The 62,281-nt window shown below is 44.4% G+C and overlaps 1 protein-coding gene across 1 annotated transcript; it reads right to left on the bottom strand.

The window, feature by feature from the left end:
* Positions 1 to 4,785: 4,785 nt before the first annotated feature.
* Positions 4,786 to 57,941, bottom strand: LOC129384116 (uncharacterized). The gene is made up of 11 exons (XM_055069255.2): positions 57,916 to 57,941; positions 57,230 to 57,253; positions 54,198 to 54,224; positions 53,595 to 53,612; positions 49,600 to 49,834; positions 45,083 to 45,239; positions 35,445 to 35,557; positions 26,757 to 26,898; positions 21,237 to 21,404; positions 13,186 to 13,308; positions 4,786 to 5,771 (listed from the first exon to the last, which is right to left on the bottom strand). The coding sequence occupies exons 1-11, from the start codon at positions 57,929 to 57,931 to the stop codon at positions 5,577 to 5,579; spliced, it is 1,218 nt and encodes a 405-aa protein (XP_054925230.1). The 5' UTR covers positions 57,932 to 57,941; the 3' UTR covers positions 4,786 to 5,576.
* Positions 57,942 to 62,281: the final 4,340 nt, after the last annotated feature.

The raw sequence follows: 62,281 nt of genomic DNA, 5'->3' as shown, positions 1-62,281 counted from the left end.
CTATCGAATATTGTTACGTTGACGTGAAGGTGAAGAACACAGTAGCGAAACTGTGAATCACGAAACTAACTTTTTTTTATTGGGCTAACCTGTGCCCACACAAGCAAGTGAGACTCGAAGCACAACGATAGCAGCCAGCCCAGTGGACCATAGTCGAACTCAGCGGGCCAAGCGCGTCGGCTTTTTATACCTGACTCGTGAAACGTTCCAGCGTAATCGCTAATTCCCTCGCGTGCCTTCCATAAAGTACTACGCAATCCGCGTCGCGCATACAATCCGATTACACAAGGTTCGGTGACAGCCAGACAACGGATAGAACCATCGATAACATTCGAGAAACTTCCGACACGTGCAGGTGCATCCTGCGCCGAGCGATAACATTTATTAGCCGGTGGAAAAGCGGTCGCCGGAGAAATATAAACGAGTAGCCGTGTCAGCATCAATTTTGTGCAAAGCCGAGTGCTTCTCGGTACATTGGGAAACGTGGCTGATAATGGGAGCGTGAGTTTTCGAACACTTGCTTAGCTGTATTTAGGCCACATGCATTCGATTTCGCGCACTATTTTGCCATATCCATCAACAGATTTTTGCTAAGTTGCATCTCGGTGGCTTTGTAATGCGAGGTATGCGTGCGAAATTGTGTACTGCTAGTATAACATCATATTTGCTCTGGAGCACTTGAATGCGTAATGTTTTAAGCAGGCCCTAAATAATTCAAGCACTTTCAATTTGTCCTATACATACACAATAACGTGCCCCTCATTTTCACCAAAGAGTCACATTTTCAGTCACCCATCACGAACTTCGCTGTAAAATTCGGCAGAAACCAGCGACGATGGGGGTCAATGTAGGGGAATAACCTAACGCTTCTGGAAAGCTTTCCGCTATGATACACGAATGATAAACTTGAAAGTGTATTTTAATTACAGCAAGAATCTTGCTTATTGCATAATTTTTCAGAGTCGTTAACCAGCACATCTGTATCACTAGTATAGGTGGTTAAACATATAAGCTAATTTATGGCATGTGCGTTGCGTGCGGTGACGCGAACGCCGGGGTAGACCGGCGTAGACCGGCGTAGAGCCCGGCGGCGAACCGCCGCCGGGCTCTCTCGTGCAGTTTCCAAATGGGGACAAGTCGGCGGGAGAAAACGAGGGAGTTCCTGCCCGAGCGCTCCAACCCATCATCTAGACCGATACAGTAAAACCTCGTTATAACGAAGATGAAGGGGGAAGCCAGGATTCCTTCGTTATGTTCATTACTTCGATATAACCATTATTTCGTGTACTGAGCTATGAATCTGTGCGGTGATTTAAAGGGTAATTTCGCTTACCTCGTTATATCGATTATTTCATTATATCCAGTTTCGCTATAATGAGGTATGACTTTACCTTCAGATGCCCCAAAGCTCTGGCGCGACAGCGCGTGCGTCCCAGAAAATCCTAGCTGGTGTTCGCCGACGAACGCATCCCGCTAATCGGTTGCGCGAGAGCATGCAAGCTTTGCATAGGCGCCTTTGTTTTGGCGGTCAGACTCCACCCGCTACCAACCACCGAGACCGAAAACGGGCTACACAGTCAAAGAAAGATACTCGCTTTAAGATAAAAAATTTGCCCGAAATGGCCACAAGGGGGTGGGACTCGTGCCCTCGTAGCAACGTGCAGTTGGGGACGCAGACACGCGTATAACTGCTGTGAAATCACATCGCTTTGGTGCTTGGCAATTCGTGCGGCATTCTGTACTCCACGCGAAGGCTCCGAGAGCGGCGGCGTCCTTGCGCGTATTTCGGAGGCGTTGTGGTCCCATAGACCAAGTTGTTGTTCGTGATAAAGTGATGTCCTACTTCCATGGCTTCCACGCTAGCTCTCCTAATATTTATTTAACTTCATAATTAACCAACGATATTTTTAGCGTGTCTCTTTTAAAGGTTAGTTTTTTGAAATTACTCATAGCAGAGTTTCGAAAGTTAAGCTCCTTTAATTTGAATATATAAATTACTATAGTAATATTATCCCTTGAATGTGTCCGCTTTACTTTTCAATAATTTTTTTTGCTAGTACCGCCCGTTTCATGACATATCACTATAGTAGTGGGTTGCGTCATATGATGCAGGACCAAGCAGCCAACCAACCTCGAGAGACTTGTAACACCCGCTGTGAGACCTTACATCTATCTCAGAAATTCAGTTCAGGCAGCGTTGTAGGCTATTTCGTACGCTGAACCCGATCTCTCTAAACGTGCCACCGCAAGCAGCGTTTGTGCGTTTTATGCGGCACACAAGCATGCAATAATACCTCCCTACTGACCCCCCCCCCCCCCCCCAAGAAAAAGAATCAAGAAAAATAAACAGCTTAAGAGAGCTGTGTGAATGACAGCATACGAAAAAAAAAATGAAGATAGCTCTGCCAGCAGCATACGACAACCGCAGGCCACCACGTTTTCATGCACAGCAGAGAACGTCGATTTATAACGTCAACCTTGCAGCATTCTGAAATGCCGTGCGCGCGCACAGTGGCATGCAAAACAACGTGCGTCTTTTTATTCTGGCTACGCTCCTTACGTATTCACCCAGCGTAAAGTATAGCGTGCCTAGAAATGTGTATGGTCGTACGATAACCTGCATTCCACCTCAACCAAATTGCTTCCTTTTTCTTTCTTTCCTTTTTCTTCTTTTTATGCTGCAAGCATCGCTTCATCGGCGGCCCATTTTTGTATTTGACGGTGTCGTCTGACGTCTGCTCTACATATTAACCAAACCAGTTTAGCGTGTTACTTAGGCTTACGAGCGACATGAGAGGTTCGAGGTTTAGAACACAACTGGTTCGAGTATACATACCAGTAATAACATGCAAGTAAAGGTTTTGACCTATATCAAGCGATCAAGGTAAGTTTCTCCCAGAATGCAGATGTTCAAGATTTTCTGTCGACAGTCCGGGCATGCGGGCCTCCGCCATCCGTAGAGAACATGCAATTCTTTTTTTTCGGTGATAACACTAAAGGAGCCAGCATGAAGCGGGTAAATGTATTCGTTGACCAGACAGTTGGTACGTACCAGTTGTGCGACAACCCCCCCGACGACGACGACCATGCACGAGCACTCAACATCCGCCAGCTGGTGCCTCTCTCTCTCGAAGTAATTCTCGGATGGCATCTACTGCGTACAGAGCTTTGCACGAAAGCACACCGCTTGCGTGAGATGCAACTGCCGTTCGCGTAATGTGCCTCTCGCGAAATCGCCCGTGCAATCACAACAGAAGCACCTGCAGGCGCCTGTCTGAGCTTGCCTTACAGCGAGTGCCGAATAAGCCCATGTATTTTTTTTCTATTAATATTATTACTCGGGGAATGACTAGGTGTTGGAACAAAGGGCTTCCGGGCCATTATTGCACGTGTACAGCGCTTGAACACGTCAGTGCCTGCACGAGGGAGTGCTTCAGAGGGCCCACGCAAGACATCTGCGTTCGACAGTGGCCTCTGTAAAACAGCGCACTGAAAGTAATGTGTGCTTCTTAACAATCAAGAATTCCCGGAACCCCGCCCCCCCTTTTTTTTTTCGTTAAGTAAATTGGTAAGAAAGGTGCAAAGAAATAAATATTAGTAAAAAAAATGATTTCTCTGGTTTTACGTACCAAAACACCGAATGATTGTTCAGCCCGCTGTAGTTACAGAGCGTGCGCGAAATGCAGGAGAGTGATTTGTGCTAAATTTTGTAAAGAAAGAACCTTCCTTCAGATGTCGTAAACATGTAAACAGATGTCGTTCCGGGTCAACGTTATCGTGGGGAAGTTATTTTAATCTCGAGCTGCGTGTGGTCACCGCTGCGTTCGTACGCCGCTGTTCTGTATTGAGCTCTGTACTTCCTCGGCCTAAGTTTAACCACCTTAGCTTGCACAGTAAACCGGACCTTATTTTTTTTAAGAGAGGCACAAAACGCGAATGCCACTTTCAGAGAAACGCAAAACTAATAATGCGAAGCCAAAAACCAAGGAGCGTCAGTCACGCTCAGTTGAAACTGCATAGGTCGTTGCACTTCGAAAATTGTTGAGACATGGCGAATATTTCTTTCAAAACGTTCCATGCATATCGCTATCCCTGCCTCATATTTGGGCAAAGCTGCCGTAGTTAAAATTTTTCTATGGATTTCAATACCCTAGATGTTGTGCACTAACGAAGTTCTAACATCTAACCACGGTATTCTTTCAACGCCGTGTTTCGTTCGTTATCTTTTGTTGCACCCTATTTCTATGTTTCGCTGCAATAGTTTATGTTCACCGAAGTATTTCAACGCTGCATACTGTGGAGCATCATCACTCGTTGTCTTTAAAGCGAAGCTACTTCTCTTTTTTGGGGGGGTAGGGGGGGGGGGGACCCTTCCCGTAATTTTCTAACCACGACGTCTGGCTCGATGCTACTGCTGTCTTGCCTAATACATCCCCCAAAAAGAAAGTATGAATTACGTGCCTGGGGATGGGATCGAACCTCTGACCCGGCAGCATAGCAGCCCGTAGTCACACTTTTTTTTTATTACAGGCAAAACAAAAAAATTGAGATGTGGTAAGTGTAAGCAGGCCACAATCGCACGCATAAATCTGTCGTGCTAATGCCAACTACCTCTGTTGTGATCATCGCCACGTGTGGAATAGAATGATGACGATTTCCATACTATGGTACCTGCCCACAATAAGGGATTGGCCAAGAAGTAGGTGGTGCCCTTAAAGATAAATTACAATTGAAGAAATACGCGAAGCGACAACCCTTACGATTCGTTGCACTACGGGTGCGGAAGCGATCACACGCAAGCACCAATTTCCTTTACGCCAAAGACGCGGAGATGAAATGGGCAAATTTGTAACACTTCATTACCCACTTCTCAAACATTTTCTTTGGCATAGATTCCCCTCCGAAATGTGCGTTGGACCTGCGTAACTTTTTTTTATTGACTGACCCTGGACGCCCACAGCGAGCCTCAGTCATGGAGTCGTCGTTTCGGCAAGAGGACCCACCTACGCGTGCTCCCTTTGTCGGTACGGTACCTGACGTTAAGACGGCAGGTAGGGCCAGTTAGTTAGGATTCATTGTAAGGTTGATAATAGCGAAACACAAGACATGGACAAAAGGAAGGTAAAAAGGACGACACGGCGCTGACTCCCAACTGATATTTTATTGAAGATACGTCTAACATATACACACGTTGCCAGTTCAAAAACCATGACATGAACGAGGCACAGAGATACATCAAGGCAACTGTCACCAAGTTTGTTCGTGCCTTGTGTTGCGCTGTTACGAACCTAACAATGAAGGCTACCTGACTCCAGGCAGAAGGCTCATTCAAATATGTCACGTTTAGGGCACTTCGACGATCTCCGGCGTGAAGCAGTAGAGCGCGTAACCTAATGTTTCAGCTAGGAAGCCTCCAACTGCACTCACACGCTTGTTTTCGCTTTCACTGTGTGCCTTCTGAACACAACGTACAGTAAACTGCCCCAATTTGTCAGGGAGCAAGTCGTTTTTTTTTTTTTATTTTGGTTTAATGTCTTCTCTCCCCACTATGCATTGCTGCTTGACGCACTAGCAGTTTACATCAGCTTCACGCACTCTTTCAAACTGTCGGGCGAAATGAACTGGTCGCGGAAGAACTCGGCGAGCCTTCTCAGGAACTTCACTCGATAGTAGGCACCTTTGCCGCACACGTTGGTGGGGTCATCACTTTCGACGTTGTACGCGAGGAAGCCGTAGCCGATGTCAATCAGGTCGACTTTGCCTTTGCAAAACTGAGGTGTATAGAAAAAGAGAGAGAGAGAGAGGTTGAAGTTATCGATTCATGTTTGCGGAATGAGCTCATCGCGGTTTTAGCGTTGGATTTGGGAGTGCAAGTGGCAGTTAAGGCTAATGATATTCATTGAAATTGCATAATTTACAGAAATACTGTACTTATTTTTATATTGTAACCCCCGTGGTGGGGGTCGGGGCGGACCACATATCAACTACATGAGGGGAGCGGGGCAGGGAATTCGGGCGCACAGTGACCACATGAAAGCAGCACGGGCGGTTGCCAAAAGTGCACAACTAGTTCGCGCACAGAAGTGTTCGTGATGAGAAAACTGAGCCTCATGAAAAAAAAAAGTATGAAAAAGTAACGCTTAATAACAAATGGCCTTAAAAAAGTGAGGAAATCCAATGGGTATGAACAAAAATTTCAGCCAGCCTGCAAGGTTATTTGAAATACCGCAAAGCTCCGAAACACACTTAGATCGTCTCTTTAAACAGGTGACAATAACAATAACTTTCACATGCCTATGATACTCCTAATCGTCATTTTTATGAGCATATTCTTTAAGTTCTTCGATATTGAGGTTCAGGAGGAGATTTATGGTCGTTATCTACGTTCCTAATAAAACATGTTTTACCGTAAGCGTCAAAGGAAAAATACGTATATAGTTACGGCTACATGGAGTTAAAGGTAATGATTAGGAAATTAGTGAAAATTTGTAATCTATCATGAAACATTCATAGTAGTAGTATTTGCTCATCTGCCTTGCGGAAGCTATCTAGTCTGAAACGAACTTGGAACTTCTGCCCCTAACCGTAAAATTCTCGGCTTCATCGGCCAGTACTAGAATACAAATTGTCAGTGATCCTTATACTAAACCCGCCGTGGTTGCTCAGTGGCTATGGTGTTAGGCTGCTGAGCACGAGGTCGCGGGATCGAATCCCGGCCACGGCGGCCGCATTTCGATGGGGCGAAATGCGAAAACACCCGTGTACTTAGATTTAGGTGCACGTTAAAGAACCCCAGGTGGTCGAAATTTCCGGAGTCCTCCACTACGGCGTGCCTCATAATCAGAAAGTGGTTTTGGCACGTAAAACCCCATAATTTTTTTAATTTTAATCCTTATACTAAATGCAACGTTCATAGATTTGAAAAATTCATGCAGAGTTTGTAAGGTAAAGATCGAACTAAGTTGTGGCGTCAGACTCAGCTTCTGGGCCAACGGAAGCTAATGACATGAATCCATTTCAAATACAAATACAAAAGTTTAGGCTAAAATTTCTCTTCCAACAATAGAATAACAAACTAGTTCAAGAATGATCACCATATTTATCACCATTAATTAGAAGGCCACATGACGCAACCAATAAATAGACCCTATTGCCATGTTCTGCATGTACTGGTAAATGTTTCCTTTGTTCTTTAAGGACAATAAGTGAATCGGATTGTTTTAATGGCGAATTTGATCATACTGCGAGGTGAACTTATTGTGCCTACGATGCTGTCTTATATATGCTTTTTTTTGTAGCACTGCTTTGTTTTCAGTTGTGAAGTCCACCCTGCTTGAACCTTGAGTCTGCGGTATGGTATAAGTAATAAAATAAACAAAGGAACCATTCCATGGAATAAAGAGGATAAATATATGGAATGGGTGTCTTCTCTGTAAACTACCGTCTCCAATGGACATTACATTAGTGTCGTAGGCGAACTCATAAATTTCGCCGTGTGAAGTTAAGTGTCAGCGCGTGCCTCGCCTCAAGGCATTCGTTCTATCTACATAACGCACATTTTTTCTTGAGTTGCCCACAAGGTGAAAAGAGAACCGCCGTTTTATCTAAAAGATTATTTTTCGTGTATATTTCTCGTATGAAAAACCGTTCTCGGCGTCGGAAGGATAGATGCGCCTTCCACATACGTGCGTGATAAAAAAAAATTCCGAGGACATCTAAGCGCTTCCTGCGAGTTCTGAACGAGAAAGCATTAAGGCCCAATTCAACGCCGCTGAGTGGTCCTGTGGTTTACGAACTCCCCGCGGGAAAGCGAGTGTTGAAACGCCTGGCCAACGACTCCGTTCGCTTGGCGCGTTTTCATTTGTTCTTACCGAGGCGCACTTAGAACGCAGGCGAGAGTTTGCGCGGACAAAGAACGCGCGGAATGAATGAATGAATGAATGAATGAATGAATGAATGAATGAATGAATGAATGAATGAATGAAAACTTTATTATCCCACCGAGCTGAGGTGCCCGCCTCTTAACCTACACGCAGCTAAAAGGGGAGGGAGGGGGGGGGGGGGGGGAGTACGAAGCAGTCCCCGCGCTTTGAGGACGGTGAGTCTTCACGGCCTCAACGGCCAGGCGGATTACTCGACGCTGGCCGCCTAGAGTCTCGCTCTAGAGCAAGGCCTCTCAGGCTTCTCAACTGTCGATGTTTTCCTTGGCCCCTGGGGAGCCGGCACACGCCCACATTACATGATCTAGCGTACCTTTCTCCGTACAAATTTTGCAGAGGGCGTCGTGATAGTCCCTCGTCTGAGTTAAGTAGATCGTATAAGGCGATGTTTAATTGTCTCCCTGGAGGCGCCGCCAAGTTCCAGCGTCCTCCAGAGCGAAAGACCGATGCGGATAACTCAGGCTGCCGAGGGTGAGAGCGAGGCATGACGTGGCGTCGCCGCTATGCCTTCTCACCTTACGCAACACATGGCGCGCTATTTCGGCAGCAATTTCGCGCGCTCTGGATCCGTCGAGGCGCGCTCGTGACATTGCGTCGTAGCCAACGGGGAAGTTAGGCGCCGATTTTCGCTTGTCTAGACGACAGACGCTGGCATTTTCACTCACTGGGCTATTTGATGCTTTCGTATCAAAACCACTTTATCGTCGTAGGATCGTACAACTGTCGCATGCCTATAGATGTACCGACAAGGAAATAAAAATAAAGCTCTCACATAGGCCCGGACTGGCGAAGCAGTCATGTCTCCGAGACCTCACCAACATGAAGCTGGGCACGCGTAGTAACAAAGAAATAGCTCTTAATTTACGCTAAAGCCGTTTGAAAGAGAACGTGCCAGCCGATCGCAATGCTTGAAATATTATTAGCGAAAGCGGCTCACCAGCGATAAGGAACACATACGATCGAAGAGCTTTGCGACTTCGGCCCCTGGTGCTTTTGATGCGCATGGCTCTCCTAGTTAACACTTGGGAGCTACCGCTACTACTTGGAGCTACCATGCGTGGGGCAAGTGAGTACGTCCTTTATGTTGAACTGCTAAGGATGTTCTGGTGCATGGCCGTTCTGGCAGCGGCGCTTAGCAATCTTGAAACTTAAAGCAAAAGCAAGAACATGCTAGCGAGTTAAATTTAATGAAGCCTATCTCATAAATAAGAACTCAGATAAACGCATCGCTCACACGTTCCTAACCTTGTAACTTTCGGAAGGCGCATTATTCGAACTTGCGAAACGAGAAGAAACATTTCCCTATTCCCTTTCTTTTTTCAACAGTAGTTTTGCTGTTATGTGTCCTTGAGGTATTGTGAGTAATATAGGAAACTTTTGAAGGGCCTGATAACTAGTACTGTTGTTCGTCTTCTTTATTTATTTATTTATTTATTTATTTATTTATTTATTTACAATACTGCCCGTCTCATATCCAGACCATAGCAGGTGGGCATATGATTATACATACAATTCATGTTTTATATACCGAACGGTAAGAACATGAAGACTTGTAAATGGAAATACATAAAACAGGTTCAATGCACAATTTTACAACACTAATAATATGAATAACAAGAGAAACTCACAGAAATAGTACACTTCAGGTTACATGTACGTAAGAATTATTAGTGTTATAAAAACAAAGAAAGAAACAAAGGGGGTAAATGTTTAGCTACAGTTCAAAAAATGGGAGTTCTGACGATTATATATGCATAAGATCTATTCTTTCCTAATTATTTCATCTTCTAATAACTTAACAAAATCATACTGCGATACTGTGTTAGTTACAGATGCATCTAGGTTATTCCACTCGCGAACAACACGGGGGAAAAAGGAAGACAGAAAAGTATCGTTATTACAAAGGAACTCGTTTAGTGTATATGCATGATTATGACGAAGTACGCGGGATTTAGAAAAGGTAACGTATGCAGAGGCATTTATTTTTAGTCGGCTGTGTAATATTTGATGCAGAAATTTTAGACGAGCTCGTTTTGCTCGTACAGCCAAAGTTGCAAGCCCTGACTGTGTTATAAGAAGAGTAGGGGAATCACTGCGCCGGTATTTTCGGTGGATAAACCTAATTGACTTTCTCTGGATTATTTCCAGTTTAGACATGTTTCTTTTAGTGTACGGGAACCATACGACATTAGCATACTCAAGGACAGGTCTCACAAATGTAATGCAAGTTAAAAGTTTGACGTTAGTTGGTGCCAACCGCTGGCACCTTTTGAGAAAGAAGAGTTTTCGTAATGCACAAGAAGTAATATTGTTAATATGTGCTGTCCAGTTAAGGTCGGACGTTATTGTTAAACCAAGATACTTATGCTGTTGAACTCTAGTTACGAGGCTGCCGTTAAGTGTGTAGTGGAAAAACGATGGGTGCTTTTTCCTCGTTACTGTCATGCAAACCGTTTTGTTTGTATTAATGGTCATTTGCCAGTTATCACACCATTCGGTTATTTTTGCTAGTGCATTATTGAGCATAACTTGATCATGGTGATTGCGTATTTCTCTGTATATTATGCAGTCGTCTGCAAACAGTTTGATTTTACAATCAATGTTATTTGTAATGTCATTGATAAAAAGTTAAAATAACAGCGGACCTATTACTGAGCCCTGTGGGACCCCTGATGTGACATGCACCGGAGCAGATGAGATGTTTTCGATGACGATCAACAAATTGGGATCGGTGAGATAAAAAGTTTTCTATCCATGCAGTAATGGGTCTATTGCCAATCGCAGCTGTAATTTTGGCAGTTAGTTTAGTATGGCACACACAATCAAACGCTTTACTGAAATCTAGTAAAAGTAGGTCAGTTTGATTACGATTATTAATACTTAAAGCAAGATCGTGTACGACCTCTGTTAGCTGAGTGACTGTCGATAAGCCTCTTCTAAAACAGTGTAGAACATCTACTATAATATGTTCTTCAAAATATGCGGTTAAGTGTTCGAGAATAATGTGTTCCAAAATTTTACATGATGTGCTGGTAAGCGAAATTGGTCTGTAGTTAGCTGGCAGGTTAGTATCGCCTGACTTATGAATCGGTACAATTTTGGCAATTTTCCAATCTTCAGGTAGCTCTGACGTCGAAAGTTACTTGAGGTAAATAAGGCCAAGATATTTACCGTTACTTTCAGCATATCTTTTCAAGAACTCACTGGGAATGTTATCAGGACCGTTTGATTTCTTCACGTCTAACTCAAGTAACTGCTTAAATATTCCGGAGTCGCTTATTCTTAATGTGTCAATACTGTGAAATAATGACGGTGGCAAATATCGAATTGTGTCGTTATCTTTAGTAAAGACTGATTGAAAGTGTTGATTAAATTTATCGGCGAGTGCCAGTTTTTCCACGCGCGGACGATCTGGTGTCGTTGCGGGGCGTGCGCGAAAGAAGTTCCAGAAGCAATTAGGGTTGTGATTGATAAGGTTAGGCAATGTTTCATTGAAATATATATGCTTCGCAAGCTTGGTCTTTAACTTGAGCTCGTCGGCAGCGCAGGAGAGTTGCGATTTTGTTTGTGTACTTGCACCGTTCTTTTTCATCTTACGCCGCAAACGTTTTATTCTGCGCTTGACATGAATCATATCGCGTGTTATCCAAGGATTTTATTTTGTTTGATTTTTTACTTTTTTTCCGGATGTAATGACGCATGCAGTGCGATACTATGCGCTTGAAATGAAGCCAGATATCATTAACGTGAACAGAACTTTCGTTGGCAGCTTCGTAAAATTCTTGGTATTCATGCGCTAAATAGGTCAGTATAGCGGAATCATCTGCTTTTTCAAAATTAGGGACAATAATTTCACTAGTTCTGGCTGTTGCAGTGCATCAGAGGCGCAGCTGGCATTTTGGTATGTTGTGGTCTGAGATACCATTTATGATCTCCAAGTTCAGTAGATCAAAGGGGAAGTTGTCACTAATCAATATTAAGTCTAGGGCGTTAGCGCTTGTTCCTTGTGTTCGCATAGGAGAGGTTACAACTTGATGAAGCCCGAAATTTAGCATCAAATTAATGAGCGAATTTGATGAGAGTGAAGTGTGGTGCAGGGTATTCCAGTCAATATCAGGTAAATCGAGGTCTCCCATAAGAATAACTCGGTTGCTAGCATGCGTCTGCATAAACTCCTGTACAGTAACAACACTTTCGTGACCAGAAAAAGGACTTCCGTAGAAGCAACCAGTACGTACAGCAAAATCATCGCACATAATCCTGCAGAACACAGCCTCGACATCTGGAACGTCGGGCATCAATACAAAGGGTAAGGGCTTCTTAATAAGCAGAGCTACGCCACCGCCTCGAGTTGGTCGATCTTTACGGATAACTGAGTAATTTGGGGTGCTATTTCGTGGTTGCATATTTCTGGTGAAAGCCATGTTTCAGTAATAGCAACAATGCCAGGGCTGTGCTCGAGTAACAGGTTTTCTAATGCTTCAGTTTTATTTACAATGCTTCACGCGTTCACATTTAGCAGTGTTATTTCTGTGAATGTTTGTGGTTTCGAGTTACTGGTCGACTTTTTTCGGCGTTTTTTTGAACTGCGACTCACATTTCTTTCGTCATCCCAGAAAAACATGCTGTCGTTTATGTACAGTTTATCAAAGAATAGGGATACTTTTTCACCTTTCTCAAGGCTTGATTTAGCACTTTCCCAGAAGTTTCTTCTCTTTTCCCGCACTCTATGACCGAAGTCTTCTCCTATAGAGTACTTAGTGTTCTTGAATTTATAGCCTTTCTTCAGTATCGCTGGTTTGTTACTTGAGTCAAGTAGCTTTAAGATTACTGGTCTGTTTTTGTCTTTATTCGGCCTGCCTAAGCGATGTATTCGTTCGATGGCAACTGGCTCCAGGTCAAGGATTTCCTTGATGATTGTTTGATTAACACTGTGTTCCAATGTAGAGCTGTTTTCGCCCTCATCCTCGGGAAGTCCGTAAACAATAAGGTTTGATCTTCTGCTGTGGTTTTCTAAATCATCAACCCTGCTTTCTAATCTTTTAAAAGCTTTTTCCAACTGCAATATATTCTTTTCGTATGAGATGACTTTTTCTTCAAGTTTGGAGAGGGCGTCTATGTTTCTGCGAGCCTGTGTGCGTGCTTGCATGCGTGTGCGTGCGTGCATGCGTCTACGTGTGTGTGTGCGTGTAAATGTAGGGCTGTTTTCTCACAGCGGTCAGAGTATTAACGCCCGTTCGCTCACCTTCTTAGCCAGCGCCTTCGAGTCGTCGAAACTGATGAATCTATTTTCCTCCTTGCTCATGTAGAAGGAGCCAATGACACCTTTCTCCGTGAAGCCGTATGTATACTTGGCGTTCTTGCAATACTGCAACCGAAAGAAAAATAAAATTCACTGACGATTACGATACTCCTCAACGCGAAATTTGAGCGCAGCTCTATATGCATGTGTTTATATTTCGCTATATATTGGCTGGCGCGTACATTTCTCGTCCGGCACGTTGCAAACGGAGCCAAGTGGGGCGCGACTGCCTCGCTAATCAGGCAATCGCGAGAGACCGCTAATTCATCGCTTTGTTTTCACATGTAGTATCGTTGGACGCGCTCGCCACGTGTCAACGGTGAACAGACGATGCGCTCTACTCTAGCGCAATCTCGTAGCCATCGTCGCCCGCAGAGCAGCACCACGCTCTTCTTCTCAAGCTTTCGCCATGCCCTCCTCCTCCACTTTCCGCCTCATTCTTTCACTGTAGCCTCCTCCTCCGCTTTTCTCCTCGCGCTCTGCGCATTTCATACCCCGCTGCGCTCCTTCGGTCGCTCTTTCATCCTTCGCTCTGCCCGTTCCCTCGGTTACGCCGACAACGCCGATGCACGCCGACGCTCAACTTAGGAACGAGAGCTTAGGAGCTGCGCTCTAAAAATGGCATTTTAGTGACCGCTATGCGAACGCCAGAACAGTGCCGCGATTTTGTTGCGATTTCTTGGATCTACGCTCTATTGCACGCTATTCGTGCCAGTGGTCAGAACCACGCTATGCCTGTGTGACCAATAGAATCAGCCAGCCGTTTAAGGTAGATGGCAGAAATAGCTGATAATCTAGTGGAGGGAACAAACACAAAACCTGTTGCCCACGTACACGACAGCTGTGGCTTGCTGGGAACTCGGCCACATCCCTGCGCTGGTCAGCGTACATTGCCAGCCGAGAAACGTATACACTAGCCTGAGCCCTATTACCCATCCCTTAACCCAGTGAAGTATTCTACCTCCCGATGTTGACTATTTATCTCGTGTGTGAATTTTGATGACGTTTGTGCTTGTTCTTCTAGTTCATTATGCTTTATAGATTCACTATAAAATCTGGTATAGTGAAGCGCACTATTACTATAGCCTTGTGATGTTCATGGGTACTTACAGAACTAAAGAAATAAAATGGAATTGCTCTTTATTACCAACCATCGTCATCAAGAGAAATCTAAAACGAAGTGAAAAACCCAAACCTTCAGACTTGTACCTTTCATTTAAATTACTGGAGAATTAGATATCCTTTTCCGTTCTCGCTCAGCATCTTTTACGAAAATTTTCACCGGTTCTACTCAAGTTAGAAAGACGATTCCAAGGTATTCAATTTGGCAACCTATTTTTTAGACATATCATTACTGTTTTTTTTTTTCACGGAAATGACCACGTGGTGAAGAAATAAAAATAAATGAGGGTGTAAAACTTACACATCCTCTAAATCGGTAACTAAAACAAATTTCAGAGCACTGTGAACGGCACCAAATAATTCAACATGCCCAAAACAGTATTAATTTGGCATTTTATTAACAGACATCGACGTGACCTTAATTTTGCAATATTTATTTTGTGAACTTTACGTAAGCAATAAAGATGTCATGTACACTGCCAAGCATTATATTTCTGTCACTTTCTCTTACAGTGCGCCTTTTAGAATATCAATATTTGTTTTTGATACAGGGCTACGGAGTTGCAGACGAAGTGCTTTAATTGTTCTTATTTTTCAAAATTTCACGTCAAATATAAATATTGAGCTTTAAGTAACACATTAAATATTTCGTTCGGCCCCATGTAGCAAGGTCATTCAAATCCGCTCAACGATTACCGGATCAGTGTAGGTCCTGGCGTTTTGAAAGTATTTGAATAGAACAGCAGCAGCTGGCACCGAGCTAAATCTTCGTTTATCGAAAAATTTATAGCGCTCCGAAACAGGAAAAGGCTCCGAGGAACATCGAGAGGTTGCTATATTATCGAATTGTTCAATTTTGTCTACTGTACGCTTTGTAATTACGAAATCACCGAATAAATATACTTTAGATGTAACAGTTGCATAAAAACTATACGAAATACACCAAAAAGCTCAAAAGCGTGGAAACGAACTTCCATTTCATCGGTGGTCTCAATGGTATGAGCGTGTGCTTAATATGATTGTGTTTCGTATACTAGATTGCAATACCCTGGTTCTTTAACTATAATGTGTGTGTCAAAGAGCAGCGCGTTTTTAAGCGGTTATTATTATTTGAGTCCCTAGGTCCGCTCGAAGGCGACTAACCTTTTGTCTTTTTCTTGCTTCGGCATTATTTTGTTATTTTGCTACAGTAATACCGCAGGCATTTCTTCCCATGTACATAGGAACGAGAAGATTGCAACCGACGGGTCCAATTTTTGTCAGTCGCAACCATACGAGCCCCAATAATACTATAACAAGGAGAGCATAAGAACATGTCTTTCTTTTTTTTGTTTATATTTGTAGTAATGTAGGAATGATAAGGCGAAGGGAAATGAAAGTGAACGAAAAAAATAACTTGCCGCTGTTCGGCGCCGAACCCACATCCTCCGCGTTACACGTGTGATGCTCTTGCATTCTTAGCCACGGCGGTGGTAACTCCCAAGTCTGCACGTTTTGGTATTTATGTAACTGTACGTGCTGTTGCTCCGATAGTATGAGCCAATGCCATTTATAATCATGGGCGTGGGAACACCCATCTCCGTAGCACACTTGGTAAGCGTATCCCACATACGTATAGCCTGAAGGATGTCGCTAAGGCTCCGTTCGGCGGCAATTTGTTTTTATTGCGACACCCCAGGGATACTTTCGCCGTCGCCGTCGCCGTGATGTTTTGTTTAAAATCAAAGTACAATATCATGGAACGCTCATCGTATGCTGCGCGTTGCAGTGAAAGCGTGCGAGTGTAAGCCGAGAAGAATGGTGGCTCTTTCTTGCGCGTGCAAAGGAGGAAGGCAGGGAGAAAGCACGCCATTTTTCATCGTATGCAAGGCAGCAGGTGGACGTTCTACTCCGGCGGAAATTGCGTATGGCGCGGCCGAGCGCGACCACGCGCTGTTCAAAGCCATCTGCGGTGTGTGCAAGGCCAGGGCGCGCGCAGGGCAGCTGGCTTCGCGTTCGCTGTGTTCCCGCCGCTTAGTTCGCGTTGAAACGAGAGGCAGCGCGAAGGGCGATTCGCTCGCTGCTGCTGCCGCTCTTCCTCACGCCTGCGTTTTCACAGTGGGCGTCGGCGATCATCGAGTGAGATGTGTTCTTGTTTGCCTGTGCGCGCGGGACCCCATGTTTGTTAGTGTTCCTAGTAAACGAAAGTTTATAAGTTTACACTGCCGTTAAAAGTACTATACTTGCTTCGTATGGCTGTCTAACAACTTGCTGTCGCAGCGGAAATGCGACATTCTTGACGTCCACTTTCATTTCTGTTTTGACCTTAATATAGAGCACGTCAGTTAGAACAACAATTTCCCCAATGCTTTACATGGTGTCATTATCTCTCGAATTCTTGGACCTCCAAGGCGTAGCTATAGAAGTAGACAATAATGCAACGTAATACATAAATCAATTTTGCCCATTATTTTCCGATCTTGGGCGCCGGAAGGTGCGAAAGAGCGGAATGACATATGGGAAGCTACCTGGTGGCGAAGTCCGCGAGGACATAGTTGGGGGTCGCGTGCCAGCTGCGGTGGGATCACACCTATGCGGCAGGAAGACGCGCTGATTTCAGAATATGCTTCTAGCTCGATCAATAACGGAAAAAATTACAAAAAAACAAACAAAAGAACGCTTGCGTGTCAGGTGTGCGTCTTCATCAGGCAGCTAGCACTGTTTCCTACCTGGAGAGCTTGGAATGCTTTAATTTTATTTTAAGAATCAGAATCAGAATCAGTTTTATTTTCCTCAAGGAAAAATGGACCCCAGACAAAAAACTGCTCATTGAGCACCTTGACGAGGCCAGGGGCCCTACACAGGCACTGGTAACAGCGGTAAAACAGCAGTGTATGTCGTACACCCGTGCAAGAAAAAAAGAAGCAACACGAGGAACAGAAAAAGAATGAAAGAAACTGTTCGCACCAAGCTGTGAAGAGCGAGAAAAACATATTTACATACACATACACTATACAAAACTATATTGTACGCTGACATGTTATATTCACACGTACACACGCAAACACCCGTAGAAGCGGCGCGCATACGCCCCTATATATACATATACATATGTGTACACCTACATATACATTCGCATATATACACACGCACATGGCATATATACACGCCATTCAAGTGCACACATCTTTTCATTGGGCTAGGAGGAAAGGGCGCGCGGCGAGCCTTTCCTCCCCTCTGGCTTGGGCGATCCGGCGCGGCGCTGCTTGAATGTATTGCTGTCGCGTGCTGCGGAACGATTTCGGAATGTTTTAGATTGTGCTTGGTGAAATTTACGCCATGTCCGTTCATATCAGGTCGTCAGGGAAGCCTTTCGGTGCATCGGTAACTACAGTAGGCGGAAATATGTCTTGGGTGCGCAAAAATGTGACACGCATAATCAGTCGCGGTGTGTGCATGTGTTGTGAATAATTTTGCATATATCGGTTTTAGTTCAACAAAGAAAACTGGTGTCTCTGTATTACCAGCATTAAATGGTAAATCAGCTCAATGTCCGATCGCTTGGCGTCGGGAGTAAAATATAAAACATAAGAGCGCGTGTTCGTGCACGGCCAACCTAAGGCAGCCCCGAAGCATCTAAGCGGCAGGCGCCATCAAATCTTTGTGATATAACGGCATCGTTCTCACGCATTTCAAGTCTAGTAGGCTTGAAATTACTATATGTCTACGCTAGCCTTCCTGCATGAGGCCGATGGCGCTGCTCAACACAGTGATCACTGCGGTTGGTGAACCAGCGTGATACATGTATAAGCAGTGTGCTTCGGCATTGCCTTTTTCTTCTGTAAGCAGCCAGAAAACATTAGAGGGATCGCATAAAAAGAATGTGATGGCTAATTTTCAGGACAAAATTTCCGTTAGTTGTGCGAGTGTGTCGTACAGAACGGAACGAACACAACCGGAAAAAAAAATCGGTATCATGCTCTTTCGACGGGCTAACGTCGCATTACGACCTCGCATAATGACGCTACACAACGTTTATAGATATATAACCGCTTATGCCGTATGCTTGGACCATGCGCTGTATAGAAGAAAGATACCGGTAATCTAGCACCTACCATTGCTTAGGACCCTCGCGCAGTTCGTAAACGGTCGCTTTGCTGGACAAGCTTAATTCAGACTGTAAGGTATGCTGCTATTACTAGCCAAAAGCTATTTCATTCATGGGTGGAAACCTCATCCATCGAACCAAGTAGTCACGCAATGTAACATGCAGCAAACAGCTTGAACGCTTGTCAAAGTATAACAGCACAGCTCCTATCGTAGCAGAACGGTACCCATGCCGTTACGATGGTCGCGTATGTTTCATTTCCCCTAAACCGCACCTTAGAACTACAGGATAATACTGCAATAAGGTCACACTAGGAAACTGAACATTCAGAAATACACAATTGATCTCCGAGGCTGACTTTAGGCACAGGTATATGCGCGCACACATCGCGCTGCGGGCTCCGCCCGCTTCAATGCCAGCAGAAAGTACGGCCATACCGGCTTAAACCACATCAGTACGTCTCACAGAACTATTTAGCGCGTAGAAGACGCACGTCCTGCTAAATAGACCGCGCGAGCGCGAAGACAAACACCAGAAACTATCGGAGAACGTATACCTGCCATGCAAAACGGAGCGTTCGCCCAAGCCAGCATGTCGACTGCCCATAGATGGCGCCACCGCGTAGTGATATGGTGGCGCCCATGAAAAAACGGTGTACACCTTCAAGTTAAATATTTTAGGAAGAATGAACTGCTACAAAAACGGAGAGAGCGAGAGAGAGAGAAAAAAAGTGAAACTAGGAAATGCCTGCAAAATCATTCCAGACTAATCCACACAAAAGAACGCAGAACGCCGAATGTAAACTACATGATATAAATCTGCTGCCGATTAATCAATTCTGTTTAAAAAGTATTCAATTAAAGCATGTTTATTTATTGCGGGGTCATCAATTAAGATTGTATTACCGTTCAGGGTGTACGGTATTATATGCTTTAACATTTGTTGATTTCAACTCTGGATTCCTTCATCGCCATGCTTTCTTTAGTGTGTCCAATTGTCTGCGTGATGTGCTTCATCATTCCACCTTGGCCAAACTTTCTCAAGGTTTTAAGGGTGAACCACTCTCTGCCCCGAACTATGGGCACTTTCCGATAGGTTCCTGTAAAGCCTGCTTTCTGGCCTCTTCGGTACAAAGATTACGCGTCCGACGGTGGTTTCGAAGCGATGTTCCCCAGCGGAAGAATAACAAACGCATTAGGGCCTCAGGCGCATGCGCACCCCTTCCGCGCCAATGCCCAATAGAACATTGAAAAATTTCGGCGCATGCGTAGCGCCGCGTACAAACAACGAGAGTTTCATGCTAAAATTAATATAGACGCAACTGTGGCGCTACGATCACTGAGCTGCCAAAAGAATTACGGCCAGTAAATGGACTCGTCTCAGCTGCGTACGTATGACTTCTATTTGGGTACCCTCTGTCCGTCATTACTGACGCAATTTTCGAAGCAGTTGTATTGCTCTAAACGGCCAATGCATCAACACTCTGCGGACACGCATAATCGCTAGCAAATAGCGGCATTTACGACGCAACATTTTGTTAGAAATTACCCGTTTGCAAAGTTGTGGAGACAAGTTTATTTATTTATTTATTTATTTATTTATTTATTTATTTATTTATTTATTTATTTATTTATTCACAATACCTTGCAGGCCTATTGAAGGGCATTGATTAAGGGGGGCAACAGTAATTACACGACAAAAATACTGAAGTGCCACATCGTTATACAATATTATTACGCCACGAATTCAGGTTATCGCGGAATGTTTCACCATTGGAGATGGATCCAATGTGATCCGGGACACCGTACCAATGTGCAATAGCCCTTGGTAGTGGTGATGAGTGAAGTACCTGCGTTTTATCATGGACGCGCATGAAACTAAGTGCGTTGCGGATGCGACGAGATGTGCTCACAGGAGCATGAAGCGGCAAAAAGTGAAAGTTATTGCTATAGATGTATACCTGTGAAACAGACATAAAAGAGTAATGACGCGGCGATCTTCTAATGACTAAAATGCAAGGTCCTGTTTTATTCACGTAATGCTAGAATGATTGTTCATGCGCTAAGCAGAAGTATACGATGACAAGTTCTTGTGCTAAGCATCGCTTCCGTATTGGCGTAGCCACCTCGCTTGCTGCTCTCGTAGACAATAACGCCACAGTTCCCTTTAGTAATTTTGTTTTTGCAGGAAACTGTCTAATAACAACGATTTGCTCTAAAGCGTGAGAACACAACTGCGCTCGTGCCAGTTTCCACGAAGCCACAGAGGTAGGACTGGAACGAACCGGTGACTGTAAATAATTACCAACTGTCCTTCGCGTGCGTAGGGTCCCGCCGCAGCCCGCTGCTTAATGGAAAGCGGAAGCGTGTCAGAGTGTCTCCCGCAATCCCGTCGTGGCAACCAGTGCTTCGAGACGACGCGACATTGTACAGACTTCGGTCGCGTGGGAACAGGTCGCAACGTTTCCTCGCCGCGATTCGTTAGATTATCCGTCATTCCGTGGACGAAACTATCGTCGTCTTCGCCCTGCCACTGTCGCCTCACAGACCGTCGCGTCACGCGCCCGATCGCTCGCATTGCGCCAACGTGTTCCTCCATGTGGTAACGGTTTACAGAACTCCGAGCGATGTTAGACAGCCCGCTAGGCCTGCAAAACGGTTCGCATAACAATGACTGCCACGCTGCCTCGGATCTGCACTTTCTTTTTTTTTTCCCGCAATTTTTGTTTATTCGCTGGTGATCCCGGCTTGGAGAGTCGCCAATTAGAGTAGGTGGCTATACTTACGGCCATGATGTCGACGAAGAACGGTACGAGGGTAGGCGCCATCGGATTCATGTAGGCGTAAGCTTTTTCCGGTACGTATTGCTTGGCCACCATGGTTGCGGTAAAGTAGAATGCAGTATGGTTCAACTCATCGTCGGCAGCCTTTCGAAGGTTCTTGTGCGCACTCGACTGCGTGAAAAACAAAAAAGAAGAAGAACAGAAGTAGAACTTTGAACTTATTCTGTCGAGCTATGAGAGCTCTTGCATATACAGGGAACTTGTTTGTCGAGACTTGCCCTCACCGTGCTCGAAACAATGAATTGGTAATGCCAGTCACTATCGCAGTGTTGGCTTTACGAACGCGCGATGTTTTGAAAGTTTCTCATTAAGTTAGTTTATTTTTATCCAAACAACGTCCCTGTCGTTTGTTTAGATGCACCAGTAGGTGGATACGACGGCAGCTTGGAACCACGTTATCTAAGCGAACTGCTTAGATTCAGCTATAGCGCACACACGAACACGCGCGTTAAGAAGTGGAAAATTATCAACATTGCCCCGCATCTGCCGCCATCAGCTGCATTCTCTTCATATATAAAAAAAATTACGCTTCTGATTTCGCAGCGAGCAGCCATATTTCTCATAAACATGAATTTGTTTGATCTCAGTGTTTCACATGTTGCGCCTCGTGTACGATCCGACATTTTGGGATTACTTCTACAGTGTAGAATTACCGAAGAAAGGAAAGGCCGTCAAATCTTCGCGTCAGTGTGTATACAGTAACCATATGGAAAGACTAATGTTCCTATATGGCCAGCTAATGCGATAATAATTAAATTCCGCGTATTTAGGGATCACAACCGCATTTTTTCGTCCGCAAATGCTCATTTCGTAAACATGTCTTACTGTAAAATGGTATACCCATGTAAACTCCTGGCGGGAAGCGTTTGGAACTAATTTAAACAAAACCAAAGCTATCGTGAAGTAAACACTTTTTTTCTTAGCGCCAGTCTGCACGACCATAAAAGAACGTGCAAACTTGAAGGGGTCCTGAACCACTTTTTATCGAAGTGAACAAAAGCATCTGAAGTGAATATAGGCTATTTCAGAAATCATCATCATCATCAGCCTGGTTACGCCCACAGCAGGGCAAAGGCCTCTCCCATACTTCTCCAACAACCCCGGTCATGTACTAATTGTGGCCATATGTCGTCCCTGCGAACTTCTTAATCTCATCCGCCCACCTAACTTTCTGCCGCCACCTGCTACGTTTCCCTTCCCTTGGAATTCAGTCCGTAACCCTTAATGACCATCGGTTATCTTTCCTCCTCATTACACGTCCTGCCCATGCCCATTTCTTTCTATTGATTTCAAATAAGATGTCATTAACTCGCGTTTGTTCCCTCACCCAATCTGCTCTTTTCTTATCCCTTAACGTTACACCCATCATTCTTCTTTCCAAAGCTCGTTGCGTCGTCCTCAATTTAAGTAGAACCCTTTTCGTAAGCCTCCAGGTTTCTGCCCCGTAGGTGAGTACTGGTAAGACACAGCTATTATACACTTTTTTCTTTAGGCATAATGGCAACCTGCTGTTCATGATCTGAGAATGCCTGCCAAACGCACCCCAGCCCATTCTTATCCTGATTATTTCCGTTTCATGATCCGGATCCGCCGTCACTACCTGCCCTAAGTAGATGTATTCCCTTACCACTTCCAGTGCCTCGCTACCTATTGTAAATTGCTGTTCTCTTCCGAGATTGTTAAACATTACTTTCGTTTTCTGCAGATTAATTTTTAGACCCACTCTTCTGCTTTGCCTCTCCAGGTCAGTGAGCCTGCAGTGCAATTGGTCCCCTGAGTTACAAGCAATGCAATATCATCAGCGAATCGCAAGTTAGTAAGGTATTCTCCGTTAACTTTAATCCCCAATTCTTCCCAATCCAGGTCTCTGAATACCTCCTCTAAACACGCTGCGAATAGCATTGGAGAGATCGTATCTCCCTGCTTGACGCCTTTCTTTATTGGGATTTTGTTGCTTCCTTTATGGAGGACTACGGTTACTGTGGAGCCGCTATAGATATCTTTCAGTATTTTTACATACGGCTCGTCTACACCCTGATTACGCAATGCCTCCATGACTGCTGAGGTTTCGACTGAATCAAACGCTTTCTCGTAATCAATGAAAGCTATTTATAAAGGTTGGTTATATTCCGCACATTTTTCCATCACCTGATTGATAGTGTGAATATGGTCTATTGTTGAGTAGCCTTTACGGAATCCTGCCTGGTCCTTTGGTTGACGGAAGTCTAAGGTGTTCCTTATTCTATTTGCAATTACCTTAGTAAATACTTTGTAGGCAACGGACAGTAAACTGATCGGTCTATAATTTTTCAAGTCTTTGGCGTCATCTTTCTTATGAATTAGGATTGTGTTAACGTTTTTCCAAGATTCCGGTACGCTCGAAGTCATGAGGCATTGCGTATACAGGGTGGCCAGTTTCTCTAGAACAATCTGCCCACCATCCTTCAACAAATCTGCTGTTATCTGATCCTCACCAGCTGCCTTCCCCCTTTGCATAACTCCCAAGGCTTTCTTTACTTCTTCCGGTGTTACCCGTGGGATTTCGAATTCCTCTAGACTATTCTCTTCCATTATCGTCGTGGGTGCCACTGGCACTGTATAAATCTCTATAGAACATCTCAGCCACTTCAACTATCTCATCCATATTAGTAATGATATTGCCGGCTTTGCTCTTAGCGCATACATCTGATTCCCGCCAATTCCTAGTTTCTTCTTCACTGCTTTTAGGCTTCCTCTGTTCCTGAGAGCATGTTCAATTCTGTCCATATTATACTTCCTTATGTTAGCTGTCTTACGCTTGTTGATTAACTTCGAAAGTTCTGCCAGTTCTATTCTAGCTGTAGGGTTAGAGGCTTTCATACATTGGCGTTTCTTGATCAGATCTTTCGTCTCCTGCGATAGGTTACTGGTATCCTGTCTAACGGAGTCACCACCGACTTCTATTGCACACTCCTTAATGATGCCCAGAAGATTGTCGTTCATTGCTTCAACACTAAGGTCCTCTTCCTGAGTTAAAGCCGAATACCTGTTCTGTAGCTTGATCTGGAATAAATCTATTTTTCCACTTACCGCTAACTCATTGATCGTCTTCTTATGTACCAGTTTCTTCCGTTTCCTCCTCAGGTCTAGGCTAATTTGAGTTCTTACCATCCTATGGTCACTGCAGCGCACCTTGCTGAGCACGTGTACATCGTGTATGATATCAGGGTTAGCGCAGAGTCTTGCCGTTCGGGCTCCTCCACGTCCACTTTCGCCTAACCCGCTTGCGGAAGGAGGTATTCATTATCCGCATAATATACTGTTCCGCAAGCTCTAGTAATAACTCTCCCCTGCTATTCCTAGTGCCAATGCCATATTCCCCCACTGCCTTGACTGCCCCATCGCCGATTCCACGTCTTTATAGAAGCTTTCGACTTCCTGGTCATCATGACTGGATGTAGGGGCGTAGACCTGTACAATCTTCCTTTTGTACCTTTTATTAAGTTTTACAACAAGACCTGCCACCCTCTCGTTAATGCTATATAATTCCTGTATGTTACCAGCTATATTCTTATTAATCAGGAATCCGACTCCTAGTTCTCGTCTCTCCGCTAAGCCCCGGTAGCACAGGACGTGCCCGCTTTTTAGCACTGTATGTGCTTCTTTTGGCCTCTGTTACGTTTCGCCTACAACGCGCGGTATAGCCGGCGCGGATGCAACGGACGCCGGAGCTTCGTTCAAAGCGGCGGACATTTTGGCCCGTTCGGAGCTCCCGCAGTCTCCCCGCCAAGCGCGTCCAGGCGTGTTTCAGTGCCACGTGTCTTCGTGTGTGCGTGTGTGTGTGTGTGCCCACGCTTGTCAAAGCGCGACAGCCGGGGAGAGGAGCTCCCCAAGTGTGAAGCGAGGAGGTCTGTCCGTCGCCGGGTTGGCGATGCGTCACTACACTCGTCTCAACATGTCTCTCAGTCTGTCCGGGCCCAGAGTCACGTGGTCTCATCCCGAGACGTTCTTTCTCGCCCTCAACTCCGAGACTATAAGAGCAGCTGCCCCCGGACGCCGAGAGAGAGGCTCCGATTTCTTCTGTTGAGTAACGTGCTCTCCCGTCTCTCCACTTCGGTCGACCTGACCGCCCGCTCTTTGGCGATGTTAGAATAAACAAGTTGTTCTGTTACCAGTCGACTCATGCTTTGCCGGGACCTTCGGATGCTTCCAGTGCCCCAGGCCGCCAGGCCAACGCTACCCTTGGGGCTTGCGACCCATTTGCAACAACGGGCGTCAGCACTGAGGTTCCAACAACTCGTGCCAGCGGTGCGATACCCAACACCTCCTAACTTCACTGAGCCCTATTATATCCCATTTACTGCCCTCTAATTCCTCCAATAGCACTGCTAGACTCGCCTCACTAGATAACTTTCTAGGGTTAAACGTTGCCAGGTTCATATTCCAATGGCTGCCTGCCCGCGGTTCTACCTCTACGTGGTGGCGTAGAGGTAGAACACCCGCCTCGCGAGCAATAGGTCCGTGGTTCGAATCCCGGTGCCGCGCAATTTTCCACCGGATAAAAAAAAAGGAAATAATCCGCTTGTTAATAAAATTGCATAAACAGGCCTGGAGTGAGGCTTGATCCCGGTCACCAGTACCGGTAACGCACTCCCTCACGAGAGCAGGATTGGCCACCCTGGTGCAGTACTTGGCCACAACCTCCTATGTGAACACAACAATCAAACCCCGGCCCTCAGTCCCCAGCAGCTGCGAAGCAACTGACCACGGCGGCGGTCAGACCTACGACGCAGCAGAGGGTGCTAAGAATCCCTGGCTCCGGACAGGCCGCCATTTCAGAAATACTGAAGCACAAAAAGTACTTCAATGCATTCAGAAGAAGCGGAGTTCCGGCAATCAAACACGGCCTCCGCTGCGTTTCTTCAATGCCTTGTACTGCGAAGGCTACGGCGGAGTGAGGCGTGCCCACAACGCTCCGCCTTCTATATGTCAAGGTGGCGAGCAGTTAAAATATACCTTTCGGATGTCAACGTAGACACCACGACTTCCGATTTTAGTGTCTGTATACGACGCCGTAAACTAAGCCTAATGCGGTGGTCCTCAGCGAAGCAGCAGTGCACTCATCCGTTGGACTCGTGGCGCCAAACCTCGGTGGCCGCGGTAACTACGCTGCGTAGCCGACCGCAGCTAACAATAGCGGCGGGGAAAGGAATTCGCTTTATTACGAAATCAAGCGTCCAAAAGAGAGTGAGGACCAGGATTCTGTTTGAAAAGAGAGCGTTTGAGAGAAAGGTGACCTCGAGCTCGGCTTGCGGGCTTCGTGCACCACGTACGACAGCGAAACTCGGCCGAGATGTTCACAACAGGGCATGTGCTGCTCGCGCACTATGTTATTTCATCGGGCCCGATGGGTGGCACGGGGCTTCTTTAAGCTCGCCTAGAGCTTGGCGCACTGAACATTAAGAACGTTACTCATTTGCTTACCATGTAGTAACTGTACACTGCCGTGTCCGTCTCGTTCGGTCTCGCCCAAAAGGTAGGCGGCATCATCAGTCCGCTGATCCATCGGCGGTCGTCTTCAACGAAGTGCGTGGTTATCCCCAGGCCGTCTATCCACATAACATCCCTGCGTCATAGCGCCCAGCCAAAGCACCCTCATGATCAGTACACAGTCAGGCGCGTACAAGGCTGCTTGCTCTCACCCACCTCTCCTTACTTTGTGAACAATGGAGAAAACAAAAACTACCTAAGACATAAAACATCGCAATCGTGGAGACCTAAACCAAATGTCATTCAATTTCATGCGCCGCACAATATGGCTACACTTTTAGTCGTGTTGTGCACGTGTTCCGGCTAAACCGGCGAAAAATTTATGTACTCATATGTTTGCGGCCTCGGATTGAAAATGTAGAAGCAATGGCTCTTCCTTTGGACAGAGAACTGCCACGTTACGGTACGTAAAACTGTGCACAGCCGTGTCTTTCGCATAACGTGCGATGCCGGCCATGCAATCTTCACCTAGCTTTCCTGAAAAGTTTTTACACGGTTTAATAATATGACATACTTCACTACATGCTCTACTTGAACCACAGTCTTCATTATCTCATTGATGACACATCCATTTTTATGCGCGCAGCCTGCGAAAAAATGATAACATTACTAATCTGTTATCATCTATTTGTCCCTACTTCTAAGTTTGTGTGAGCGAAACATGGCTATGTGCAAGCGACAAAAATCTGTACAGGTTTCCTTCATGTCACTCAGAGTATTGTCACCGCAGCGAAAGCAACCATTATGGCGCAGCTGTTTTAATTTTTTCCAACTTCCAGTATCACCATAGATTTGACTTGGCACTAAACGTTTATAAATGTGAATCCGTTTGGATCGAACTACACGAATCACACTTTTTCCAAGATAGAAAGTACTTAGTTCTGGCTTGCATTCATAGATCACCTTCATCTTCTGTTAATGAGTTCTGTTTGGCTTTGGGCAAAATATTGCATGAACTATCAATACAACAAAAAGAAAACGTCATTATATGAGGAGACAAATACTAATCTTCCAGAAGAGTCTACAAGATCTGTCACTGAATATGTTACCTGCATCAATGGATATGGTTATGAATGTCTATTAACTGTTCCAACGCGTTACACTTCCGACGGACAAGGTACTCTTATTGTCCATATATTATCTAATCTTATTACTCCTCCAAATGCTGGTGTTATTGAAGTACCCATAACTGACCTCTACCCTGTCTTCGCTCAATTAAGTATTCCGCCTAAAACTGAAAAACTTTCTTCTAAGAGCAAGCTAAACAACTCACTATTCATAGGTCTAATCAGTCGCACAGACTGGTCACCAGTATTACCGACATTAAATCTAGAAATTGCTTATCAGAAGTTTTGGGGCATCATAGATGACACCCTTACCACAAGCAACAAATTAATTGCTTACAGGCATAAGCTTTTGACTGCATATAACACGTGCATAAACACTAGCCTATTGAACTGTCTATGAAAGATAACCTATATGAAAATGCGAAGAGTCAGCCATTCAACATTAATTTACGTAATCGCTATAGGACATCTTACATTTTTGAAAGGCTTCTCAAGACTCTAAAAAGACTTATTACGAGAAGAACATTAAAACCGTTGGCAATAATCGGAAGCAGCAACGGAATGTAATCAATTCTTTTTTCGGCAGGACTACGTCTAATACCCGTATACCCAATATTCAGACTGGAGATGACACCTACAATAACCCCTGTGACGTTGCAAATGCACTCAATAATTACTTTTTCTGTACAGGAAGTCGATTCTTTCAAACCTGTCAATTCCTTATGCCCTGGTTTGCCTCACACCGTCTTTCTTTATCCTGTCTCAACCGAAGAAATATACGTTGCCATCCATAGCACGATCGAGATATAGGAGTACAGGACAGCACTGTTTTAACACCGTTCAGATTAAATTGATAGCCCATTTAATCTGTGACACGTTTTCACACATCACCAACCTGATATTTGAAACAGGAATTTTTCTGGCCGCAATGAAAAAAAGCTAAGCTAATTTCTGTTTTTAAGAAAGGTGACAAATTTCTCGCCTCAACCTATCCTCCCATTACCATGCTTTCCTTCTTCAGGAAAGTTATTGAAAAAATTATTGTTACTCGTTAGACTAACTATTTGGAAAAGCTTCACATTCTTTCCGCAGCTGAACTTGGTTTTCGGTCAGGCTTTTCTAGTGAGCTAGCATTAACATCTTTAACAGACAACATCAAAATTGCGATAGATGCGGGTAGTTGTGTTGCTGCGTTATTCATTGACCTTTCAAAGGCAATTCCATTCCATTGTTCGTCGCATATTGTTGCAGAAGCTAGAATCGATTGTAATAACAAGCCCAGCTTTAACTTTACTCAGCAGTTAGTTACAAGATCGAGAACAATTCGTATACATATCTGGTACTTACTCATTACTTAAACTAACTAATGTTAGTGTTTAAGGTTTCCTTTGTAGCAATTGCTACGAATGGGTGGATGTCTGATTTTCCCTTTATTCACTACCACGCTAAGTGCAGGTAAGTGTATAATCCTACTCTTATCCAAAATTAACAACGACGCCGCCAATGTATTGAACTGGTGCCGGAGTAACGGGCTGAGCATTGACACTAAGAAGACTAATTTTATTATCTTTTTTTCGCACAATAGGTAGATTTCTGGCACTACATCTGTTCTCATTGGTAATGACATAATATTTGCTTCTGACAATACTACCTTCCCGGGGGTAAAATTGGATAGGCATCTGAAATTTACTACGCGTATAAACTCACTAATGAAGGAATCGGTATTTGGCACTAGAATTCTACTAAAGGCTAGGTCATACTTTGATATTAAAACCCTGCTATCACTTCATTAAGCATTTATTAAGAGTCATGTTAATTACTCTGTCTCTTCAAGGGGTAACACTTACCCATCGCATTTGTCCTCATTGCAGCACATTCAAAATGAGGCTATACGTATCATGACATTGAACAATCCCACAGGTAATGCTTCCTCGTTGCGTTGTGATCACAACAGACTACCATTGGATAATTTAAACAAATACTCCTTGGGCATTTTATTTTACAAATTCGCCAATGGAAAACTCCCAACAGCCCTTATGAACCCAGATCAGTCCTCCATGTCACTTCTACGATATTTGCTTCACAGAATAACTTATTCTTGCCTAAATCAACAACTAATTATGGAAAACTCACCGCTAATTTTGCATCAACTTCAGTATGGAATGCCTTACCCACTAAGCCTAAAGAATGTTCTGACATTAGTTCATATAAATTCGAGTTGCGTGCGTTCTTGCAATATGTAGAAAGCTGACTTTTTATATATTTTATTTACCTTTGTTTTTCTTTTGTTTTTCTTTTCTTTCCCACCTATGTTTCCCTATTTATTACAAGGAAAACACGGGGAAGGCGGAGATGGAAATTCAGGACGATGAGCAAAGCGAGAACAAGGGAACTATTTATTACGTACTTATGCTCTTACTTTAATCATGTATGCCCCTGTTTCCCGTTTTCTGTAATATCATATCTTATTTTCCTGTTCGAAGTATTAACAGGAGGTCTCGCCCTTACAGTCTTTGACTATGAGACCTCCTTCTGTATAAATTTCATGCCTAAATCTACTTATATTATATATGCAATAAATTTCAATTTCAATTTAATTTCAACCTTCGTGCAAAATCATAAAATACAAGGAACAGCATTTTATACGTTTGACCTCTTACGTTTTACACTCATACGGGGTGATCATTAATTTCAAGTTATACCGAATTTTTACAGATCGCCTGTTACAGATAAGCTGATCCTAGTCCTTGAGATTCAGAGAGGTGGACATTTCTTGCACGAGAAAACGAAAGACGTATGACACAAAACAAGAAAAAAATAAGAATAAACTTTCTAGTTATTCAATTTGCGGCTCATGTTGCAATTTTAGAATTGCAGCCGTAGAGCTTGCCAGCCGAATCCACTTGTACTGAGTTTCCAGAATGATACCACTTTAATGATACCACTTTGGAGATCTGCACCATCAAACTCGCCGTAAAATACGCTGTTGTATTTATGAAAATTTAAATCAAAACAGCCTTTTGTGCAAGCAGGAAAGTAACCGTAACACCCATGCATTTCGTTCCACCCTTTGAGAAGTAACACATCTCGAAACTGGTGCCATCATGGAGATTCATTTCAAGTGGAAAGGTCTTGCAAACTCACCGGCTGCAATTCGCAAATTATGATATGCTCCGTAAAGCAATTGATGCGAAGTCATTTAGTGAACTTTCTGTTCATTTGGCGAATTTGTGTTTTGATTTGTCGTGTTTATAACATCCTCCTCTTGGAATAATCCGGCTTCAATATACTATCTGACATACACAATTTTTAAGATTACGGGAAGCTTGAAAATGATGACCCCATATAATAATAAATGCATGAAACTAACGTCCGTGTATGTATATGTTAAAGCGGTATGAGACTTCGAATAGAAGATGAAGAAGCGCGGGAACCTGGAGAGAGGAGAAGAGAAGAATGAAGTGAGAACAAAGCCACCTAGAAAAAAATTAGTGAGAATGAAAGGTAGACGAGATGGACGCCAGTTCCACAGCAATGCTTTACGTCTATTGTGTGCTTTAACTAGGAACGCTACATTATTTTGGCGTAGCCGACAACTGACTCCAACATCTCGGTGAGAGTTTTCCTCGAGGGGACCTCCGCAGAGTAGATCATCTTTTCGAGATACCAAGCTCAATATGAACCAGCGGTGGGACTACCTCGCGAACTCAACTCGGCAGAACTCGTGAACTTGGTTTTACAGAACGCTTCCCTCGACACTGCTGAACTACGTCGGAAGGGTGCTGTGAAAGTGAATTTGCGTCTGGCGATCTTCGACAAATTAGTTCTTAAAACGATGTGTCGAAAGGACTCTGGATAACGGTCTTCTACGGAAGAGGTGAGCCTCGTTTTGACAGCTCTTCAGCTACAGCAAGAACTGATTGTGCAACAAAACCAACTGGTGACATCGCTTATAAGCTCTCTAAACGCTGAGAAGCCGGTGACAAAATTTGTAGAAACCGAAGCGTTCGACGGCATGTCTTCAAGTCCAGAAAGTTTGCTTGAATTCTACGTATGTGCCGCTGGGAAGAACAACTGGCACTCTAATGAGGACAAGATCACAAACATGCGTAGTTACTTAGGAGGTGTTGCACGGAAGTGGTACGATCTGCACATTATTGAAGAAGCTGGCAACTCTTCGAAGCAGTGGAAGGAAAAATTCTTGGCGACATTTGGAAGCAACCCAGTGCAAACATGGGACGCCGCGCTTAATTTCGAATTCAAGCAGGGCTGCCTCGTCGAGAATTTCTTTGAAAAACGCCGCCTTTTAAAGCTGACTGAGCCTATGCTTCCTCCTTCTGCCATAGTAGCACTAATAATGCACGGACTGCACGCGGAAGTCCTGAAGCAAGTGCAAGTACGATCCCCTAAAACTATGGACGGGCTCCTGGAGTGCCTTCAGGTCATACAAGCTGCTTCAGAAGAAAATATAACCGCTAACTCAAGCAGTCACTTCATACGGACCGGCGCGGATTGGTCAAGTCGTTATCAGCGAAAACCGAGCCACCTTGTAGCCAGCACAGAGAACTTGCGTTGGCGCGCTCCCAGAGGTCGGGTTAATAACGTCAACAACGACCCTCGCCCCCTGCTTTCGGACGCTCAAGGGTTTCCGAGGACAAAAAACTAATAAACAAGAGTGATCAGTCCTACCCCATGACCACAACTGAGACTGTTTATTTAGCTTGTTCTAGCCTACTTCACATTCCTATCAAAGTGGGAGACAGACATATGATGGCTTTGGTGGACAGCTGTGCTTGTGTCTATAATAAATGCCAAGCTGGTAGATGCAAGCCACCCGCATATTGGAAGAGTGCTACGGGTGCAAGGTTACGATGGACAAGTGACAATGCAGAATCAGTGGGCCTTAGTAAACATCGAGTTCCAAGGTCATGAAATAGAGAGTGAAGTACTGGTGATAGAGGGGGTGACGCACGACTTTCTGCTATCAAGACCAGATATAAAGAAACTAAAAAGCAACGTATACTGGGACGATGCGGTTTTAGTGGAAGGACTATCAAGGGAAGAGACACAGATGGTTAGAAAAGATAACCAGCGAATTGTCAAGTGCGCGGAGGAAATTGCAACGACCTACCCTGAACTGGTATGCATAGGAAGCTATCCACAAGCGATGAAGTCACACAAGGTGCCTTTCGAACTAACTGAAACGACCGTCATCCGAACATCACCTTATAACATGTCAAGAGAGCTCAAGATATGGCTGAAGAAAGAATTGCAGGAGATGCAAGACGTCGATATAATCCGCCCTTCGGTGTCATCCTTCGGCTCCCCCATAACTATTGCGCCGAAGGAAGATAGAACTTTCAGACTGTGCACAGATTACAGGGTTCTTAATCGCCAGACAGAACTTATACCATTTCCCATGTAACTAAGAACAAGAGGTCCCGCTGCAGTTTATAACTGTGGGACCTCTTTCTGTATAACTTCTACTGCATATATGTACCACTAATGAATGAAGCAATAAAACTTGGAACTTGGAAGATAAGCACGATTATAGATGAGTCAGGTGGTTGCCGAAGTTTTTCATGCATTGATTTGTGCAAAGGTTTATGTCAGATCCCGCTAACCGAAGAAACAAAAATGTACACTGCTTTTATCACGCCTTTCGATCTGTACGAGTATAACCGGCTTCCTTTCGGCTGGAAAAACTCGCCAGCGTGGTTCCAGAAGATTATGAACGAAGTCCTGAAGCCTTTCATAGGTGTCTTTTGTAACGTGTGCATAGACGATATTATCGTCTTCTCCAAAACAGAGGCTGAGCATCAGGAACACCTGTCTCAGGTATTAATGCCTTGAGCTTGGCACACCTCAAGATTAATTTTAAGAAAAGAGCATTCTTTCAAAGAAAAGTTGTGTTTCTTGGAAGAGTCTTTGATGGCACCACCAAAAGCACGAAACCAGAGTCCGTCGAGAGGATATCCCAACTAGTAAAACCATATGACGTCCACTCATTGCGTGTGTTTTGAGGATTAGCGGAACATTTCAGACCTTTCACGAAAGTCTTTGCCATAAAAACGATGTCTCACGCGCCTAACGCAGAAAGAAGTTCCATTTGAGTGGGATGAGGAATGTGAGAGAGTCTGCCGTGATCTCGTGCACATAATCTATGCTGACCCTATTCTACGCATACCAGATTTCACTTTACCCCTTGTACTGAATACCGATGCCTCACACTATGGAACAGCTGCAGTCTTGTACCAGAAATGTCCAGAAGCATCAAGCCGAGAAAAGCGACATGTAGTAGGCTACAACAGCTACACCCTCAAGCCACCTGAAATCAACTACACCACTATTGAAAAGGAAGCTCTTGCTGTCCTTAAAGCAATTCAGTACTTCCGTACGTACCTAGAAGGTGCGAAGTTTACTTTGTTGACCGATCACCAGGCACTCACTCATTTCTTGAATATGACCCAACCTAAAGGACGTATCGCCAGATGGGTGAACTACTTGGAGCAGTTCGATTTCACCGTCTCCCACAGACCTGGACTCCTTTTGACTGATGCAGATGCATTGTCTAGACAGATGATACAGGCCAACAAAGAACAATCGGAAGAAATCAATGAAGCAAAATTGTGGGAAGGCACTGAACAATTGATTTTTATGGAAGGTCGCTATCAAGTCCCGCCAACGCTGGTTTCCAGGGTGCTTTATTTCTACCACGATAGCCCAGAATCTGGAGGACACGACGGATTTTGGCGCACCTACAACAAGGTAGTCAAGAGATTTACATGGCCTCACATGATAGAAGACGTCAATCAATACGTTCGTTCATGCCACATTTGTCAAGTCAACAAAGTGAAATATAAGCAGCCTACGGACGCCATGATAATACCTGGTCACTCGAACGTGCCTTTTGAAGTTATACACCTGGATTCTGCCGAGCTAAATAAGAAACTATTGTGTCCATTAACTACGAACGCTATATATATATATATATATTATATATTTCTCGTGAAACATTTAGTGGAACATGACATTACAGTGAAATAGCCACAGTTACAGAAATAGTGTTCCATATACCTGTACCTATTTTCTCGAACATTCTTCCACACACCTGTAGCTTGACCCACAAGTAACAGGTGAAATGCTCCATATAGTAGTTACTAATATGTGGAACACGGTTCCGCGCACCAGGGGCTACTACAGTGGGAATATTTCAATGTGAATATGAACACACAAAGTTCGAATGGAGGGCTCACCTTTCTATATAGTTTGTGATATCATACTGAACCCCGTTTCGTATAAGTAAGCGGAAAATATTTGCAAATGTTTTCCACTTACTGCTGGAAGTGGGACGAGACTGTGTGCGCGTGTATAAAAATTCGGGTTCCCCTGTGACTTCCTTTGCATGCACGCCATTCTTTGCGGTGCCTCTAAACAGAAAGCGTAAATTGTTCAACTGAATGCCTGATTGATGATTGCGTGACGAGAAATTCTTCACCGACACGAACTGGCATAGCTCTGGGCAAAGGGATAGGAACGAAAAGAAAATACGCACTTTATCGCGTTTGTCTCAATGTGCGTCCTGAAAGCCGAAGTGAGGGATCCGGTGTAGATGACGTAGTGCGGGCGATTGGGTTTTATCGTCAGGTCGATCTTCCACTTGATGTCCTGCAGAAGACGGCGAAGAGCGTTTGAAGGAGTTGGCTCGAGAAGAGAGAGAAAGCAAGGACAGGAAAGGCAGAGAGGTCAACCAGAAGAGCACACGGTTTGCTACCCTACACTGGGGGTGGGGGAAAGGGGACTAGAAAGAGGAAAAAAGGGAGAGAGTAAGCACTGAGTGCGTGTGGGAGGGACACAGTAAACAGGGACATAGAGTTGAAAAAAAAAGGGTTCGATTACTTTCCATCGGTTCTGTAAATGCCGTCTTGTTTACGTGGCCGGTCCTGGTATAGTTAAGGACCTGTCGCGGTGCGTAGCGGCTATGGCGATGTGCTTAATTACTAAACTGGAGGTCACGTGCTCTATCGTGGCCTCGGCGGCCGAATTTCGTTGTGGGCCGAAGCGCGAAAACGCTCGTGTGCTTAGATTTAGGTGAACGTTTAAGAACCTTTGATGATCAAAATTGATCCGCAATCCCCAACTACGGCCTTCCTGATATTCATATCGTAGTTTTAGACCGTAAAACCTTATAAATTTTTTTTTTACTCAAGGCACGCCTAAATAACATGAGAAACTACTCAAATAATCAGATCGAACCATGGTCTCGACAATGAGAAGTGTGAAGGTGCTGCTGCGACCGTAAAGCTATGCTTGCAACGCTCAAAGCGCCCCTGCGAAGGCACGAACGGTGCAATTTGGTGGGTCCAGAAAATAGCTTGGCAAGAAACGTTATCGTGGCTACCCAAATGAAGCTCTTGTTGTAATTTCTGGTCGGTAAAGCGGCGCTGGTTTTCCCGCAATAAATTTTGTGAGGTACCCCTTTCCAACATGTAACATATAACAGAATACTATATATACAGCGCCTTCTAATTGATGGGCAAGTTAAAGTATTATTATTATTATTATTATTATTACCTTGATATTTTTCATAGCTCCCTGTCATTGTTCTTTTCCGAGTTTGCGGTGTTGTGTCATAGTTTCATACATCGTTAACTGCGCTCGTCATTTTTCTTTCGTATTCACCTTGCGCTTCGTTGTACGTGCAGCCTTCTTTTCAAGCGTTGTTATTATTCACTGTCCTTTTTTACTCATATTCCTCAGCGGTATTTCGTTTGTGTGTGTTGTGTTTCTTTAATGTATTTGTGCGCCAGCCCTCAGACGTCATGGTGGTTCCTGGGCACGGTAGACAATTCATCGATTGACTCATTCATTCCCTGATTGATTATTGATGAGAAACGTCAAACGACACGTCCAGCGAAAAAGTCTCGCGTCTGTCGTCTGTAGCGGCGAAACAGCGCCTAAGCTCCTATTGCCATTGGCTGCGACGCCACGTCACGAGCTGCGACTCGATGGATCAGAGTGAGCGAAAGCAACATCTGCTGCCGCGATAGCGCGCCAGGTGCCGTGTGAGGGCAGAGGGCATCGCCGCGACGCCACTTCGCTCTCGCTCCCGCTCTCTGCACGAGTGCTTCTCGACAGAGTAGCGCGGGCGAAAGGCAACACCTGCTGCAGCAATGGTAGAAACCGAAAAGGTTCTACTTAAATTGAGGACGACGCAACGAGCTATGGAAAGAAGAATGATAGGTGTAACGTTAAGGGATAAGAGAAGAGCAGATTGGGTGAGGGAACAAACGCGAGTTAATGATATCTTAGTTGAAATCAAGAAAAAGAAATGGGCATGGGCAGGACACGTAATGAGGAGGGAAGATAACCGATGGTCATTAAGAGTTACGCAATGGATTCCAAGGGAAGGGAAGCGTAGCAGAGGGCGGCAGAAACTTAGGTGGGCGGACGAGATTAAGAAGTTTGCAGGGACAACATGGCCACAATTAGTACATGACCGGGGTACTTGGAGAAGTATGGGAGAGGCCTTTGCCCTGCAGTGGGCATAACCAGGCTGATGATGATGATGATGATGATGATGATGATGAGGTGACCTTGACGGGGACATGGCCGGTGTGCGTCGCCTAATCGACACACTAGAGGGAATCTCGTTCCTGCGCGAACAAGTTTTCCAACCGCGAGAGCAGATTATATGCCTCGGCAAGGTTCATTCACGTGGCGTGGATCAACACACCCAAGTCGTCGCCTCCCTTCGAGCGAAGGTTCGTTGCCTGCGCGACAAGCAGCCACAACGTTCAACTATAGTGGCTAGAAGGGGGAAATGGAAATGTGACGGGCGAGAGCCGGCGACGTGCACGGAGGAGCGATGAAAGTTGTAGATGTCGCTACTTGCAGCTGGTGTGCACCTTGTGCGTCTTTTGGAGGGAGCGGCGCCCGGAATCTAGCCCACGCGTCGCGGTCCCTTTGCCTCGCGTTTGAATCTTTAATGCAATGCGCGGTGCAAACATCACGAAGTCCTTACTGCCGGGTATGCATCATTAATTAAGGTGGCACTTCTTCGGAGAGCAGAGAATGTAAAGATCTGTTATTTGCAACATCGGAACGCGCAGCAGATGTCTAGGCATGCGATTTAAAAGAGGAGGAAGATCAGATCTGAGAGCAACGCCGGACGAGTTGGTTTTTGCTAAAAGGCTTGGTGTTAGCGCAAGCGAATGTGGACCGTGAATGCAAACAACCCGAAATGCAGACTTTCAACTTTGGTCATTCGGTCATCTGCCGCAAATATAGCCAGGGGGCGCAGAGAAAATGGTGCATGGAAAGAGACAAAAACAATGCTGGGGCTGCGCGCAATAAGCCAGGGAACAACATCACCGCGTCGTTCAGTTTGCTCTCCGCATGCGCCAGAAACATGCCCTTTAAAAAGTTTTGTAAAAAAAAAAAAATTAGGTACATATGTGGGCGCTTTGACGAACCTCAAAATGCACAATATATTTTCCGTCACTCCTTTTGTTGTACAGGTCCACAAGACAAGAGGGAACATTTCAATACATAGTCCACTATTCCACATGCACATATCAGGCTGAGCTTAGCAGTAGGCACTACTTCGCTTTACTTCAAATGTTTTTGGCGCTCCCTTTGAAGAGCCTTGTCCTTGTTCAAAGGTTTTGTGAAAAAGTGCAGCCTAGTTAACACCACAAACTAGATAATTTTTGCTGTGAACTCTTTGCGATGGAGCTCGCATCCTGGTGCTCAAGAACTGCATAAAATCATGCACACTGAAAGCATAAAGCTTCTCTGTTGAAAAAAAAAAATTATGCGAATGCATCCTCCAGCACTTTCATGAGCTCCAGGGTACAACAACCCTCCCCTGTCAAATGTTTGCGGTGAACACGCTGTCTGCATTGTGTTCAGCTGCTTCTCCGGTGAGTTGGCAAGAAATTTTGCCACTAAACTAAACTGTACGAACGTGTTCCCGCTTTCGATGCAACGAGTGCACGCCGTGTTATTTAATGCATAACACCGGAATAGCACAATATCATGCACTACGCACCTCAACATAATCACGGTGGCACATGTGCGACGCTTTCCACTTTGCAATTAATTGCGATCGACGTCAAAACAAGCGTGGTGAGCACGCTAGCGCTTGCCCGGCAGACCTCGCTGACGCTACACTGGCAAGGGCCGCATCTCGGCTTGTCCTTGCACACCAGCCGGCTTCAGCGCCCCTCGCGGCGCCGGGAAATTTCATCGCTCATCGCATCTGTCACTCACACGGCGCAAATACACCGCCGGTCACATTGGCCCCGTCTAGCCGCCATAGTGCAACTGGGGAGACACATAGGGAGACAAATGTCGATTCCGAAATGTTTTCTACCTTGACTACTTTTTCTTCTACTCCTACCTCAACGCGAGCTGTAGCTGTATTTCAACGCACACCTGGGCAACCAGCTGCCGTTTTTCAATGTGGTTTCGCTTCCTCCGCTGAAAAGCCCCCTAGATTAAACAAAAACGCAAGAGTCCGGCTACGATTGGAAACCTAGACTGCGACGTTATCGCTAGCTTATTTTTGAGTTGAACACAGAAACAATCTCTTCCGACCTGACGAAACACTTAGAAGCGCCGAATATTTCTCCCCTCTCTTTCCAGCGACTTAGGACAAAATATCAGTCGCGTTCTTCTTTTCATGTAGGCGTCGATCATGATCCCTTAAGCACCTGAGCGACCCATGAATATGACATACGGGATGCCTGTCCAGGCCGTTCCGTGGGTTGCTACGCAACGACATGCTTCATGCTTCAGAGATAGCCCCAAAGCATCAAAGTGGCGTTAACTTTGGACATCCTTTACAAAAACGCTCGTGGACTTGGCACCAGAGCACGCGACATCGTGTTCCTTTTCTCTTTTTGTAATCTCCGAAACTTGGTTCTACAGTGAAACTTCCTCTTCAGACGTCTTTCCACCGCACTACAACGTCTTCCGCAGTGACAGGAACTTCACTGGATTTCAACAATAAGCTTGTGGCGCACTGACGGCTGCCTGGAGTTCACTGAGATATGTTGGGAGCAACGACATAGAAAGTGTAGAGAAGTCGATTTGACTAAAATTCAACCTAGCGCGCTATGAAAAATTGTTAATCGGATCTTTCTTTCGGTCGCCGAATATTTCCCTGTTTTGTTTCACGAGACCATCTCTTCTATGGAGAGTGTAATATCTTCCCACAGCAATGAATGTTTCTTCGCAACTTTAATGCACCTGAAATTGATTGTCCCACGCTTAATTATTCTCATTACAGTGATCAAGTAAGGAATGAATGCAGGTTGTTGCTCAAATATCTAGCCTTCTCTTCCCTTCAGCATGACAACCTGATCGCCAATTCCTGTAGTAATGTCAAAGACATTTGCCTTTTGAATGCTCCAGTTATAGATGCCTGTGGGTCCGACATTTTTTCTTGTGCCTGATAAGTTTCATGCGTCACTAAAGTTAACTGCCTCTGTTCACATATGGTCCCCTGTATTATTTTTATGTATGCATGCCACCAGCCCTCACACCTTAGGGTTTTTCCTGGGCGTGGCAAATAAATAGTTTATTAAGTTATTGTTATTATTATTATTATTATTGTTATTAGTAGTAGTAGTAGTAGTAGTAGTAGTAGTAGTAGTAGTAGTAGTAGTAGTAGTAGTAGTAGTAGTAGTAAGACATTTAGTTCCTCTATAAGGTGGCCCGTGGCAACTAATGAACAGCTATTTCAAGAAGATTTTTGATGCACATGGCAACTGGTGACCTTGACAAAACAGGTATTCAAAAAGACATTTTCTTGATGCGTATGAACAGAAAAATGAAACAAAGAAAAATATATAGGCGACATACTTATCAGATCAGCTTCTATTTTGCTTGTAAGATCATTTGACTCCACGCTAGGGTAATGACACGTTAAATTGCTCTTTCCATACTGTTTCATTAGCGCACCACTCCTTAAGACTGGAAATGACCTTTATTAGGAAACTAATCAAGCTGAGGCGGAGACGAGGCGCGATTACCATTACTGGAGCTCCTTTATATTCGCTGCGAGGTTTGAATGTTAGATTGCGCTAATTTTTAGCGTTGAGTAAGAGCTATAATAATGAGCCGTTAGAGATGTTTAATTAACGTAGCTTGCGCAAATCCGCAAGTCCAAGATTAAAAGGAAGGCCTAGGTATTCTAAATGCAGCAATTTGGTATTGCCCCAACGGTTACTTTGCACTAAATCATGCGTTCGTAAATGGCGATTAAGCTAAACGACACTAATGCCTCACTACCGAAACGCACGAGCTGTCTGCCTACGTGCGGCCTTGTTTACTCTGAAAGGCGTTGATAAAAAGTTGCACAAAGCTATGTAAGTTAGCTGCATGCACATTAAGTAGCCTGCACCTGCCCCTCCCCCTGGCACAGTAAAATTGCATTTCTGCTTCGCCGCTTATGAAATAAAAAAGTTTCCGCTTGCAGTAGTACCCCAAAAGGAATACGTTTGGAAATGTCTGCAGTGTCAACCGAATATTGACTCACAGTACCTCTCCGTATGACGTCTTCTATACACGTTTCCTGACGAGCGGGTACCCCATAAAAGGTCTCAAAAGAGCAGCACTATATTTTACAGCAACGTACGCTGCGAATTCTGGGGAGCATTTGTGCTCTAAGGCAGCGTGCAGTGTACCGCAATGTGAAACGCCATTTTAAACCTGGCAGCGTTTTTGCTGCTACCCTTGTGCTGTGAGCTCGATCGATCACGTTCGCGTGTGTTTGAGCTTTTTTGCGGCTTAATTCCTAGCACGAAATAAGCGTGACGAAAGACACGCCGTTTGTTTGGTCACACTAACTCCTGCTTAGTCACTCAAATCGACGCGATGTCAGGGAAACCGGCCTTTGGAGATTACGGCCCCCCTTGAGAATAGGGTTCCAAAGTTTAGAGTGGCCCAAGCTACGGCTGCATTTAAAACGTAGGCATTCTAGGCTCCTTCTCTCGGAAATAAATCCGTCTGTAACGAGTGACACGATGCCCTCCATGGGTATACATGGGGTCCTAAGGATGTATATTCCTAATATAAGGATGCCTTATGGCTACGTACATCTGCGGAGATTTATGATTATGACTACAGAACACCTACAGCTAAAGTCGGCTTAGAAAGAAATTAGGCCACTAATGTCGGCAGAACAAGTATCACTACCACGTTTCCGCAATACAACCAAAGCCTACGTAAGACAGCAGATCAGATTTCATTTGGTTTTAGTTAGCATGCAGAACACCGACGGCTGCCGCAATAGTCATAGCACAAAGAAAGCAGACAATAGAGTTGCCGCAACAAGTAACTATGCCACGCAGAAAGAAACAGGTCACTACAGCTGCCACAACAAGTAACTATATCATACAGTTAGCGTTGAAAAAAACGTTGGCCACTACAGTTGCCGAAACGAGTAAACCATAGAGCCGGCCATATCATGCAGACCATGCAGAAAGAAAGCAGGTCACTACAATTGCCCGTGCAAGTGCACCATACAGTTGGTCATGCCATACAGTCGGTGCAGAAAGAAAGCTGATTGCTATAACTGCCCAAACAAATAAGCATACCATACAGTCTGCCATACGATAAAGTCGGGGAAGAAAGAAAGCAGGCCACTGAGAAAAGGTTGTAAGGGTATGAATTATATACCGGTTTGCATCCACATTTTAAGGGTGCAAGTTATCTCACGATCCAATACGCTGTTTTCTATGGCTTTCATGTCTCTATTTTAGAACTGCCTTATCTGCCTTCCACAAGCGTAGACCAGACCACTTACATTAGCAGAAAGCGGAAAAAGCGCAATATTTCAATTTCGCGGCGCCTTCTTTCCGTAACAGTCTGAAGATCTCGAATGCGTAGGGTGGCTGCACGGCGCGGTGCGCACTCTATGTTGAATTCTTTGACTCACGAATACGCTGCTACAGAGGTTTGCTTCTCTGAACAAATGAAGAGCACGGAAATACTAAATAGAGTAGAACGAGTAGAATAATGTCACGTCGCAGTGACGGTGAACAACCACAGAGGCGCAACGCAGGACACGAGACTAACTGTTCATCGGGCGGACCTGTGCCCAGCAAAACAAGTATGCGCACAGCTCAGTACCAGCGACGAGCACACTCGTCGATTGTCGAAATCCGATCTGCTACTCATACGCGTGGGCGTTTCATGTATGCACGACTCGGTGAAGGTTCCAGCGTAATCGTTGGTGCCTGGGTGCCGTCCGGGAAGCGTGCTGCACAAACCGTGTCACGCCTATACACTCCCATTACACGAGGTCCGGTCACAGCAGACCGCGGATAGAACCAGCGATAACGTTCGATAAACTTCCGAAACAAAACGACGGGTCTTGCGCTGAGCGATAAGGTTGCACCAGAGACTGGCTCGGGAAGAACGTTCACGATAAACAATTGATGCGCGTTCCAATACGTTGCTGCGCGAGTTGGAGTTACGGGATGCTAAGAACTAGATACGAACGACACACGCACACGCACACGCACACACACACACACACACACACACACACACACACACACACACACACACACACACACACACACACACACACACACACCATGTAGACAGCCATGTAGACATGTGGACAGCCATGTCCATGTGGACAGCCATGTCTCACATCAACGGCCCTACGGCCTCTCACTTCATATAGCTTCTCTAGACCAATTTCTATCAATGCGCATTTTGCACACGTTTGTGGCATATGTGTCTGGAATGTTAGCGCTATGGTAAACATAATATCGACAACACTGGCTGTACACTATCATGAGTATGCCCAGCAGGCAGCACATTGTGGGCAAAATAGCCACCGTCTCTAAATGTAATTACCTTGCACATCTATGGGCTGACGTCGCTCTTTTGTAATCGTTGAGCTTGACGTTGCCAATTGAACTCAACTATGTTGGCAGGAGTCAACCATTTTTCCACGAAATATGTCATCGCGAGATGCCGTTAAAGGCCGATCCGCACGACGGACCAAGTCTGCGGGCCGACCGGTCACGTGATGCGACGTCACAGCCCGCCGCGGTCCGGTCTGGCGCAGAGTACATCCACACGGCGGACCGCCATAGCAGACGGCAGAGCAGACCAACCAGCTGCACTCTCGGCCAGAGTGTTATCATTGTTATCAGTCCGGCTCGAGTCCCACAACGCCGGGAAGTGCTCAACGAGGGATACCAAAGAAGAAACCTCCTCGTCACTCCAAGAGGACATGGTGTTTAAAAAATATATCTACGGCGCGTACGTGTACGCAGAACTGCGGACATGAAACGACTGGCTTTTGCTGAGCCGAAAACTAGATTGGATTTGACCGAAGGCGCTCTGTTGCCGGACAACACTCGTTGGCTACGCCAAAATCGCTGCGGTTTGCATGCGGTCCGCTGCCAAAACTGAAGCGGGAAAAGCCTCGGCGATTTGTTGGACCGCGAGGGCCGTGGTCTTGCGCGGGCCAACGGCGGCCCGCACGAACTAGTGACGCCCTATCACGTTATGCGCGGAACGCGGTCCAAAAGAGCAGTTTGGTCCGTCGTATGGATCGGCCTTAAGCTGCACGCCCTGAAATTGTTCGATTTTCGACATCTCGGCAGCTTATCAGCAGTTGTTTGAGCCGCCTTCTTGGCTCACTTGTAGCGATCAGTAACAGCCGTGATATGACTGCCGCCTTTTCGCTCAAGATTGCATTACGTCCTCGTCCAGACTTCAATAACAAATTTATGTTGTATTTGGGAGCAACGAATGGACGCCATGATTTGCGTTTCTTTATACGATGAAAGCATGCATTAAGTATAATTTCCCCATGTTGCTTCAAGCGTGAAGTGACCCCGTGGTAGCGATACTTTCGAACTTTTCTTTACGAGGCTGATACTCTCGGCCGGAAGTAATGGGCAAACAGAAATGAACATGTATGTTTAAGAAGCGCACACCTTGGAGTGCACAAAGAAAAATAAAGAGAAAGGGGTAGACGGAGAACTATTACACATGTCCTGTGCCTGCCTTCATTTGCACTTTGTCGCGTCGAGAAAATATCTCCTAGACATGTTCGTCAAGATCAACATATTCGATTAAGCTAAAAAAATGAAGAGAATTAACCCTCAAACATGCCATTATGAGGAATACTTTTGAAGTGAACATTTCTTTAGTTACCTTCAAGATCTCAAACAGATGCGTGATGTTCTCAACTTTCAGATCGTACACCTCAGGATTGAGGTAAGCCCAGTGGTAGATTTTCTTTTCCCAAAGTTCTTGAATTGTCTTTGTTGCTACGGGCTCTTTCAAGACCTTCAATGTGGCTCCGTTGTAACTGCGAGAAAGCGCAAAAAAAAAGAATGAATAAAATTTTCTCAAGTGACATTCAATCAAAGAAGCTTATCACCTGCGGTCAGTGCATTAACCTGTACGCCAGAACGAGCTAGGTGTTGTCAACTTACTCCCTTCTTTGAGCTTGCCATGAACTTCCTTTTGACGCCCATTGTCGATCAAGTGGAAGCGAGAGTGCTGCTGTTTTACAATGCTTCAAAGGTGATATGACATGCATGTGATGCTGCAATGAGCCTTAAGGAAAACCTTTACCTTAGGAGCTCTTATCTCAAAACACGGGAACGCAGAAATCATTACGCTATCAAACAACTACACCGGTTTTAATTCAATTTGTCACATTTAGGTGAAAGTTAACATACACTGACTGTGGGCAGCAGATAGGTTTCTCTATTTTACCTATGCTTCTAAAAAAATTCTTCTATATAGCAAAATTAAAACAAGAAATTGAAGAAAGAAAGTTTACAACTATGTGTCAGCAATAAAAGCGATAAGGTGTCTAGTGCAGGCAAAATTAATGTATTATGCGTTGCTCTGAGATGTAGCAATAATTTGTGAGTAGGACTCTTGCAATAGCCTGTACGGTGTTAACATTTCACGTAAAGATTAAACTTGTTTTTACACATTTGTCCGCTTTAGATAATCAGATTCAGTTTACAGAACCGGAATATACGAGAGAGGGAAGGAAACCAAGAGGCTCGATTTTGTTAATCATGACCGCATAATGCCAACAGACAGTAAAGCCAAGGAAGGCATCGGGGAAATTACCGATGGTTGAAATTGGAGTTTAAAATTGAAGAAAAAGGGAAATGAAATTGGACGAAAAGATAACCTGTCTCAGGCGAGAGCCGAACCCACAACCTCCGCATTATACGTGTGTCTCGCATTATGTGGTGTCATGTAAAACGCGATCTTAGGAGAGCAGGCACATGGCTAATAAACCCTCCATTTTGCCTGAATAAATGTATAAAATCATTTTATAAAAGCACATGTTTAAACTAGGATTTGTTCGTTGTCCTTCACGCGAACACATCGGCAGGAACCTTATCATGGCCTTGTTGTAGTTGCTTTTTGTTCCTCTCCAAACATTCTTTTTGGTACGAGCTTCGATTGACTCTTGTTTCTAGCGCAGCACTTCCGGTTCCCCTCCTGAGACGGGCGGGTAGGAAATTTGAAATAAATCAGAAAAAAAATTGAAAAAACAGCCAAGTACAATATTTACGAGTTTCTTTATAGATATGATATCAAAGCATAAGTTTAGTAACAGATTGAATTACTGAAGCATCTGGAATAATAATAATTAATTCGAAATCACTGATCACCGCACACCAAATCACAGAATCGTAAACTTTAGAGACCCTCCACGTGAGCACGACTTTGGTGAAATAACTGGAAAGCCGAAAGCAGAAAGCGGTAGCAATGACGTAGCTAGTGACGTCACACACAAGAAGGTGGCATGATATTTAACCGGATAATTAATGAAAAACAGTTGCCTCCGAGTTCAGTTCGTGCGTTGCGTTAGCGTAAAGCTAACCTAAAGAACACCAACGCCGAGGTACGAATGCCACTGAGAGACACCTCAGTCAAAGATTAAGGTCGCCTACCACTTTTTTTTTTGCTTTGTAATCGGTAAAAATGTGAAAGAAATCTGGAACAGGGGCGCCATTCTGGAAAGGCCGAGCTCGACCCACAAGCGAGTTCTATGAAGCTCGTAAAATGGTGTTCAGTGAAATAAGATAGTGTGGAGCGTGCAAAAGCAGCAGTTAATAAAGAAAGGTTGCAAGAGCACGTGCATTGTGCCACGCGTTCTTCTGAAATACTGGTGCAGTTCAGTGAAACGTATCATACAACGCATTTGAACGCTTCAGACGGAATGATACGCTTAGTTCAGAGCGTTTTTGATTACTGAATTACACGTTTGTCAAATTTACTTTTGTTTTTACTTCGATATCTTCAAAATTTATTGAAACGTACTGGCGGCGTAGACGAGAAGTGTAGTTGCGAGGCTTACTAGACATTACTATTCATTAACATGGCTGCACAACGTACCAATGTTGTCCACTTTCGGTGCCTAAGTATATTCAGTTTAAAGAATTCTAGTACTGTTTTCTTATTATTGCGAACAGTATTGTGAATTTGACGCTTCGTGCTTTTTGTAATAACTTCCAATTAGCCTTTACAGTTGATAATGTTGGTACACCCACAACATGGTCCCCATCACCTTCGAGTGTAAAATTTCTATCTTATTTGCTGCCCCAGGACACCGAGGAAATTTTCTACGCGTTTCTGTATAACGCGCATATAAATAGAAGACGACCTAATTTCAAAATGGGGGTCACTTATTGTTCCCAGGATACTCGGAAAACATGCATATAAGGTGTTCAATTAATTTCGGTCCCACAAACAGCTTCGCTGTAAAACACGTAACGCTAAATTCTTAGGCTTTCTTTTTTTTCTTTTAAGTGCTGCAAATCTCATCAAATTTGACGCAATGCCCGACACCTACTTGTCCACTCCAGTCTATCTATATATAAGAGTTGCTAATGTTGAGCGGCACTCATAAAGCTCATTCACTGCACGGTGTAAAACAAACGCCCTAAAGCCTGTCGGCCCGCTGTGCCGGAAGGGCTTTCCAAACACATTCGTAGGGTTAGCAATTAAAGATTACCGAAACCCTTAACGACGTTAATCATAGCGAACACGCCGTTTCAAGTTGCTCGCAACGAAGTCGGTAATTTACGATGGAAGCTGAGTTCCCCGCGTCGTCGATCTACAAACGCGTATACGCTGTGGCACCAACTACTTTGAGTTCGGCGTCCGCTCACAGAGGGCACGGCACACCCGCACTTAGCAAACGACCAGACGGTGCAAACACGAAAGACCAGTGAGACCTCATCGATAATCCACTCAGTAACCGTAACGGCACGTAAGCCTGGACTCGGAGCTTTAACTTAGACTAACGTGCCTTGTAGCCCAGGGGTTATTGCGTTGCGCTACGGAGCTGTAAGCAACGGGCTTCATCCCGGCCGATGGATGAGAGTCTGCTACGGAATAAACTGCACTTCAACAACGCTCCTCGATGATCCTGCGACGACGGGCTGCTTGAGTAACAAACCTTCATTCCAGCGCATTCGAGTAGTCAATGAGAGCGGCTGTTACAAAACTTTTCGGTAAGGAATCGCCATAGAGCGTTACTGAAGCCCAGTGACCCGTGGAATCGAGGGACTGCGATGTTATCTACGTTTTCTTTTATTTTAATTCAAGGCGGATAGTCGGCCGGAGGGCCGGTATAATATAAAGCTTCCTTCTACTTGATTCCAGTCCTTTTTTACGGTATCTTCGGATGGTCGCTGCGATCCTCCGAATCGGAGTGGACGAATTCGGAAGGCACTTCCGATCCGAGCAGGATATATCTCGCGCCATCGGAACAGCCGATTGCTTTTCAGAGCAGTGAGAGGGAAGAAAGTGAAAGCTGAGGGGAGCTTCCGGTAACGCGGCCAGCACCGCCGGTGGTGACAATTTTCTCCAATGATACTTGTCATTGCCGAGAGGGGAGTGAGAGTCCCCCTTCACCAGCGCACCCAGGGAAAGGGGCGGGGGGGGTGCGCGGCCGGAAAGCGACCAGGTTTCTCAGTTGCTCTGACGGCAATACCGGGAGCGCCAGTCGGTGCTCTGATCCGGAGTTGGGCGAGCGGAAAGGACCATCCGAGTGTAACCGGATTGCCTCCCTCCGACCATTCGAACAAGATCGGTCTTTTGGAAGCTCATTATAGCTCTCAAAAACAGAGAGAGCTGGGTTGTTATTTCTTTTTTTTTTTTTTTCTGTGTGTGGGTGTGTTGCGCACGCGAGCGCTTGTATGTGCCTGTTTCTTTTGTGCACGTACAAGTTTTTACTCACAGTCAACTCGTTTCCGTTTTTTTTTTTCACGTTTCACCACAGTCAGCGCCTTTGTACTTGAGTCTCTGCCCGCATTCTGTGTACCCGAACATATCCACAATAAACATTAGTTAGTGGCAATGGGAGGAGGTTTGGTGGGAGAAAAGTTTAGGGAGACCATGTGCACAAGCAACGGAGGCGTATAAAAAACAAACTTCCCAGCAGTGGTACAGAAACATTTATGAAAGAGGTAGGTAGGAGATTAGGGAAAATATGAATAATAGCTTGGTGGTGCAACCCACCACCCCGATTCAAAGAGGACGCTCAATAGCATCCATCCATCTGTCCGTCCATCCCACATCTCGGCTGCTTCACCTCGAAGCTGCCCGGTAGTGCGTGCGTGGTGCGCCCACAAAATTCGTCAGTAGCACATAACACGAGTACGGGGATGCAAGACAGTGCCGCTCACTAGTAGTCGAGGCCGACCCCGTGCTCGCTCTTGTTCTGCTTGGCTGCGTTCGCCAGGAAGGCGTCCAACGCCGCGTCGTACTCTCCGCCTTTACCCTTCAGGAAGGTGTGATTGCCCTCCAGCGCCTGGAAGAAGCTGATGTCGCACAGGCCGTCCTCGGGGAACGTGAGGTTTGGGCTGAGCGTGGCCTCGAATGAGCAGAGCAGCAGTTTCTTCCACATCGGAGTCAGTGTAGCTGCGATATATTGTGGATGAATAAAATCGACGTACTTATATATCACTTTCGTTTGTGTGTGTGTATGTGTATGTGTGTTCCGCATTTTTTTTTTTCAGCATTATATTTTCTATGTTATCAAGACATCGTGGTATTGTCATATTGAAGCTTAATCCGAAAGGGCTCGAACGCCATCCCACACAAAGGACGAGATCTCGTCCCGAAGAGTACATTGCTGATTAAAACGCGTTTTTTTTTTTTGAAGTAGTAATATAGCCATTATTTATTCAGCAATTAGTTTCCTCGTCTACCTGTAACGATGAAATAGCTTCATTGTGTCATTTCACCTATCGGCTAGCATAGACGTTGCCGCAACAGCGTGTAGTGTGTCAATTAATTTCTCATTTTCGCCATCATAAGCTTTCCGCTGTAGAATGTTTAAGAATGCAACCTGGGTGTACACAAAATCACAAACCGTAACGAAAAGCACTATATGTTCCTAAAAAACATATCAGTGTTACTTAATTTCCGTTGCAGCAAACTGTCTGCGTGGGCTTTAGAATGAGGCTCATACGTTCATTCACAATAAGATGATTCAGTTCACGAAACTGGTGCCTACCGGCGTGCGACAGCTTTAGTATAGCGCCTGTGACAGCTTTAGCATCGGGTATTTCAAATATCAGTTGCGTTTGCCGCCGACTGTGTCACTGCGGCTGAAAGGCAATACGTTCAACCAGGCAAGTATATCTAGTTTTGCATGCTTCATGTTTTACAGATTAAAACATGCGATCAGTAAAAGCGAACAACGTGGTGGATAACACTAATTTATTCTTGCTGATTTGCGTCAAAAAAGCACTGAGACGTTTGATCGCTCTGGCGCAGCACGTTTACATAGAAGCAAAACTGTTGAACCTGAGGAAGCTGGACTGTTCAGCATGGAAATTAGTGTCGAAGCGAGGCCTTGTGCAACGATGATTTCTCTACTGAACTTGGCACACAAACCGGTAACAATGGCGAATTCTCAGTCCAGTAAACGGTGTGTGTACACGAAAAGGTGTTTCTTCAATCTCAAAGCTTTCAAGTCTAGCGTGAGGCGCGTGTGTTCTATCGGTTTTAACAGCGGATATTTTCTATCGGATATTTAACAGCGGGATCAATCTACGTGGAGAGGGAGTGGTGCCAGAAGACCAAGATTTGTTTGTCGTGGACTTCGTCAACGTGACTAGTCACCTCTTTGTTGAACGAATTCACATTCGTGCTCAACCGAATGCAAAGTCGGGGGAAATAATAACTGTTTCTTTAAAGAGCCAAGCTTTTTGCACGCTGTTGAGTGGTGGTTCCGCTGAACGTCACACAGCATTGTGTGCCCGCGGTAATTGCGAGAACGACAATCAGTGTATGAATATTCGGCACGCATCGACTACCGCTAACCTTTAGTTGTCTCTGAGGTTAACCTTCTTTCAGTTACATGGTCAAATTACTCGGCGTGCCAGGAAACGATGCCATACAGGCTTTTCTTTTTTTTTTCGGATTGAGAGAGATAGCCAACTGTAAATACAGCTGTGATAACCGCCTCGGAATTTTTTTTTATTTTCGTTTATGCCTTCTCATTTTTTAACATCTTTTTCTTCCTCTTCTTGAATTTCTACTCCTCCTTTCGTTCCCTTTCCCCGACACCGAGTAGCAGTTTAAAAACCGTTGTTTATATCTACCTCTCAGCTTTTCTTTCTTATAATAAATCCCCCCTCTCTCTGTTTCTTCGAAGAGCTCACTGCAAGATGGATGCTAGGAGTATCACGTTTTCTGCGGCACAAGTTCACTGCTGATCGACGATGCGGAGCAGCGTGAACTTCCAGTATTCGGGACCCTCGAACACAATCGGGCTCGTTTAACCAGCGTCTGTGTGAGCCTCAAGATTTGTTTTATGCATTTAAGAGGGAGTTGCACCTGGGGAGTGTTGATGTAAGTACACATATATACGATTGGAGAAACCGTTTTGCTCGGCATACGGCATACACCGCCCCAAATTTATTTAGGTTTCTTGCATTCAAAAGACAAACGATGAATTAACATCGTCTGACTGTAGGAAGCATTGCTTTAGTTAGAACAGTAAAGGTTTTAAGAAAATTGTTGAAAGATGCAAACAGGATAAATAAATCGAGCATGGCATGTTTTCAGCTGTGTACCTCAGTACTAATCACCAGTATCACAATTCTGTCAACTTTACTGATTAAGACCTCAATAGCGGACTGTATTGATGCATCCTATATACTGCTCCTAGGTAGGCCGCTAATTCGTGACTAAGGTTTTCGCGAAATCATCGTAAGCATTATAAAAACTTCACTTAAGCTTCATAAACGCATACAACGATTTCGTGTCCGCTTCAGATGTTTTAACAGACGCAGTTTCACGAAACTGCGACATCTATTTTGGTTCACAGTTAGCGACTTTTAAACATCGTGCTTCAAGTCTTTCTTTAAACTTACCAGCTTCCGACGGTTTTTGTAAACACTACGAAGTCCCAAATCAAAATTCGCCCTCCTACGGTTGCTACGCTTTCTCTCTCACTCTTTCTAAAATGCAACACATTTCGTTCATATCCGTCTAGCGCTTATCTCACGAAAGCAACTTTTGCGTTTCACACGTATATGAATATGAAAATCGCAGCTAGCGCCGAGCTGCAACTTTCTTTCAGCTCGGCGTTTCGCTGTGCAAGTAGATTGCGCACTCTCGCTGTACAACAAACGACGAGACTTCTGCGTTCTCTTTGTGCAACTGGATTCCGAGTCATCGCGGCTTTCGTGATTGCAGCACGTTGGCGTCTTATACGCGAAGGCTCGCGTACATATCTCGGTATGCGACATATCCAAATCAACTTGCCATTCGCGGAGGTGACCTTTCACTTCGTCAAACAAAACCAAAGCTACAGCGTCTGCCCTATTAAATCTGCCTGCTGCCTGTCAGAGCAACGGTGCATGGATTAATGTCACTGGGGATAAATGTAAGCAGTGCTAGACCCCTGTCCGAGCAGAAAAGTAGGAGAACTTGTCTCGGGTATACTGTATAAAAGAAGCAGCATTAAAAGCCACCGGATCCACGCATGCTTTGCTGACTCTGTGCACAGCGAATAACTTCTTACGTAACGCCACTCCTAACTTTTGCGCAGTGTTTCACAACACTTTTGAATACTCTGCATATCTGTTACCGCCGTTACCGCTCTGTCGTCCTGCTTCTCACGGCCGAAGTATATTTTTTTTTGCTGCACTTTTGAAACAGCCCAAATTAAGAGTTCCGAGAAACTTGGAAACTTGGAAGCGAGAAACTTGGAAAGCAATTTTGCTCGGAGCGCTCGCCTGTCATCTAATATCTTCTGATCCTCTGCCTTCCAGCGAGTTTAGTAGAGTGGCATTCACTACGCGGTATTAGTTAGGCGCCCGCGCTGAACCTCAATACCGCCTAACAAAACTAGGTTTTTCGCTAGACATAGGAACTGCATGGCAGCGGATCACTGGCATATATACGCTGTCGGGTGCCGTGGTTATTTGAATTTCAAGAGCCGGCCAGATCTACAGACCATTCGAAAGAAAGGACAGCAACAGTGACAAAAAAAAAAACGGAGAGAAAACATAATGGGCAAGGCAAAAAGAGAGGCCCGTATGCGATACTCCTACAGGGCCCTGTGTTAAAACCTGACCGCGTTCAGAGCATCGCGATAGAGAAACGGCGAGAGAGTCGGAAGCAGAGCGCGAAAATACTAAACACGCCAATTTGTCCAACTTACTTGTGGTTGTCCTAGGTGCTGAAAATGATGACATTTTAAGAAGCTGTTGTGTGGTTACCAAGTAGAAATATGAAGCAATATAAGGAATCATGAAATAATAGGAAATGTGAGTAGAATTATGAGAAGAAATATCATGATGTATTTACTTTCTTAACGAGACCTTTCATAGAATTCTGAGTTCTCGTTTGAACGTACTGGACATTTATTTACGCTTCGCAAAATAAAGAGAAAAAAAGTGAGCTACTGAAGTTTGCAGGCAAGAATGCAAATTTATATTAGTTTCCCGAAAACTTTGCTTTCTTTCGGCATTTCCACCGTTGGGATAGCTGGGAGTCATGGATAAGTTCCCGCTTTCAGCGGCGGTGAGCGATATAACCATGAACATGTTAATATTTTTATATTTCTTATTTTTGCGCTATTCAGACTACTAGAGTATAGCAAATTAGAAATTTATTGTCATTCCACGATGACACACCGCATGCGAACACTACAAACTCGCACTCGCATCTCCGCAAAGAATATTGAAACGCCATCTTGTTATATTTTTATGCACATTGTTAACTTTTGGCAAAATTATACAGAGAAGAGAAAAGCAATGCTTACTAGTTGTCTTTGTAGTTGTGGTCGTTGCTGAGAAAATGAAGAAAAAAAATGGTTTCGACGATACAACTCCGCATGCATGTCTCACTTTACGAAATTTGGTCTTTCTTGAAAGTTCTTTTTACACACACCTACCCTTCTCGACGTCGTTCATGCTTACTGCGAGAAGCGTTGAAGACAAAATTTGAAAGCGAACTGCATTTACATTTACGTTCTTCACAAAAAACCTGATGCCTGCTCCTAGATCTAGTACTGCCTGAAGTTTTTAGTTTGAAGTACCTTCCACATCCGCCACCAAATTCGTGAGAGGAGCTGGCTCATTCTCCCGCGGCAATGTTTACTAAACCACACAAATACCTAAGAACCTATAAGGGAGGACAGCTATCGCTGTAGCTCTATTTGTACAGCATCACATGCGTCATGCGAAGGTAATGAGCAGGACACCAACGGAAGAAAAATTTGATTTCTTCCACGTTCGCTTTCTGTATTTGATGACTACAGGGGTGTCGATCTGAAATTTCAGATACGAACGGAATAGTCCTCGCCATTTAATTTGTAATTAATTTGAGAATCCTCCATTCAATATTGTCGAATAGAGTAAATTACAATAATTATAGGAGTGTCAACGAAGGGGATCTATGCTAGTGAAGACCGCTCCAAATTGGTTCTGCTTTAGAATATCCGTAGCATTTCGCACAGGCACACCAGTTTCTAAGCAAACGCTCAGGGCAGGTCGACATCTGTTCAATTACGTTATGTCGTTCCAGACGAATCCCACGCTTTTATGAACCCCGTATACGAGCTTCTCTCGATTTTGCTAGGACAACTTCTTTGGTGACACTCGCCGCTTTTGCATCCTTCGAAAACAATGCGCAGCGTTGTATCGCACTTTTTCAAACAGTACAGCACTCAGGTGCCTCGGGTCATGTATTTTCAATACTTGTTCCATTGCTGCAATAGGTATGGTGCGCTAGACGACTGAAAGTAGTTTTTTCTTCCCTCATACGCAAGCTTCTCAGTTGAATTAAATTCAAATTCTGGGGATGTACGAGCGAGTACAATGATTTCACTATCAAGCACGCCGGTAAGGGGAAGGGGGTTGCTCTCTAAAAATTATTGCCGGCTTTTTCTTTTTTTTTTTTCACGCACCCAATACACAGCACACGAGCTTTCTTTTTTCTCCCTTCTTTCCTTTTTTTTTTTGCATACCGCTCCCATTGGAATGTGACAACCACGGCCGGTATCAAACGTGCTACATCGAGCTCAGTAGCATCATTCCATGGTCACTGAACTAGCGCGGTGGGTCAAGTCCTGAGTTAGGGAGACGTGCAGTTGTGATGGACATTGCACGCATGCGTGAATTTACGTGAATAGCAGCTCTCTGCTTTTTTTTTTTTTACCAGACCAAGTACGCGCAGCCTTTATTTTTCACCTAGTGCCAAAAATAAGAAAATACATTACATTCGACATTCACCGGTCGCGTATCTCGAATTTGCTTCATAATTACTGGTGGGGTGTATAAATCTTGTCGCAACTTTAAACTCTTTTCTTAAATATTTCGAAATTGCAATTTAGAAACCGATTAATAGCGGCTCACTCTTCCTGGGATTCGTTCTCGGTTGGCTTCATAAGGATGTTACGACGAATGCGGCCACTCCCCTCCATTGATTGATGTCGATCACTGCACGTCCTCGTGGCAAACACAGATTATTTGAAGTGTGTTTATTGTATATTATTTATAGTATATAGTATGTTTTCATAGAGATGACTGCCTGCGCTAAATCTCGAACGTCAGCTGAACCGCTTAGCAGCTTCTTTCTAAATGGAACATCAGTATGCTAAGCAACATTTAGTATCGCAGTTAGAGAAAGGAGCTTAAGAGGTAGCTTTAGCTCGGGTGATCCTATCTGAATACATGTAAAAGGAGAATTCCCTTTCTCGGCAACCACTGCACCAAACTTGGTGAAGTTTGTTGCATATAAAAGAAAGACTTAAAATCTAGCGACTGTTCGTTCCGAATTTTTGATTAAGGTCGGCAATTTTTTATTAACAATTGACAAAAATAAAAAATTTTCAGAAAACAAAAATATCAAGTTTACAACCCTATAACTCAGCAATGACAAAATATGTCGCAATTCTCTGAATTTAATCTAATAGTACATCTAAAGCGGACAAAAGTGATATTTTACACATGAATATCAAAAAATTTAGTGATATGAAAACTTAGCTTTTCCAGAAACCTTGTACACAGCGTAACGAATTAACGTAAGCTATAACTAGACAGATTAAATTTGTCCGCCTTGAATGATGTAATGGATGCCGTTTACAGAACCACGATATCTGTTTTTGATGCAGAGCTGTCAATTTAGAAACTTCGAGCGTTTATTTATTTTTTTTTGAACTTTTATATTTTTGAAAATGCTTTTCACAAACTTCGCGCCCTAAATATAAATTCCGCTTCCAACAGTCACTAAAATTTAACTTCCTCTCTCAAATGCAAAAAAATTCATTAAGATCGGTCCAGGGGTTACCTCAGAAAGACGTTTTTGCGTTTTAGATGTACTTGAATAGGCCGCGTCAGAGTTGGGCCCGAGCTAAAGCTTCCTCTTAACTATTATTTTCAGCACGTGGCTAGGTGTTTGCGGCCCACACCATCATCGGCATACACTACAGACACATTTGCAGAACTGAAAACCGCGAGGGAAATATTGATTTTACTAAAGCCTAACGCACAACCCTGGTGCATTATCCAGTCTTATTTTGCGTAATTTAGAGAAAGCACATTATGGCAACGAAGAAAACTTTTTTTACATTTACCTGCCGCCATTATTTTTGCCTCAGTATATAGTTGACTCGTCGCATTACTGATATGAACAGATCAGAAAGCAACCGTGCGTACTTACTATCATGTCAATGTATTTCGGCAGGTTTTAAAGAACACGCGAAACATGCATTTTCGTTTCTTTTTTTGCACTTCCGCTGGTACTCGAGGGCCAAGCATTCACAATGTGTAAAATGGTGGTAATCCTCCTAACCTTTCGTAGTAGTTGTCGGTGGAGCTGGAACAGAGCGTTGCAAAAACGTCATGTAAGTGTTTGCCACTCAACTGGCGAGAAACCATAAGGCCAGCCAGACTAAAATCGTGTGGCAAAAGCAACTGCGCTCGGTAACGCAGGTTGAAAGTTTGCACAGTGGAAAAATATTAACGTAACAACGATACGTTCGGCCTTCATTCTTTTTGTAAATATCTGAGTATTCATCACTGCGTGCTTGCTGCTTAAAACAAGGACACTAGATTGCACAACGCTTCAGGCTCCCAGCACAGGGTCCCAAGAGCTATCTCTCGAGCAACAAAAAGTGTTACAATTTGCAGTGTGAGTCGGGGTGCGCAGTTATTTAGGGCAATATCTACCTTGTCGAACAGGTTACTCCAGTTGCTTTAGAACGTTCGTGCTCTGCAAAGCAAGCTGAACAATGTTGTATGAGACTCTATTCGTTAGAGGCCTGACGTGGCCTGTGCCCGTGGGATTAGGCCACTGAGGAAAAGTGGTACTTTTATTCACACAAAGTAAACTTCAGCAATTTATGTTTCATTCTTGAGTGCGTGATTCCTGCGCTACGCGTTGGCGATTATGCAACATCGATTCTGCCCGGCTTACAAAAAACTGCAGAGTTGCGAGATAAACCCCACGAGAAGAACGGGCACTACGCCTTCACTTACTCGTCTTTTCTGTCATTGCTTTTGTAGTTGCTGCAAAATATTCACCGATACACATGTTAGTATGCAAAAAAAAGCATCGTTCTAAAAACTACACCGTACACTGCTATATGCATTGTACAATCTGGTACTTACAGTGTTCCTTATGTGTGCATTTCAACATTGAACATGAGATTTATTCTCAAATTCTGCAACTCCCTTAAAAGTATTGTTGGGGAGACTTATTGATCACAGTATATACATTGTGGGTTTTTTAGGCAGGCATCTTTCGAGCAACTATTTTAATCCCTCATCACTAAATATTTTATATTGAATTACCTTTGGTAAAAACAGTACTAGCCACAGCAGCAGTATCTTTACTTCAGTTTATCAGATTTAGCAAGCCTATACAGGGTGTTGCCATAAAAAAGTGCACGAATTGTCTTCAAAGCAGGGGAGCTGCAACAATTGGGCGATGTTTTAGGGATTGCTTCATTCACAGAGACATGCCGTCTGAAAATACTCAAGAAAGTAACTGGACAAGTAACCATCCATATTTTACTTTCTCACTAAAAGAAACTAGATGATTGATCTCAATGCAAACTAGCGAGATCGCGCCTTGATAAAGATGCTGGCTGCCTGCGTCTACTATACGGTGGCGTCTGCCAAGGTCCTGATAGCTGCGCTGTTCGTCAAATTAGCTTGCTTTCAGGATGAAATTGGCCGAGCTGCAGAAATCGGCAGCATCCAAATTTCGCACGTATCGAAAATGAACTTCACGAATGATTCAAAATCTTACGCGACTCGAGGTCAACATTATGGTAAGTTTAACTACACCATTAGAATTGCGACTAGAACGTTGATCACGCACTTCTCATCAAGGATGACGTAGCATTTCGCGCTGGGCCACCTCTTCCAAGCTAAAGAGGGACGCACTGAATTCCGCACCTTTTCTTAAAACTGCATTTTGAGAGCGCCAAAGTGATGCAAACTGTCTACGATGTTGCCCAATCTATATGCTACAAAATATTGTCACGCTGTCGTGACTGTAAAGAATGAGACAGTGCTAAATATAATACAACAAGAAAGGTAACTCCGTGTTGCGTGAAGGTGGTCAGGAAATGAAGCAACACTAAAAGCATTACGAAGCGAAATTTTCGGACAACGCAGAGAAGCCTTTTTTGCAATATATTACTATAACAGTGCCATGGCAGGTGTGAGTATTACTTGTAATAATCAAATACTGAATAATGATTATGTAGGAAGTGAGACGTGTAGGTACCAGCGCTTGTGTCTACGTGTGTGCCTTCTTGTGGTCGTTTGTTTGCGCTGTTGCCCATATGTTCAAAGTAAGTTGAATATTTTCGTTGGAGCACATCGTATAATTATTTTAACTGAAGCCAGTCAGCGCTCCAGGCATGCAGCACACATAATGAGGAGCTGCTTCCGTATTCTTCGACAAACAATTGGAAAAATGGTTTAGTGTGCTAGTTAACCTTTTCTCCAGAAATCCTCCCAAAAATCAATGCAGAAACATCCAGGGCACACAATGTCGCATTTTCTGCCAAAGTTTGAGTAAGAATGCTTCAAAACTTATGCTGCTGGCGCTAGTCTGAAGAATCCTACATGGACATGTTTGGAGCATTGAGATTGAATTAAACCATGCAAATGCAAAACATATCAGAAAGAAAATAATTGGAAAGTCAGTCAGCAGGGCTTAAATATTGGCAGAGTTAATCACTGATCGTCGCAAGCCTACTGACTTCCACACGAGTAGTAATCCATTCCCGAAGAGCTGACATTTATAATCTTCACTAATACTGCCTGTAATCTTAGGTTGGGCTCTTCACTTTTGCAGCAAATCACAGGTTTGGAGCCCATAGAGGATAAGCATGCGAATTTCAAGAATTTTTTTTCAAACCTACCTTTCATGGTCATGTTCTTTTGAGCTGGAAGTTGCACAATGGCACAAAAGCGCTTGCGTGAACTGAAGGCACAACCGTCTTGACTTAGTAATTCATTTTCTTTAACCTTGCATTCAGCTGAAACTTGTGCATGCTATTCTAACTAATGAGAACCTAACAATCGACTTGAGTCTATATTACGAAGTAATAGCGTGTACATACTAGTAAATTAATACTAGGCCTAACGGGCAGTTGGCGTCATCGTAGCTGTACCTCTAACAGTGCATTTACCTGCCCTTCATTTCTGCTGAGCTTCGACTGAGGTACACTTTAGAAGTTCTCGAAACGCATGGTTACGAGGACGAGTGATATCCAGTATTCTCAATGCTTGTATATGCACACTATACCTCCATACTACGCGTCTTCATACGAGGTGATTACAGTGAGTTGCCGAAATAAAAAATTCCGAAAGCGCCGGGATTATACGTTCACTCACGGCCTTACAAAACGTGCACCTACGCTTCTTCAAAACTAGCTGTTAGTAAAAAAGTTGCAGTTTCACCCAAAAGGCGAAGTACCGATGGCGATAGCGAAACAGACAGTTATACAAGGTAAGGATAGCAGTTTTATAGTCCGCCTAAACTTGTAAACATTCGCGTATTAACTAAAATTAGCAAGCGTGGAGTCAGCTCGCCCAGGTAAGCATGAACACATCGCACTCGATGACTGCGGACACTCGCTGTCAAAAGGCTGGCGTGAGGAAGCGTGGCAGCAGCAGCGAGCGAAGGCACCTTCGTGTTGCCTATCGCTTCAACGCAAACGGAGCCGCGGGGACACAGAACGCACGAAGCTATGAGCCGTCGGCGCACCTAGACTCTGCCCCCTACGCAGATCGCTTTCAAGATTCGGCCCGCGCGACCACGTGCGGACAGAGTACAACGCCGCCGCCAGGCTCCTCCCCCCCCACCCCGTGCCTTGCTCGCGACAGACGACGGCGCGCTTCCTCCCCGCTTTCCTTCTTTGTGCACGTGATATTGAACCGCCGATAGTCGGCTACCCTCGCACGCTGTCCCTCGCACATACAGCATAGGGCGCGCGGCGACAGTGTTATCCCCCTTGAACTTTATACGGAACATTACGGGGACGCCAACGATGACGGCACGGCAAAAGTGCGCCTTGACTGTCCATATAATTGCTATCAAAATAAACAATGATGCTGCTCCAACAATTCTGTCATATGCTTCTTTTTGTGTTCATTAACCAAGAAATAAACTGTCCAAAAGCGCTCGGCTAAGGTGGTACAGGGTGACAAGCATTGCTTAATAAATGCAGCAGGTACAAAAAAGGAACAAAAAGAAACCTGAGAGCCTGTGCTCAACTCCGACATTTCTACAAAATATAAACTATGCTAAGCAAATGAAACATCCTAAGATTAAAATAAACATGCTAAAAAGTGCAGCAGAAGACTCTACTCGTGAGATCTCTGATGCGTATGTGCGAACGATCATGTACCACATAAAAAGTGTTAATTTAATTCACTTAAAGCGAACTTCGCCAATTTATGTTTCATTTTCAGTGCGTAATACGCACTTTGTGCATTTGCCGATCATCGAACTTTGATTCTGGCTGGTCTACATGCTCACATAAAATTGCGAAATAAACCCTCTAGGAGTACAAACGTTCCCACTTCACTTACTCATCTCGGCGATCGCCTTCTTAGTTGCTGAAGAATGGTCACCAATACAGATATTATCATCCAAAAAGGCATCGTCATCAAACAGCGTAAACGGCTAAATGGATTTTGTAAAATGGCGCACAGGGCGTTGCTTATGTGAGCAATTTAACCTTAGATAGATTTATTTTCAAAGTGTAATTGTAGAGCACCTCTTTTGAAATGTTTGTTGGGAAAATGTGTTGATCACAGGATACATATGGTGGGTTTTTTAGACAGGCATCTTCAGATCAATTATATTATACCCTTATCTATAAATAATCTATATTTGAATTACCTTTGTTAAGTTAAAGTACCAGGCATGACAGCAGTATATCTTTAAGTTATCTTATCAGATTTACCAAGCCCATATAGGGTTCTGCAAAAGATAGGCACAGAAGTTCTGCTCAAAAACGAAATGCGAGAATTAGCTGATTTCCTATGGATTGCTTCACTTACAAACAAATACATTCTAAAGCCATTCAATATAGTAATTGGACAAGTAATTATGCAGATTATGCTAACGTTTTCACAAAAGGAACTGAAAAAAGAAACAAAACTTATGATTGACCTGATTGACGATTGAAATGCAAGTTAGCGACATGGCATCTTGACGAATACGCTGGCTACTAGCGCGACCTATGCGGTGGCGTCTGCTAACGTCGTGATAGTTGCGCTGTTTGGCAGTTTAGTTTCTTGGTGAGATTGAACGAGCTGCAGGAATTATTAGCGTCGACATTCCACGTGTATGTAATGTAAACTTCCCGAATGACTG

Source organism: Dermacentor andersoni, chromosome 9 (genome assembly GCF_023375885.2).
Source record: "Dermacentor andersoni chromosome 9, qqDerAnde1_hic_scaffold, whole genome shotgun sequence".
NCBI classification, from domain to species: domain Eukaryota; kingdom Metazoa; phylum Arthropoda; class Arachnida; order Ixodida; family Ixodidae; genus Dermacentor; species Dermacentor andersoni.
The sequence above is the reverse complement of the archived record's forward strand: the minus strand, read 5'-3'. Positions and strand labels throughout refer to the sequence as shown.

Coding starts and splice junctions, on each gene's coding strand:
- LOC129384116 (XM_055069255.2), bottom strand. Junction 54,225..57,229: donor ACCGACAACTACTACGAAAG/GTTAGGAGGATT, acceptor TCATTTTCTCAG/CAACGACCACAACTACAAAG. Junction 13,309..21,236: donor TCTTCGTCGACATCATGGCC/GTAAGTATAGCC, acceptor TTTCGGTTGCAG/TATTGCAAGAACGCCAAGTA.